This window comes from Monodelphis domestica, chromosome 4 (assembly GCF_027887165.1).
Source record: "Monodelphis domestica isolate mMonDom1 chromosome 4, mMonDom1.pri, whole genome shotgun sequence".
NCBI lineage: Eukaryota > Metazoa > Chordata > Mammalia > Didelphimorphia > Didelphidae > Monodelphis > Monodelphis domestica.
In genome coordinates this window covers 202,128,606-202,200,694 of record NC_077230.1, presented here as the reverse complement: position 1 = coordinate 202,200,694, position 72,089 = coordinate 202,128,606, and the positions used below count along the sequence as shown (strand labels likewise).

The window sequence follows — 72,089 nt, the reverse complement described above, 5'->3', positions numbered from 1 at the left end:
AATTCCTTCATAAAAGTTTCATGACTTTATATTTTTCAAGTTGCTTAATATAGATAGTGGTTGAGACAGGTTAATAAAAAGGATAATGGGGGGATGAAGAAGAATTATGAGTAACAATGTTTTAAAAGGCATCACATTTTGAAAAAATGCAATAAATGAGCTGGCCCAACACAATATAGTATTTGTTATATCCTTCTTATGTTACATTTGAGATTAGTTTATATTTCCATCATTATAATTTCAATGAATTCTAAAGTAAAAGTGACCCAGTGAGATGAAGCCTGTCTACAAGGAAATTTACTTGATTTCCCCCAAACTCCCCACATGTCATAATCTTTTCCTTTTACACTCCCTGCCCTAAAAGCCCACAGCTATGTACCAGGTTAATCATTTGTATTTCTCCATAGTGCCTTCAGGAACCTTGCCATTTTGCAAGATCAGATCAATTATCATATTCACACCCCATCAGTAGTCTCTGCTCCTGGGACTTCTTTGATTGGAGGGAAAAATGATAAATTCCTCCTCAAACCTCCATTAATATAGAATTCTAAAGCCAACTATCTCTTCATTTCCCATTTAATGGCATTCCTTTGGAATTCTCCATAACACTTCCATGATATGTACCTTCCTTTTCCCATCTCCCTGCTTTTCAGCCTCATTTTTTGTATATTGTCTTCCTCCATTAGAATGTGAGTTCCATGAGGGTAAGAATAATCTTTTCATATTTGTATTCATAGTGCTTAGAACTTTGTGGGCATGTAGTAAATACTTAATAGATATTTTCTAACTTTCTGTTATCCTTAAGCTTTTACATACAGACACAGATATTTTTAAATGGTCTAATATAGGTGTCAGAAACTTGCACCCTAGTCCTTGTGCACCCATGTATCAGTGCCAATAAACAGCACAGGTATTGTGGAAAGGAAAACTGAGATTGAGAAACCATTGTTTAGAATGTGCTGGGAGGGGGAGAGGAAGTTGGAGCAGGCAAAGAGGTTTGTGGGAGAAAAAGCTGAAAAGAAAGGTCTCTGCCCTCTGAAATCTGGTGAGAGATGAGCTAGGACCCAAGCTAGAGGTTCCAAACTGTGGTGATAAAGCCTTGTCTCCATTTCCCTTACCTGGAAGAGAGAAGATATATATCTTCCTTTAGTTGTATGTATATTTAGATGTATATATATATCTTGAGAGCATCAACTAAAGGAAGAACAAACAACAAGTGCTGCTGAAAGGGTTTGATCCCTTAACTTCATGGGGTCACCCTGAAGATCCTTTCCATCCCTTGATCTTCCCAAGAAGGACACTTGATATCTGTTTAGTTTAGGATAGTGACCGGGATTAGAGAAGAGGGAGAAAAAAATGCTGGGGCTGAGCCATTTTGGCTGAAGTAGAAACAAAGACAACCTGTAGGGTCTCCTATTCCCACAAACCTATCCCCCTTCTTTTATTACTTGAATTATTAAACAACTTTATATTGAAGAAACTCACAGTCAGATTCAAATTGAAGGAAGAAGAAAGAAAGAGAGGGTGTTGGGCTAGGCTTGCTATCGAGCTTTGGTTAAATATAAACAGCAAAAGCCAACAGGGACAGTCAGTCTGCCAGTCGAGAGGGACTTTTGGGGTTCCAAATACCAACCAAGCCTTAAAAGAAGTAAATTCCATTATTTCCTAGAAGTCTGCTCATTGAGACACTGATCCTGTCATCCTTAACTTAACATATTTTCTGGGGTATCCAGGGGGTACCTCTCTCATGGGTTTGAAGGGTGAGGGAAGGAGAAAATTACATAGATTGTCTCTAAGCCCCATTGGGTACCTCTCCCTTTATCTCACCAGCCCTCCACATTTCCTCTGTCCCTTCACCTCCTCCATTCCTTGTTATAAACCCTTCCTTATCTCCTTGTACCTCAATCCTTACAGTATGAACTTGAAAAAACAAAAGAAAACAAATCAAAGTGGACATAATTTTCCAGTTATGGTCCCCAAATGAACTTAACCTCTTCAAATTCCTATACAGGGCAATTTACCTAAAACAGAGCACACTCTTTGCAGTCCCAATAGACTAGCATAGTTTCCAGCCACAAAATTGGGAATTGAGTCTTTGAGAGTTCTCAAGTATGTGAATTTGAGTATGAGGTAGTCATTTATTTTTGAAGTAGAAACATGTCATTGTGAACAGAGCACTGGCTTTTGAGTCAGGAAATATAAATTCATGTTTTAAATCCACCAAACATTCCCCAATCCTGCATGTAATGGGTTTTGATCAAGTGGCTTTGACTTTCTAAAACTTAGTTTTATATTTTGTAATGTGGGCATAATAATAGCTAAAATACCTAATAGGGTTTTGGTAAGGAAGAAAAGAATAACATATAGAAAGTAATGTGTATGTTTTATCAATATAGAAATATAATCTATGATTATTTACCATGCTACTTTAAATCATATCAAATATCACAACATGGTATATATCTATCTATCTATCTATTTATGTAGGCATATAACATATATATATATAACTTTATATATGTATATATATATATGTACATACATCTTTAGTCCTCAAGAGGTACAATTCTAGCAAAATTATGGGATGGCAAAAATGCAAAATTTATAGCCAGAGAATCTGAGTTAAAATCCTTTTTTTAAATCTCTTACTATCTGTATGATTTAATGAAAGTCATTTAACCATTCACTGTTATTATCTGTAAAATGAGGGAATTTGACTAGATCACCTTTAAAGAAACTTTAATTTTTCAGTCTATCAATCTAGTCATCTTTTCCTTCAGTGGACCTATCATTATCTAATATATGTTCTTGTTTTTGCTTTACTTATCTATGCTTTTATGATGATACTTCAATTCATTCCATTGTACCATATTACCACAATGAAGATTATCTAAATTAGTATGTTGGTATTTTCATGATTAAAAAAAATAAATGAACAAAAAATATAATCAACTAAGACAGGAATTAAAGCCATAGGAAAAATCTCTCTAACTCTACCATATCACCCTGACCACATGAGATACACTCACTAGTATTAAGAGAAGACATACATGAAAAATATACATATCTATGAAATATTTATAGAGGTCATACATGTATGATGTGTATGAGACAATGGAATCATACATGGAAGACACATAGATAAGGAGAAAATTTTGCCCAGAAAAATCATGAAAGGGCATGCACAAGGAACATATGTCACATATCCATGACATATATTGAGCATGTATTTTAAACATGTGCCAAAATTATGTTTGGATCAGAAAATTCTGTATTTCCATATTCAAAACCATCTAATAGGTTGTTTTAAAATTACTTATATTTTATTTGGTCCAAATATTAGGGAATGGAGCAATTACATTTTGTGTTTTACAATTATTATTTTTTCTTTTAATCCCCAGACCTTTTGATTCAGTTTTCTTTATTATTATAACAACAACAAAAGTAATACAAACAAGTAAATCTGAAATTAACTAAAAACATAATCATTGACATTAAAAACTATAGTCATGATTAATATTTATTTATCAATTTTGTTTTAGAGACAAAGAAACTGAAGCTCAAAGAAGTTTGCAACTTTACCATGCAGAAGTGGTTAGTGACAGACCTAAGATTTGAAGCTAAATTTCTCTTGACTTCAAGTAAAGTGTATAACACTACTTTTTTGGTTGAGAAAGGATCTGCTACTGTGGTTATTTCTCATGAGACCCACTTCAACTAATGCTATTATAAACTATTTCTTGGTCCACATAGTGCTTTAAAAATCAGTGCTTCTGAAGTCAACATGCATCAGATTTTCTGTCCTGTAGATGCAACTTAGTAGCTACACTAATTAATTTTCTTGACAGTGGAAAGACATTGTCCTTATGATATTAAGTCATTTGAAGAGAAAGTCATTCCTAAATCAGCAATATTATTATGAATTGGCATTCAGTTCACACAGAGTTGCTAATAAATAATTTCTACATCTTGGCAATATATTCACTAGGGAACATTCATCTGAAAACTTTTATTAGGAGTATCTGAATTAAATAAATTGTTTAACAAAGTATATTTCAATGTAACATGCTGTTTGCATCAAATAAGATAATGTATTAAGTTAATTTTTAAACAGAAGTACTTTATTGATTTCAGTTATTTTTGTTTTATATCTATTTTCAGCTTTTCTCCTGGAGATGGGAGAGAAATAATCCACTTGATTCCCTACAATGGTTCTTTTCTATTTATTATACTGTGGTGTGAATGGATAAAAAATATAATTACTTTTTGTAAATGAATAATTATAAAGTCCAGGTAGTTATTTCTACAAACAAATCAATATTGTTTTTTTTGTGTTTTTTTTTGTTCAATGCTTCCTTATTGGAATATTTTTGGTTGAATTCTTGGCACAAAACCCCAGTGGGGTCTTTTGATATCACTCTTGCTTTTCAGAAATTTCATGAACCAACTTTGATTACATTTATCAAATCAAATTTATATGTATATATATTTACTATCATAGTCATATTTTACTCATTTGATGAAATGTATATTTATTCCAAAGTGTTATCACTTTTTATGTTCTTTTCAATGAAATTCAGCTAGAAAAAGACCTGAGACAAGTCACTATCTTTCTTTTATTCTTTCACATATAATATTCTGTGGAATAGCACACAGGTTTATACAATTAGTGTTTTGTCAGAAAACAAATATAAATAATTATATCAATATAATCTGGAGAAAAGGAAAAATAAAAATATACAACAAATAAAATCTGTATCTAACAGGGAAAGTTAATTTATATTATTGAATATATGTAAACTCATATTATTGGTACTAATATTCTATTAACTGGTGATAGATATTTCATAAATTCTATTAAGATACAAACAGGCTTTCATTTGAAAATAAATTTCTCCATTCAAGTTTAAGCAAATAATCAATTACTTTACATTTTTTCAGAGAAATCAAAAATTGTCACTTTCTTTTATACAAATTTTCATTATATTAACAACATTCAAAATTTCCATAATTTGTGTAATTTGACTTATGTTTTTATTTTCTTCCTATTAGAATTATTTTGGTAACTGAGTGGCATATTGATAAAGCCCTGGGCCTGGATTCAGGAAGTCTTATTGCTGAGTTGTTTTTTGAGGATTTCAGAGTCTTTTTTTGGTGATTTTCTTGGCAAAAATATTCAAATAGTTTGCCATTACCTTCTCCAATTCATTTTATGACAAAGAACCTGAGGCTACCAGGGTTAAGGGACTTATCCTGAATAACAAAACTAGTAAGTATATGAGGCTGGTTTTGAATTCAGGAAGATGAGTCATCCTGACTCAAGGTCTAGAATTCGAATCAGTAAACCACCTAGCTGTAGAAAACTTCACAATCCTTTGCTGACATTCTGTTAGCTGACTTAGTTGAATTACTGTAGATGTCATACATGGAACATCCTTTGATTTAGTTCTCAGATATTAGCCAACATATAGAAATAAATTTCTATATAAACATCTTTTGGATCTATTTGATATATATTAAACCTTAGAACTCTAAATATAGACTTCAATGCATTTTGATGAAAAAATTATGGAGTATTTGCTGTTTGCTTGGCACTAGACAACTTTATTGGTATCTTAATCTCAGGAAGCTATATGCCCTCTCTTGGTGAAACAAAGGATCTTATCTTAGTATCAGCATAGTTCTCCTATAATGTAGAACCATGTTAAATTTTGTGTTCACTTTTTGTGTTTTTTTGTGACATTTTGAATTTTTTTTCTCAGAGTTGTCTCTGTGAATTCTGGAAGTCATTTCAATATCCTCCACTGCCTTCATCTTATTGATTAAGCCTAGGGGAAGTCTCTAACTCTACCATGAACTCTGCCTAGAGAAAGTTATGTCCAGAAGCTGTAACTCAAAGGGACTTTGAAGATTTTGAGACTGAGCATACATCAGTTTTGGAAGATATCGTAACTCTGTCCATGGTCTGGGCTATGGTGAGGAGGCAAAAGAGTATGTCCCTGATTCATTAATCAAGGAAATAACTGCAAAATGGATGGAATTAAAAAAAAAAAACACAACTTTAAGCAGAGTTCAATGGTGATAAGGGACAAAAAAGAGAAAGAGAAACAAAAAGGGCAGTTTTTCTCATATATCATGGAAGCAGTGTGGTAAAAATTTATTAGTTGTGTAAAAAAGAATTCTTTAATTTAACGGGGGATTTGGAGGTCCTCTTACCATAGAGATGTGAAAGGATTAACCAGCCCACAGTGACAGGAAATAGAAACCAGAGACAGGAAGTAGAAACCATAGAAACAAGAAGGAGGAACCATAGAGACAGGAAGTGAGGGAGAAGAAAGGTGGTCAGTTGCTGACAGTTAGGGCTGGCAGTTGGGAGGAACTTGGCTGCTGAGAGTGAGTTGGGTTGGTGATTGGTGTTTAGTTACTGGAATATAAAGGCAGACCTGAGCTTACTAAGAAGGCTTTTTGACTTTAGCCTTTAGAGGACTTTTTGATCTTTTCTGGGTGGGGATTGGTCTTCGTTGACAAACCTAATTGGGGTTGGATTAAATACTGATTGGGTTGGTTTTGATTGGGCTGGATTGTGTAACAATTAAAATTTAGGGAGACTGAGGCAGGTAGAAATTAGTTTCTCTCTATAAGGAGTATTATATTTTTATGAGGTTTATTAGAGATTAAGGATTAAAGAAAATACAGGATAAGAAACACGTGCCTGGCCAGAGAGACCTAGACAAGATAATCTCACATCATGGAAGAGCCACGTCTGTTCCAAAATGGAAGTCCAAAAAAAAACCCAAAAGCCTTTGCAGTCAGGTTAAATCCGTTCTCGATCTCGGCCCCCCTGAGAATTCAGTGAGATTACAAAGCATTTTGGGGAAGTGGAGCAAGGGCTTGTGGGGATTGAAGTCCAGAGTTCAATTCCACTTTTACATTCCCTCGTTTGACCATATGGGGAGGACTTCCCCAAAGGATAAAAACATAATCAACTTAAAAGTTTACAATAATGTGAGAATAAGAGAAAAAAAGAACAAAACCAATAATGGCTGGACGCATTGACAGAAAGCCAGTTAGGGGGCAGTCACCTTTGGCATGAAAGTATAAGTACAAATAAATGTTCAATCAACCACATCCAAAGTTCATTTTTGTGCAGCTTGTGGTCTGGATGCTTCTCCAACAGTTCAGTTTCTGGATTCAGGGAAGTAGCATCTTCTTTACATAAAATTCTTCTCAAAAGGAATTTAAACTTTGCAATTTAAATAATGATATTTTTTACATTCCCCCATTAAGAGGGTGATTGAAAAATCACTTAGGGATGCATGGCTGAGTTATGAGGTATATGAATCAATTGGTAAGAGAAATGAAAAAGATATCAGAAAAATCCAAAGAAAAAAGAAAAAAAATTTCTGGATGAAAATATAGGCTAAAAAAGTCTCATGTGTAAAAATTCCAAGTAAAAAGAAAAATAAATCTATAACAGGTCCTTGAATCAGGGCCCAATCAAAATGATCTAAGCAATGATGCATTTACCCAGTCAATAGCCAGGACTACAGAAAGGTACCACACTATGAAAGGCAGAAAAGGGGACCAGATTATAGAAGCCAAATAGGAGCCAAGTTTGGGGATACTCATCTGTAAGTATCTTCAGAGTGAGTGTGGACACAAGGAAAGCCTATGTCTAGCGTGTTAAACACAGTAACCTCGAGTCTTCACACTAGGTTCAAGACCTTTGTATTGGCCTAGAAGTGCATCAATCCATCCTGGATTGGCTTTTTTTTGGCCCTGTGCAATGGCACTTGTGTGTATATCTTGTCCTGGAATCAGACAGAATCATTAAGCAAAGTCCCATAATTTTTTAAATAATTAGTGGCATCATTTTTATAGTCACAAGCTTTTTGGGCATGCTCTGACAAATGTATTTTAAACTTATATTACTGAAAAATCAAAAGGTTAAAGAAAATCTTAATGCTGGTGACATGTGCTTCAAATATAAAAAAGAGAGAAAAATATATAAAAAAACCTGAAAAGATATATTGCACATGTGAGAAAAATGTAATAATAAAAGAGCTTTAAAAATTCAAAAATATAGCTTATAATCATTGACACTCTGTTTAAGCTAAGAAAATATAAAAAGCAAGGCTTTCTCACCAAAAATGAGATCCTTTTCCTCTTCATGTCTGGCCATGATCACTGTGATTTAGAAGGCAAATGAATTGAACAAGGTAACATTTTTCATTTTTAAAGAATAGTAGTACAAATATGTAGTATCAATATCTTCAAAATTCTCAATAGCCCAATTAATTACAATAGCAAACAAACACACTATCATATTTACAGGAGTTGCTGTATGGTATTTAAAAGCCTATGAATTGATGGATATTTGTCACAATTTTTTACAATCATAGCAATCTTTCAACCTTGGTATTTAAACATATTTTTAAACAAAGTAAAACTCATCTTGGTTTTAGAACATCATGAAGAAATATCATTATGGTGGAAGTTAAGTAGTGAGCTGAAGAGTATAAATAAAGGGGTGATCCTTTTTTGGAGGCTTTTTAGGGGTACAAATGCCCTGAGATTAACTTCCCAACTTCCATTCACATGTGGGAAGGTTGGGGTTTATAATTGTATTTCACTTCCGCTATAGGCCTTACCTCGTGGTAGGGGCAGGCAAAAATAACTAGAGATTGTTATGAAAAATTCCAAAAATCATATTTTAAAAACCCTTAAAATCAGTTGAGATATTTAGCACATTAAATTTTCCAAAGGTTGTTATAGCAATTGTAACCAGTTTTGAAGTCCATCTATCTTCTATGTGACAATTTACAAAGGCAAAAATAGAAAAAAAAAGCTGTTTTTCATATATGGGCTTAATTATTACAATGATATTTTTTTCAATATATGGTTATAGAGGAAAAGCAACAGAATTTAACAGTAGTTAACCCAGTACATTAAAAATAAACAGTGTAACAGAATAATGTTGAATCTAGTAACATATGAATTTAAAATCACAAAGTTAAACCTTAAACAAAAAATGCAATAGAAATACAGAGATTTTTTTTTTTATAAACCATTGGAGTCTGAAATGCCTTAAAATATAACCTCTGTCTTCAAAGTTCTTTGGGTGGTTGTTTGTTTGTTTGTTTTTGTTTTTAATTATCCATTTAAATGTCTATTGTCTGAAAGCAGAGCAGTAAGGGCTAAGCAATGGGGGTTAAGGGACCCGTCCAGGGCCCCACAGCTGGGGAGTATCTGAGGCCAGATTTTAACCCAGGACCTCATTTCTTTAGGCCTGGCTCTCAATTCACTGAGAAGCAGAGTTTTTTTCCCCAAAGTTAGCTAAAAGTAACGCAGGTGAAGTCAATAAAAGGATCAATGCAACTAAAAGACATCCTTTTAATAGCCATTGTTTTTAAGTTCCTGCTTGCAAAAATCTTCTCCTCTCCCTTTTTTTTCTCCCCTCCTCTGATACCTCCTCCTTCCCCAGTCCACGTGGAGCCCAGGTCACCCACGTGGAGCCAATACTCCCACCCCCTGTTTTGTTACCAGCTGGTAGAAATGAGTCCTGAGCAATCTGCTCCAAGGATCTGGGTTTGCTGGGAAGGCAGGTCACCAGGTGGTCAAAATCTTGGTTAATCAGGGACCTGGTGAGTGAGAGAGAGGTCAGGAACAGCAGCAGGAGAAACAGGCAGGCAGAACTTAGCAGCAAGGGGCCAGGTGGGCAGCAAACGCAACAGATCTGGATCAGGGGCTGCAGGCAGGAATGCAAGAAAGCAGGGAGAAGCAGCCAGGAACCAGGTGAGAGGCAAACAACAAACAGGCAGGCAGGGCTGGGAGCTAATGTCTGGAACTAGCAGCAGCTTTGCGAGGGTAAAAAACCTTGGCCAGAGAAAAATGGTTCAAAAAAATTTCTATGCACTAGCTATTAAAAGCTGAACTTAAAACCAAAAAAGAATCAGAAGATTGAGAGTATTTTCTCCCATTAGGTCGCCAACTGTAACAATTAAAATTTAGGGAGACTGAGGCAGATAGGAATTAGTTTCTCTCTATAAGGAGTATTATATTTTTATGAGGTTTATTAGAGATTAAGGATGAAAGAAAATACAGGATAAGAAACATGTGCCTAGGCCAGAAAGGTCTAGACAAGATAATCTCATATCATGGAAGAGCCCTGTCTGCTCCAAAATGGAAGTCCCAAAAAAAAAAAAAAAGCCTTTGCAATCAGCTTAAATCCCTTCTTGATTTCAGCCCACCTGAGAATTCAGTGAGATTACAAAGCATTTTGGGAAAGTGGAGCAAGGGCTTGTGGGGATTGAAGTCCAGAGTTCAAATCCATTTTTACAATTGGGTGGTTAATATTAGTAGTAGTTATAGGCAGTTATAGGTAGATATAGGCAGTTTTAGGTAGTAATTATAGGTAATTATAGGATAACTAGTATAGATATTAGGAAATTTTCTTTCTCTACCTCTTTCCTATATTTCTCTCCTTTATAATATTCATTTTACTATATTCTTTTACTATCTCTATTTTAATTAAACTAAATCATTGAATTATTAAAAGCTGCTAGAAGTTATCTCTTAAAGGGATAATATTAATTTATAACTCTACTATATTTTCATTAAAACTTAAATTATTAAAAGCTACTCTCTTATTTAGTCAAAATCCCTATTTTAACCCTTATAGCAGAGACACCAAACATAAAGCAAAGTGTTTAAGCCAAAAAGAAATATGTTTATTGGTAGAGGGCCTGTCTTATAATAAACTGTATGCTGATTGGCAATAGGAGACCTCAAGCATTGAGAAGGAACCTGGATATAGCCAGTCATACAGAGGTGATGTCAGTAGTAAAGTGCTATCCAACTCAAATAAATTGTCCAGTGTGTCTGGGTCCTGTATCTTGGTCCGTGTATCTTACTCCCCACACTGGCCAGTCATGCCATTGACCTAACCTCTACCTTTAGCATGAATGTACTACATGCCATGATGATTCAGCAGACGTCAGCATAAAAAGAGGCTGTTCTGAACAGTTATGAGGCAGAAACTTGTGGATTAAACTGAAGTCTTTGGTCCAGTGTCACATGAGTTCAGATGAGAAGGATATACAATTTAGCCAACTAGGATGGTGGTGGTAGGGGGGGTTTGCAATGTTAGTAAAAAAAAGCCATAGAGTATTATAGAATTATAGAATAAATCGAATATAATATCAAAAACATAAGGGGTATGGGATTTCAGATTCACAGCAGACTCCTCTTCCAGACAATAATTTTTTTTTCTCTAATAGTATGGCAACTTTCTGTAGTCCTAGCTGCTAATGGATAATTACAATATTACTTCAATTGTCCTGTAGTCTTGTAGGACATATATGACTTTAATTGGAACCTGATTTAAGAACCTGTTAGGGATTTATTCTTATTTTCTCAGAAATTTTTATATACATAGATTTTGATTTTTTGGTTCTGATTTTGAATTTTTTTCTTTCTCCCCAAATTTGTTTTTTCTTCTATTTGTTTTTTTTTTTATGGTTTTGATTTTCTTCTGACAACTCACAGAACCCATAACTCAACCATATATCCTGAGGTGATCCAGGTGTTGGTCAACATCCTCCTCAGGGGGGATTGTATAATTTTTGTAAATTCCAAAACTTAAAATTTTTTCAGAAAAAGTTCAGGAAAAGAAGCCCCCTAACTCCCCAAATCAAGAAAATGAACTGTTTGGATCAAGTGCCATAAAGAAATCTAAATTGCATCAGAAGATCCAGAATAAACTTTGGGATATATTTTATTGAACTGAAGGGAGTTGAATATATCATTTATTCTGAATGTAAACTCATGCCAAAGGGGACTGCCCTCTAATTGGCTTTTTGTCAATGCAACCAGCAAACATTGATTTCTCTCTTTCTTTCTCTCTCTCTGTCTGTCTGTCTGTCTGTCTGTCTATCTCTCCTGTTTCCCTGTTATCTCCAACTACTATAGTTTTGTCTTAGAAAGTTCAATATTCTATGCACCTTTAGCTAAAAGATCTTTAGAGGTATAAGCTAGTTATGTTAAATGATTCATTAGGGAGACTAATCTCCCACAGAATCACAGCAGTGATTTGAAGATAGGATTAACTCTCCCCTTGTCTATTTTTAGCTAATCAAATCAAAAACTTAAAGTACCCCTACTTTATACTAAGAAAAAGAGTTCATGAGTCACTTACTAGAGTAAGCTCAAACCTCTGAAGGTCACCCACCCCCCACCCTTCATGGGGCAGTGCTAGGCAAACGGAAAGATTGCGATTGGTTCCCATAAAGCGGGGGAGCAACAGGAAGTAAAGGCCAACTCAAGGATTCAGTGATTCTCTCTGATGTGTTGGTGAGCTGGACTGGAGGAGGAGACTCTTTCCCTGGATCCTGTGTCAGCTTGAGGTGGTGAGTGGAGTGATCCCTTCCTTGGTTCTTTGGTGAGGAGATCTTTGGAGTTTTTGTGGGATATGCTCTTCAGCATGAGTTCTAATATGATTCTTGGAAGTCAGCCTCATGTGCATTGAAGGTTCTCAGCAGATTCTTCAGCATCTCCTGGTTCTTCAAATTTTGGCATCCTAATTAAGACTGGATTCTGGTGAGATTCACTTTCAAATTTGCATTTGTGGTCTGGAGATATTAGGATTAAATTTAGTGTATTTGTAGCTAGGCAGTACTTTTTGTCTCTTTATCTACATTTTTCCACTTTCATTCTTTCCACCTCATTGTAAACAAAGCTGCTGAAAGTAATTTTGACTTAAGCTATAATATTTTAAAATTGGAAACCACAATACTACTTTAGGATTCTCATAGTTTGCATAAAGCTAAATTTTAAATTCTTATACCCATCCCAATCATCGCCTTAGGCTGTGAATTCCTTTCAATATAGGTAAGGTTAAAATTATTTAACTTAATTTAATTATTGTTTTTATTTATGCCTATATATTATTAATGTTTATTTAGCAAAATACAAATCCATTAATTCATGTAATACTTTATAAAATCTGGGTTTCCTGGTTGTCTGGAATTGATTAATAAAAATGAACATTATTCCTTATGGGAAAAATTCATTTGGTACTCAACCTTTTGGGTACTTGATATACCATCTGGATAAATGAATCACGAACACCAAGGCATCACTATGTATCTTAATATAGATTTGTGTATATCTAGATAGATGTACATATATATGTTTTCAGCCACAGATAGTGCTTTGTAAAGTAAAATTTTTGCTATAAAACTTAATTGTTTATCTCATATTCTGGTAACTTCTATTAATCTTTTTCAATTTTAGCAAGGAAGCTTTAATATCTTTTTTTTTGTCATTGTTGTTCAATGGTTTTCCATCATGTCCTTTTTGGTCTGTAATTTATCATTTCATTTGATTTCTGAGCTTCTTTCTCCAAGTGGGAGTTCCTGTCTTTTAAACTGTTATTTTTCTTTTTGAACTATTTTCTGCTTTTCTTGCCAAAACACATGCATCTTTCTCATAATCTCAGATTTAAATTATTTAAGAGATTATGGCCAATTTCTATTTTTTTGGAATGTTTGGATGCATTTACTTGTTTGTCATCTTCTGCTGTTTCCTCTGTAGTCTGGATTTTTTCTCCATAAAAATTAGCCAGGGTCAGTGCCTTTCTCTTGTTCTTCTTGGTGGTTGAAGGTTGTATTTCTTGACCATCACTATGTTGTTGTACAAAGTCTGTACTTTTCAGCCTCCTGGGGTTTCAAGTCTAGCTGCTCTCAGGGCTAAATCCCTAATGTTCTTATTTTGCTCCCATGGAGCTAAAGATTGCTGCTCTCTCTTTCTGATTCTGGCATGCTGACTCTGACTCTGGCTTGCTGGCTTTGATTTTGGCTCTGTAGATGTGGTGGGGGAGGGTTGATCAGTTCATGTTTTTGTGGGAGCTATTTCACCCCCTTGTAGCATGGAAATGACCAAATCCCACATACCTTCAATGCTTCACCCTACTGTGCAGTTCCTTCATTCATCTGAATTTGTTGGGTTTTTATTGGGGGGCCTTTTGCGGTAGTCTATATCAGTCGGTGGTGAGGAGAGAGTCCAGCTTTTCCACAACAGCCATCTTAACCCAGAAGTCAATAGCTTTTATTTTCAATGGTTCTTTCTCTTTTATAATATTTCACATTGCAAAAATTTTGGCATATCTTTTTATTGATAATTATTCTTTGACTCTTCATAGGTACTTTTTTCTTCTTATCCTTTAACTTTCACTTGCAATGGTTGCTTAAGGTAGGGGATTATTATAGACTTTTATTCTGGAGGTTCTTTTACATGTTTCTTTTTTGTTGCTTTAAGCAGTGTAGTTTTTCAATTGTCATTTGAATAAACTCTTCAGATCCTATTATCATCACCTAATTTCTTTTTATGAATCTTCCATAATTTTCTCAAGTCACATGTACTATTATTAAATACTTGTTCATAGGAACAGTCCTAGGGACTTCTAGATTTTCTTTTATTGTTCTTAACATTGTATGGTCATAGCATGAAATATTATGTATTGGGTATGAAAATGTTTTCCTTTTTACTTCCTGTTAAATATAGTGAAGGAAAGCATTTATTTGTGATGGTTAGAACAGATGCTAGCTTTTATTATTTTAAGGTACTTTGTTCTGGAACAGTTGTCTTTCAATTGGATTCATGCCACAAAATTCATGTGTGTCTATCATTTATAAAAAATATTCATAAACATCTTACTTTTGCCATCTCTTACTATAAGGGAACATTTAAAGGATTTTCATAAAATATAGATTTGAAATGTTTTCAATTTCTTCAGCTTTTCTCATGCAGCAAGTAGGCTACAATTGGTCACAGAATGCCTGGGTTTCTATGAAGTAAAGAATTTTGTTTCTTCATTCTATGTCATCACAGATTTCCAGTAGCAGATTATCTTAGTCACCATGTGTACTGGTAGGAGGCAGAGCTATACTCTGAGAACTGTGTACTCTTTCACAAGGTTTGCTAATATATATATATATATATATATATCAGTCAATAAATACTTATTAACTGCTTATTATATGCAAGAGACTGTGCTAAGCACTAGGTATACAATGAAAGGCAAAAGACATCCTTCTTCTAAGAATTTATAATCTGATGGGAGAGAGTGCATGATAACAAATATATGCAAAACAAGGTATATAGAGGATAAAAAGAGAATAATTATTAAAAGTGAGAAAGCCTTGGAATCAAAACGTGTTGGTATGGTTTCTTGTAGAAAGTGCAATATCAACTGGGACTTAAAGAAAGTCAAGGAGGTTACTAGTCAGAGCAAAGGAAGAAGATCATTTTAGGCATAAGCATTGTGGGAGAGCTTTGAGATGAAACCCCTGGTTAGGGACAGGTTACCCTTTGAAAGAATACAAGACTCCAAAACTTACTCTAAAAATAAAGAGAAATTTATTAATTGGGAATTCATGTTGAGAGGCCAGGGAGACAGTGCACAGGTGGAACACTGCCTTCCAGAGGAGATGTGTTCTGTGTTTTATATATACTCTTTTGACTACAGGGGTTACAGGATTAGGAAGGGTGGGATGGGGTGAATCTGGAATGAGGTATTTCACTGAGGTTGGGAGTATAAGGGATGATCTGTGGAATTCAAAGGATGACCAGATTAGATACCACTCAATGCAAATCAGAGTGGAACCAGGAAGTTCATATCTTTGTGAATTGAAGATCTAGGGAAAGCCCAAAGTGGGCGGTGATGCACCTAGAAAGGAATTTATTATGTCCCCTTTGACCTAGAACACTTCTGGAGTTTGGGGTATCCAGAGGGAAACTTGTACCCCTGTGTCATACGGTTTAGATGAACAAAATGCTGAGAATGAGAGATGCCTTTTTATTGAACAGTCAGAAGACCAGCGTCACTAGGTCAAAGACTACTTGTCAGGTAGTAAGGCTTAAGAAAACTGGAATCATAGAAGAGGGCTCTATTATGAAAGGGTTTGAATGCCAAACAAAATATATTATATTTGTTCTTGGAGGCAATAGGAAACCATTGGAGTTTATTGAATATGTGGGTAGATTTGACATGAATGAATATACAATTTAGGCAAATTACTTAAGTGTCTGAATAGAGGATAGATTGGCATGGGGAGGTACATTGAGGTAGATAACAATAGCAGGCTATTACAGAGAGGTTAAGTGACTTACCTAGTACCAGTTACACAGCTATTTAGCAAAGTGTGGGTATTATAGTAGAGGGATTAATTATTCTTTAAATATTTGTTAATTTGTCCTTCAAATTTGAAGAGGACCAAATTAACATCACTATATGGGGTTCAATGCATAGTGTGACCTCCTGTGGCTAATCAGAACAATTATGGACTTAAAAGGCTCTACTCACAGGTTGGACACAAATAATTCATATGAATATTTGGAATAGAAATGTCTCTAAGTTTGCACATATCATGTTTCTTTTGAAGTCTTTTAATTCTTTGCTTTTGGAACAGAGAACCTTCTTTGATGTGGGTCTGCCATGCTGGTTGGTCCTGGGCTACTGTCTCCCATGTTTCTCTATCAATAACAAAGTTCTTTAGAGAACTCTTTAGAGTGTTTTTGTATCACTTCTCACCTCAGCGTGAGTGTTTGCCTTGCATGAATTCTCTGTAAAATTGTCTTTTAGGCAAACATACATTTGACACTGCAAACAGCTTAGCCAGCCCATCAGAGTTTTGTGTCTTTAATAGAGTTTGAAGTCTTGGTAGTTCAGCTTGAGAAAGGAACTCAAAATCAGTGTCTAGAACCTTATCTTGCCAGGTGATCTTCAGAATATTTCTAATATAATTAAAATGGAAGAGATTCAATCCTCTGACATTTTGCTGGTGGACTGTCCATGTTTCACAGGCATACAATGAGGTCAGCCCAATAGCACTGCAATTTTTCTGTTTGATAGGCAGCCTAATATCTCTTTTCTCTCATACTTTCTTTCAGAACCTCCCCAAAACTGAGTTAACTGGCATTGTGTGCATCAGTCTCATCCTCTATGTGTATGTCTCTGGAAAGTATATTAAGGTAAATGAACTTGTCTACAGCATTTAGCCATTTACTATAACCTTTAATTCCACATTATAGGGCATACCCCTGGTGAACTAAGGCTTTGCTCACCCAGCATGTGAAGACTGCTTCGGCAGAACAGACAGAAGAAACCAATAAGAAGGTTCAATGGCTGAGATGGCGACGCAGCAAAGCATTGTGGAGTGCTTAGGGCGTGTTGGAGCACAAAGGACAACACGGCCATCCAATGCAGCTGAGGAAGTCTCCAGGTGTAACGACTTTTCCTGCCATTGGACCCAGGCTTCCAACGCCGAGAGAGGGGGACTGTCTCTGTGCATCGACTTTTCCACTTAAATCTCCTTTACACACAAGTGCACACTCATCTATACACCATAGATGAAAACGCACAAAGATAATCGTCATCCTCCGTTACCAAGAGACTACTACTACTACTACACCCACATATGGGTGGAACAGTGTTGGCTGGTGGAGAAGCTCTATTTTCTTCATGTTAATTGTCAGACTCAAATTAGCCTAACCAGGGAGAGAAATCAATCTGTACTCAGTTACATTTTGGTCTCAGAGACTGCAATTGAATGCACAATCATCAGTGAACAGAAAGATGTGCACCAACTGTCCTACTTAAATCTTGAGGTGTAGCCTTTTCAAGCTAAATAGTTTATCAGCAGTGTGGTAGCTGATCTTCATACAATTTTTATCCTAAATGATGGTGTCCAATAACATCACTGAGAACATCATGAAAAAAAGTATAGGAGTAAAGCATACAGCCCTATTATATCCCATTGATGATTGGGAAAGCATGAGAACATTGTCCATTTTTCAGAACCCATGTTAAGCATTTAATCATGGAGCTGGTATATAATACTGATTTACTGCTCTGGGAAACTACATTTTACCCTAACCTTTTACAAGGCCTCATGATTGACAGTATCAAAAGACTTGGTCAGGTCAATGAATGTTGTTCATAGACCGTTCTTCTCTTAGCATTTCTCCTACAGTTGTAAGGCAACAAACATCATATCACCCATTCCTCAGCCCTTTCTGAAGTCACATTGGCTCTTGTGTATATGGCTCTCTTCCAAGTGAAAGATCAGCCTATTGAGGAGCATTCTGATGAGAATCTTGCCAGCAATCAATAATAAAGAGACTCTTGTGACTGTCACAGAGCAACATATTTCCTTTTCCTTTACAGAGAGGGACAATGGAGGCATACTTGATCTCCTGGAGGATAACCCGTGGGGAAATTCAGAAGCTACTAAATGAAAAATGAGATTTTTTTTCATCTTGTCCCTTCTGAATATCTCCATAATTTTTATAATTACAATCCTGATGTTTGAAAGTATTCTGATAAAGATGAATAAATGTGGTATTGTTAAAAAAAAAAACAAACTCTGAAATCTGCCTACTCCTTTTATGCTCCCCTGTTACCAATTGTATGTTGGCTCAGCTTTTCCTCCAAGTCATTAAAAAGTAGCTCCTGAACAAAGAAGCTCTTTCATCTGTTGACATTGTCTTCTCATAGTCATCTTGCTGATGGGCTGCTACTTTTTTTTTTTAATTTGAATGCTTAGCTTAAAGAGAATAAGTCTAAGTCACTCTAAATGACACATTTGCCTTCATCACTCTCATATCCTCTCTGTCTTTTCTCTATAAAATGATATAATCTATTGAGTGCCAAAGATTCAAGGATATATCAATGAAGTGTTATTGTGTTTAGGTAAATGGAAGACAATTTTGGTGATGAAAAGGTCATGAGTAGGAAGTGACCATTTCTGTTCCTTATTCCATTCTTCCAAAGACTCTCTCTGTCTATCTCACAGTCTGTCCCTACTCTGGCATTAAAGCCACCAGAAGTTATTATCTTATTCTCTTTTGGTACACTGTTAATGAGGGTCTCTAGATTTTTATGAAATTTTTCTTCGACTTCACCTAGATTCCTCATGATGGGAGAATGCACACTAATGAAAGTGGCATGACATTTTTCCTACAAGAGGCAGTCACATTGTCATGAGCCTACTGTTCATTCCTTTTGGGAAGCAAAAGAGCTTGTTCACTAGATTAGATTTGATTGCAAAACCTACACCCATTTCACAGTGGTCCTCATCATGGTGACCACTCCAGAAAAACATGTGTCCAGGTCCAGCTTCAATAAACTGGCCCTCATTTGCCAGTCTTGTTTCAGTCAGAGTTGCTATTTCGATGTTCTATCAGCTGAGTTCTCTTGCACCAAGAGCTTTTCATCATTCAAATCTACTGTATTTCATGTTGTTCATAAGTATATATATATATATATATATATATATATATATATACCGATGTTGAGTGAAATTATCTTTGCAAAATTTTTTTGTAAATTTCTTTGTGTTTCTACTGCAAGGTAGGATCCTCTCTGATTCAGTGAGCAGGTGATAGATTGTATGAAGCAGATAATTTTTAGGGCACCTTTTTTTAACCCTTTCAACATGATAGTAGGTGAACAGTGCAATCTTTATAAAAGGCTGTTCATATATGGGGCTGCCAAATCCATGCTTCTGCTTTGTCACTTTTTGGACAACACAAGACTTTAAGGTAGTGGTAAAATAAGAAAATCATGAGATAGTAAAATAGAAAAATCATAAAAGGTAAACTAGTATAAATGTTGCCTTGTGAATTACATGTAAATTGGATATAAGGCAAAATTATGCAAAGTTGTGAGCCTCATACTCTCAGTCACTGAAGTCCAATGGCCATACAAAAGTGAAGACAAGAAGGGATGACATGGGATGAAGTAGATATGCTTGTTGTCTTTGATGTATAACCAAACTTTAAGTGCTCTACATTATCTGTTTCAGCTTCCCTCTTGGATCAAATCTTTCACATTTGTCTATTACACTGGGGAAGCTTTCATGTGCTTAGGGTTGACATTCCCTACTCCCCTATCTCATCAGTGACTTTGGGGATTGTCAATTACCCTCAATTTAATTTAGCCCACCTGCCAAGATCCACTGTGCATGCTACATATTTTTCAAGCCACCATTGAAAGCTGGGTAGCAGAAGGAAAACAAAAGAGAAAAGTAACTCTGGAACAAAAAAGGTCTTGCCAAGCCCTCATACCAGAGACATTAGTCTTCCCTGAACACTGCACACACTCCAAAATGTTTGGTAAAATTTGCTTTTAAATCCAACCAAGCTAGGGATTTTTTTTTCCTTAGAAAGTTTATTGAATGGTTTCTTGAATTACTTTTTCTAGGATAGAGTTATTTTAATTATCTATTCTTTCTTGAGTTAATATGGGCTCAGTTTTATAAATCCATTTAATTTATATTGTTAGTTTTATTGAAGTCTATTTGGGCAAAATAACTTCAATAATTACTTTAATTTCATCTTTATTGGAGGTGCATTCACTCTTAATTTTTGAGAGTAGTAATTTGGCTTTCTTCTTTCCTTTTTTAATCAAACTAACCAATAGTTGATCAATTTCATTTTTCAGAATACTAGCTCCTAGTTTTATTATTTATTCAATGGTTTTCTTTCAGTTTTGTTAATCTCCCCTTTGATTTTCAGAATTTCCTTTTTGCTGTTTAATTGGGGATTTTTTCTCTTTTCTTGTTTTTTTTTCCTTGCATGCTCAGTTCATTCATTTGCTTTCTCTCTTTTATTGATATATACATAAAGATATAAACATTTATCCCTATTATTTTAGCTATATCCCACAAATTTTGGGATGTTACCTCATTTTGCTAATTCTCTTTAATAAAATTAATGATTAGTTCTGTGATTTCTTCTTTGACCCACACATTCTTTAGGATTAGATTAATTAGTTTCCAATTAACTCTAAATTTGTGCTTTCATAGCCTATTATTAAATGTAATCTTCACAGTATTATGGTCTGAAAAGTATTAACTTCTACTTTATTGAATTCTTTTTTGAGGTTTCTATACACTAATGAGCAAATTTTTGTGATAGTGCCATGTATAGTTAGAAAAAGATATACTCCTATTTATTCTCATTCAGTTTCCTCCAGAGGTCTATTATAGCTAATATTTTTCCACGATATTATTTATCTACTGACTTCTTTCTTATTTGTTCTATGGTTAGATTTATCTACCTCTGAGATGGGAAAGTTGAAATTTCCTACTAGGGTAGTTATATTTTCTATTTACTCCTTTAATTCATTTAACTTTGTCTTTAAGAATTTTAATGCTATGCTGTTTGGTATATATGTATTTAAAAAAATTGATATTACTTTATTTTCTATGCTTCTTGCAAGCAAGATACAATTTTCCTGTTTGTCCCTTTTAATTAGGTCTATTTTTTTCTTTTTCTGAGATTATAATTGCTATGCTTGTCTTTTAAAAAAATTAGCTGAAGCATAATAGATTTGGCACTAATGTATAATTGAAAAATCTGTTACTCTAAAAAAAACTACATTTCCTATGAGTTCACTGACTTCCTGTCATTATGTATTTCCTGTAAACAGGGGATATTAGGCAATGATGTGGAAGGTCCCAGACTCTTTGGCTTGCAAGGAGCATGGTGGCAGTGGTAAAAGTGGGGATTTTAAACTGGCTAATCAGCCATGGGCATGTGGTCTTTATTTTGTATCCTCTTTATTTCTTGATTTCTAATGATCATTAAGAAATCTCCTAAAATATAATATGTTATTATTGAGATATAGTTTTAATTTTTACATTTTTGGCAACCACTAGTTGGAGAAAAACTACTCAATTTTTTTAAAAAATAGCCTAGATAGTAACTTTTTAAGCCACATGATTTTCACTGTCCCCCCCAACTCTAAGACAACTCCAAACTCTCTTCAGAACTACTTCTTTACTTCTGCTGTCCCTACCTTTTGCCATGTTGCTCTCCCTATTGGCCCAGTGGTTTTAGTTTGAGACTCTTGGCATCTCTTTCTCATCCATTAGCCAGAACCAGCTTTCCTCACTACTACCTCTGGCATTGCTGTAGCTAATATTGCCTGCTCCTACTCCTACTCCTGTCCCCAGTCCCTGGCCCTGGCAATCTTCCTCCTGATCTCTGTCCCTGCTCCTATTCCTTCTCCTGAATTGGCCTCTGTCCTGACCTTGACTCTGACCACTGTTGCTGATCCTGCTAGGCTGCTGATTGTTGCCACCAAGAAGCTAGGAGTTCTTGGAGCCACATGGCATTTTACCTTGGGTGGGAAGGGAAGAAAGTAAGTTACTCTTTCAAACAGGAAGTAAATTATAAGCATGGTACACTCTTTGAAAGAGTAATGAATTACCTATTTCCAACAGCTTCCAGTTTGGGGAGTTTTTTTTCATGAATGCAGTGATCTTTACACTTATCTTGCCTGAGATTCAGGGGAGAAATTCATCTCCCTACAACCCTTTGCCATTTGGACCTGCCCAGTCTCTAAGATTCATACAGTTTGGGATTCCACAAAATCATGTTCTCCCTTGCTATGGGAAATTTCAGAGCTCTGACAAAAGGAATCTAAATGGATAGAGAAAGGAACTTTAAAGAGTCTGCAGGTGAAATTTTTAAGCCTCTCCAGACTCCATTGTTTTATGAATGTCTCTGTATTTTATTGTATTTTGCTGATTGTTTTATTTATGATTTAATTTTGTTGTTTTAAATTCATATATTAATCTGATTAATACTATTCTGTCACACTGAATCATTTTAATCTACTGTATTTTAACTACTATTATATTCTGTTACCTTTCCCCTATAACTATACAGAACAAAATATTTTAAAGCCCATAAACGGCCTTTTCTTCCATTTTACACTTGTTAACTGTCATATAGATGATGGATGGACTTCATAAAAACTGGTTACTATTGTATAACAACTTTGGAAGAATTTAATGAGATAAATATCTTAAATTAATTTTAAGTGGTCTTCAAACATGAATTTTAGATTTTTTTTCAAAAACTCTGACTGATTATTTTGCCTACTTCTGAGTTATTTGTAACAAGAGGTAACGGGTCCAATTTAGTTGCTGAAGTGAAGTGCAATTATAATCCTCACCTCTTGTATTTGTAAAAATGTGAATGGATGGGACATAATAGTCTCATACCAAAGGAGCTGGTGTAAAAATGGATACTTGAATTCAGGACTTCAATCCCTAGAAATCCTTGCTCCACTTCCCCAGAATGCTTTGTAATCTCACTGAACTTTCACCTGGGCTGAGAGCAAAATCATTATGTAAAGGGTCTCGGCCCACAACAGAGGTTTCTCTTCCTGGCTCCACTGGCAAACAGACACGTCTCATGATGTGAGTGAAATTTGGGTGGGCCTCATGGCCCACCTAGCACATGCTTCTCTTGCTTGTATTTTCTTTAACCCTTGACCTTTAATAAACCTCTAAAATATAATACTCCTTGCAGAGAGAAACTAATTTCTACCTGTCTCAGTTTCCCCAAAATTTTAATCATTACACTGGGAAGTTGATCCCAGGGCATGGTACCCCTTGATGGCTCCTAAAAGGGAGCATCTTTCATTTGTAACTCTTCAGCTCACTCTACTCTTCCACTAGAATGATCTAGATTCTTGGTGACATTTTTAGACCCAACATCAAAAGTAGAGAGTTTTGGTTTTTTCTTGACTTCTCTGCCACATTTTTGTAATGATGGAAGCAATAGGTTTTTTTTTTAACATATCTCCGTCAAGGTTGCAAATTAATAAAATATGTAGATGATCTACTCTTGGCTACAACATATGCAGAAGCATGTCAGGAAGATAGTAAATTCCTTCTTTGGAACTATACAAAAGAGGGCATAAGATCTTGAAGAATAAAGTTCTGTGGTTTCTCCCCAAAGTAGAATATTTGGGGTTCATCCTGACTGTGGGTGCCCATTCTATTTCTCCCAAATGAATTTAAAATATTCAAAACTTAAGTGCTGCTACCACTAAGAAACAGTTGAGAGCAATTGTAGGAACAACAGGGTTTTGTAGACAATGGATTCCTTGCTATGGGGAAATTACTAAATCCCTTATAGCACTAACAAGGGATACAATCCCTGAACATCTCAAATTAGAGCCAGAACACCTGTCAGCTCTGTCAGATCTAAAACAGGCTATCCTGTCTGTCCATGCTCCAGGCATCCCAGGAGAGTATGGGCAGATGGACTAGAGAAGCAGCTTATCTCTTCTCTGCCAAGTCCCTCAAACTAAAGCAGTTGGGCCAGTAGGGTGGGTGAGCAGGAAAAGCAGGGAAGGCAAAAGTAAAGCTCTGAAGAGAGTTCGGTGTCCTTTCAGAGTTTGAGAAGGGGGCAGGGTGAAAAGTTGTGGCAGGAGAAATGTAGCTGAAAAAATTTATCTAGAGTATCTTAAAAATTTGAGAATTCTTTTCTCCAACTCCTGGTCACCAAATTGTAAATATTAAAATTAATATCAAACAATCAAAAATTATATTTAAGGAGACTTACTAATGATAATTAGAAATAAAGGAATAAAAGGGACAAAAAATAAAAACAACAACGTGCCCAAGGCTAATCAACCTGTTCAAAATCCCTGCACTTACCCCCTTTCCCATCCTTTCTAGGAAGCCAAAGACCCTGAGGAGGACCACCCACTGAATTTATCCCCTCTCTACAGGAAGTATGTACTGACAGGAAGTCAGTAGGCTCCTAGAAATATATATATATATATATATATATATATATATATATATATATATATATATATATTTTTTTTTTTAGGGTAAAATATTTTTAATTATACAATAGAAAGATTGGCTAGATCTGAAGAACTTCTGACAAGTATCCATGAGCTTCAGTGCCTATAGAGATTCATGTGAATGCTAATGATAGAAGGTTTGTTTGCTATTGTCATTAAATGGACTTTTACGATTTAAGGGCTTTTGGTACTTCTTGAATGTTCATTAGTGGTACTACTGTTTTGTAAAGCTGTTACTTGATGAAAATCATTTGCATTCTAACTGTGGATCATGGCCAAGTTAAAAAAGGAAATGGATCTCATTTTTGGATGAGAAACATTTCTATTGTGCCTCTCCTTGGGTAACACAATGTGTCATTTATTCTGAACTATATATATATATATATATATATATATATATATATTTCTTTAAAATATAATTATTATTTTTCTTGGTATGTGTAATAGAGTATCTGAGTTTTCTTTTAACTCTCTTTTTTATGTATTTGAAGCACAAGTTACCAGTATTAATGGTTTTTTTGATTTTGCACTAGGATAAGTTTAAAATGTCAATTAGCTTTAATGTCAACACATACCTCAAAGCTTTAGATTATGAAAAACTCCTATTGATTTTTAAATATTATGGGACTTTAATTAATGATTCTCATTCCAGGAAAAGGGTTAAAAAAAGCCATTATACAGTGCAAAGAAACATAAGGTCAAGGAGACCAACCAATTCTGGTGGGATTGATGAGAATCTGTACCATGAGGCCTTCTTTGGGGGTTTAAGGAAGCATCTGTTTGACAATGTCAGACATAGCAATTCCCCATGCCTGATTCAGATAAAGTATCTCAGTTTGGTTATAATTTTACCTCCCCTATCCCTATAAGTTAAGGTAAAATCAGACCAGGGAATGATATTTCCTATCTGCTTCAAAATATAGTCCTTTTTCTTTCTCCTTCATAAAATGGCAATTTTCTGTAGCACTCGCTGCTGATTGGATAAGTGCATATTGCTGCAGTGGTCCTACAGACTTGTGAGACATATATTATTTTATTGGGCCCTGAATCAAGGCTCTGTTATGGGCTTATTCTTGTTCACCTAGAATTTTTACATGCTATTTGGTTTTATTTTTATGTTTTTTACTTCCTTTTAACAATTGATTCACATACTATAACAGATGATATTTGAGGGTGTATATTGATGGATATCAGATAACTAATGGATCAGATAGTTATCTTCTTTTGCCTACTCTCCTCCCTCTTCACCTCCCATTTTCTTCCCTCTTCAGAAGCCTTTCAGCCTCCCCTCCCCCCTTCTTCAGTCTCCTTCAAGTCACTCAGTGTGAGCTGTGAGATTTCAATGAAATAGTTCTCAATCTTCTTTGTCAAACAAGGGGTTTATTTGGGGGAAGACAAGACAAGGGTGGAGGATAAGGTAAGAGGGATGGGATATCGCTATTCTCTCCAGGGAATAGCAAGATATTAAGAGAAATGGCAATTCAGTCATTAGCATGAAACAGAATCAGTCAGAGAGAGATATGAGGACTACTATCTTTCTTCTTCTTCCTTCAAATCAGCCAGGTCACCTCCAACTTGATTATCTCAAGTCCCAGAGATAAACTAGCTTCTTCCTTCACCTCAGGCAACAAGCCAGAAGCCTTAAATCCACTCAAACAGTTGGCCTTTGCCTTCAACTGTTTCCCTGTCACATTACAAATGGAATCTTCATTTGACTGACAGATGACCAATCTCCAGCTTCTTGTCTTGCTGCATTTTCTTTTCCACAATACCTCATAATTCAGTCATGTATCCCTGGGTGATCCATGTCTTTGTCAACCCCTTCCTCAGGGGGATTGTATAATTGTCATAAAATTCTAGATTTATAAAAATTTTTCTTGTTTGAGGTTAATTTTAGGATAAGAAACTTGTTACCTCTCTGAACCAAGAAAATTAACTGATTGGAGAAGGAGCCATGGAAGTGCCTGAAGAAACCTCACACTGCAAAAAAAGGATCCAGAATGAACTTTGGGATGTAGTAAAATTGAACTGTGGGGGATTGAATGCATCTATTTTGAATATATACTCTTATGCCAAAGGGGACTGGCGCCTAATTAGCTTTTTGTCAATGTGCCTAGCTAACATTGGTTTTATTCTCTTTATGTTTTAGTTACCTCTTATAACCAAGTTATTGTAATTTTCCCCTAGAGAGTGCAATTTTGTATGTACCTCTAGTTGAAGATCCTTAGAAATATAAGTTGGTTTTGTGTACTGATTCCATGAGGAAATTAGGGATGTAAATCTAGGGGACTTCTACATGCTCATTTCACATGGGAATCATGGAAGGGGTTGTGTAATTAGAATCTGCTTCCCTGGATTTCAATTTCCAGCATCCCACTTTCCTTCTCACATTACATGTTGATGTAGGGAGGATATAAGTTTTATATAGTCTCTGTCTGTCTGTCTGTCTCTGTCTCTGTCTCTGTCTCTGTCTCTGTCTCTCTTTCTTCCTGTGATCCTGCTTGGTAGAGGTGGTGTGAGGTGAGTAGTTGGGAGAATTTATTGATGGGGTCTCATTTTTGTTAGAGTATTATTTTTTATACTTCCATTTCCTTTTTATTCTTTTGCTTCAAGTGATTATTAATAAAATTTATAAAATATAATATTTGGAGTATTGAACATTTATTTAAATCTTACAATTCCTCCCATTCACAGTTAAGATTTCTAATTCAACATTCCCTTCATTGTATTTTCTTCTGTCTATCATCTGAAGTTCTCTTTCTGGTGGTAATCAGTGAATTCTTTAAATTCCTTTTTTATCCTTTGGCTCAAGTACATCTGGGCTGTTTTCTTTATAATTTTCTGAAATGTGTCTACACTAGTTCCTTGATCATAGCTTTTAGATAATTCAATAATTCTTACTTAATTTCTCCTTTATTTTACAGGTCACTTGTTTTATAGATAAAGTATTTCACCTTTTCTTTTATTTTTTTTTAATATTTGATTTGATTTGTTTGTTTCTTGATGTCTCATGAAGTCATTAAGTTTGATTTTCCCAATTCTCATTTTTGAAAAATTCTTTTTTAATGTACTTTTATACCTCTTTTATCATTTCATCAGTTCTTGTTTTTAAATATTTCTTTTCATCCATGAATATTTTTACCTCTTTTTATATTTGTTCAGTTCTTTTTTTGAGGTGTTATTTTTTCAATATTTTTTGTGCTTCTTTTACTTAGCTATTTATTTTCTTTTCATAATTTTATTTCTTTAACTCATTTTTCCTCATCCAGTTTTATTTTGAAAATCATTTTAACTCTCCCATGAATTCTGTTTGTGCCTATCTCTTACTCATAGTTTTTATTTAAGGCTTTGCTTATAGCTGTCTTTAGTTCAGTTTTTTCTTTCCTATACACTCATCACTTCCCCCTTCCCCCATGATTTCTTTTTAAGATCTCATTCACTTTTTGTTGTTTGCTCATTTTTCCATCTTATTTCTTGATTTTGAAATTGATGTTAACTTTTTTCTCTGTTCCCAGGCTGGGGGCAGGAGGGACTCTGCTTCAAGCTTTTAGCTTTTCTTTCTCTCTCCCTTCCTTCCTTCCTTCCTTCCTTCCTTCCTTCCTTCCTTCCTTCCTTCCTTCCTTCCTTCCTTCCTTCCTTCCTTCCTTCCTTCCTTCCTTCCTTCCTTCCTTCCTTCCTTCCTTCCTTCCTTCCTTCCTTCCTTCCTTCTTTCCTTCCTTCCTTCCTTCCTTCCTTCCTTCCTTCCTTCCTTCCTTCCTTCCTTCCTTCCTTCCTTCCTTCCTCCCTCCCTCTCTCCTTCCTTCCTTCCTTCTTCCCTCCCTCCTTCCTTCCTTCCTTCCTTCTTTCCTTACTCCCTCCCTCCCTCCCTTCCTTCCTTCCTTCCTTCCTTCCTTCCTTCCTTCCTTCCTTCCTTCCTTCCTTCCTTCCTCCCTTCCTCCCTCCCTCTCCCCCCCCCTCTCTCTCTTCTCTTCTTTCTTTCTTTCTTTCTTTCTTTCTTTCTTTCTTTCTTTCTTTCTTTCTTTCTTTCTTTCTTTCTTCTTTCTTTCTTTCTTTCTTTCTTTCTTTCTTTCTTTCTTTCTTTCTTTCTTTCTTTCTTTCTTTCTTTCTTTCTTTCTTTCTTTCTTTCTTTCTTTCTTTCTTTCTTTCTTTCTTTCTTTCTTTCTTTCTTTCTTTCTTTCTTTCCAAAAACTAATTGGGGAGCTTAAGGAGTTTTCATGCTTCCAAAGTGGTATGATCTGGGGAGAGGTAGAGTCACTGCTTTCATGGTTTGCACTCTGGTCCTTACGTAGGAAGGGCTGCTGATTCCTTAGAATTGTAATTGGTACTGATCCTCAGGTTCTTTGTTCTTTTGTAACCTCAAATAATACTACCCCTAAAAACTTCCATTCTGTCTTGACCTAATGTGACCCTTCCTGCCCTTGAAATATGTCCCAGAAATAGAATACACAGTGAAGTTCTCAAAAATTATCTGGAGATAGCACAGGGATCCACTGTAGTGTCTTTCTGACCAGGTTCCAGGTTCCCTTAACATCTCTAACCTGAGTTCCCAAAGCTACTGCTACTTCTGATACCACCATCCTAGTTTCAAAACTGGTTTTCAATACACTCCCATATCATAGATTTCTCATTTTGAGCTTTTCAATTGTCTTGGGCTAGAAGAACTCTTAACTTTTTGTTTGTTCTGCCATTCTAGAATTCAATTTGAGATATTATTTTAAAGTTGTTTGGAGGAGAATGTTGAGATGTCTCTGATGAGTGCTTTCTCTACTCTTCCATCTTGGCTTTGCTTCATCAAACTGCATTTTATTGCCTAGAGGAAATAAGGAAGCATGGTGAGACTTAGATGTAAGATAAAATGAGGCTGTCATGTTCAATAAGCACTCTGTATGTCTGTCACAGAAACCTCAGAAAAACCTTACACATGAATGCATCTAATGTGCTGCTATCCACATAACTTGTAGAAGTCTCATGTTACTCTCACTATATGATGGGTCTTTTATTATCTCTCCTAGCTAAAATTTCCATTTGAAATAAATATGCTATTTTCTATTTTGAAATAATGGCCTTTATTTGGTAAATATGTATTTTCTTCATTATGAAAATACAGATCATTCTACTGATCTCATTATCTCTAAACTAGAATGAATATAAATTATGTGGAAGACATAAAAAATAGCTTAATAGCTCATTAAAATTGGCAGCCAGTAGATGGAAAATTCATAATTTGTGGAAGTTGAATATATAATTTACATAAAATTGATAAAAACTGAACTACTTGCATGAGTATTAAAAAGATATATTTTAAAATTTATTTTTTTCTCTTTAAGGTACCTAAAACATTTATGAAAATTCTTGCTTTTTTAAAAATACTTGCTCTTGGCAAAGAAAACCTAGTCATTTCTTTTACTATTCAAAAGTAAAATTAAAAGAAATCCAAATATAGTGGCATTTTCTCAAACTTCATCTGAAGGAATATAAGTCCATTAAAATAAGAAGTATTAATTTTTTCTTAATATCCCTAACACACAGAAGGTATATATTAAATATGCATGTATTGATTCTTCATCACCTCTCTGAAGCTTTAGATATTGTTAATAAACACTTGTCTGCAGTGTATTCTTTTATTCTGACCTTTTTTGATTCTGTTCTATTCTAGCTCTTTTCCTACTTATCAAATTATTTCTTCTTGTTCTCCTTTGTAGGAAATTCCTGTATTTTCTCCCCCATATATAAATATACTTTGTGTTTTTGTCCTGGACCCTCTTATTTTTTCTTTGAGTGAATTCATCAGTTCTTAACTATTACCACCACCCATATATTCTAAATCTGTATACCTTGCCCTCATCTCCATACTATGCTTTAGTCTCAAATCATAATTTACTTGTTGGATATTTCTACATGGATTTAACAAAGGTATTCCAAACACCTTGAATCCCAAACCAGAGCTCATTATGTTTCTCCACTAAATCTATTTTCTTTCTGACTTTCTAGCTTTGCTATTTTTCATGGAAAGAAACATCATCTTTACTGTTACCCATGTTTTTATCTTGAGCTACCTCAAGTTTTACCTTTATCTCCATTAATTCACCTTCATAATCGTAAATTTTACCATCACAATATAAATCTACTCGCAGAGCTATCATTATAGTTCAGTTCCTCATTACATCTCATAGAGACTATTTTAATAGTCCAGGTTGTTTTCCCACTATATCTAGGATACTAGCCTCTCCAACTTTCCATCTATACTCCTGCTAAAATTACATTCTTAAATCGTAGATCTGTTCGCCTACCCTGCTGAAAAAATTTTAGTTATCTCTTTGGATAAAATACAAACTTTTTGGTCTGGCATTTAAAATCTTTCACAGTTGGACTCCAAACTCTTTGCAGAAGAATTTTGTATGATTTCTAGTCAACCTGCCTATACTTTAATCAAAACAAACCATTTTTTCTTTGTATAAAACATTCCATTTACTGTGTGTTGAATGAGTTTCTTCTTCACTTCTTAGAATCAGAATCTCTTATTCCTTTAAAGCTTGTCAATTGATTCCTCTTATATCAGAGTTTTTCTGATTAGAATATCAACTCAAAATTGTTTTGAATTTGAATTTGAAAGCGTCAGCACTGAAACAATTGTGTCAACATCAATAGCAGAAGTACTGGGAGCTTTCATTGCTCATAGACGATAAGGGAATTGAATAGCTAGTTGGAATAAAAAAAAAAAACATAACAGGAGATCCTGTACTAGCATTAGATACCAGGCAAAGAAATTTGAGGATGAGAAAGGGAGAGGCAAGAGGGGAACAAAGGGGAGAGGAAGGATAGGGAAGGAGAGAAGAAAAAGAATGAGAAAAGGGAGAGAGAGAAGGGAAGAGAAAGAGCAGAAGGAAGAAAGGTTGAAGGAGGAAGGGGAGGGTAGAAAGAAGGATTTGGAAAAAGAGGAAAAGGAGGAGAAATAGTAGGGGGAGGAGTTACTCCAGGAGGAGTGGAGACAAGGGCAGAAGGAAGGGGTGTTGGGGAGGGAAGCAGGAGAGATGCCATGTTGAAAGTCAGATCTCCTTCAGAAGGCTATGAAGTAGGAGCTTGGGCAAGGGGAAAGAGGAGGTTCAACTGAAAATTTGGGGGAGGAGAGGGGCGTGGAGATTGACTTAGTAGAACTATCAGAAAATAACCTCACACCAATCAATAAAAAAGTTCCTTGGGATTATCTGCTCCTATAGTCATCTTTAAGTCCTTTAATACTTTATAGTCAAGTGAAACATACCCAGGCCATGAGAAAACCCATTTTGACCAAGATTTACTGAAATACATGGTTTCCTTCCTCATCATACACAATGCTATGGGAATATTTTGAAACTCTCATAATTCAATATTTTATACAATGAGCTTTCTTTTAGGATCCATTTAGAAATCTTCAGGGTTCCTGGAGCATTTCCCATTTTCTTGACATAGGGAACATCCCATATGCCTGAACTTTAAAACTTAACTTTAGAGGAGAGTCAAGATGGTGGCATAGAGGCAGCGAAAGTTCAGAACCTCTGAAAACCCTCCCTCACCAATTATAAACCAAATGATCCTAGGGGACTAAAAACCAAACATAACAACAGAACAGAGCCAAGGAACCCTCCTGCTGGACTCAACTTAAAAGGTACACCCCCAAAAATCTGAATTGGAGAACACTTTGGTTTAAGGGGAAGGAAGAAGGAAGAAGGAAGCTCCCAGGACCTCTTCCCCACCTAGAGTGCTAAGCATCCAGCAGTGGTTGGAATCTCTCGGCAGGCAAGGGTGCTATTCTGAAGGGAGTACCTTGTGGGCAAAGCTGTGGCAGGCTCAGGGCTCTGAACACAGGCAGTGGGGAAGCAGTTGGAGAAGAAGCTCAGAGCAGGCAGCCTAGTTGCAGCCTAGAAACTCCATATTGACCCCCCCATCCTGAGGTTTTGGCCTCAGAGCACATCCAGCTTTGCAAGTTCAACCCATCTGGGCTTAATATTATTAAGTCTTTAGAGGGCAGGGAAGCTCAAGCTCCAACACCACTTCCCCACAGAATGGCCTGAGAGCCTTGCTAAGCTCCAAGAGTGAAGGCTGAAAGAAAAGCTCCAAACCACAGATCCAACACATTATGAGAGGAGCAACAATGCAGGCAATTACAGGGGAAAAAGAAGGGGGAAAATATGAGCAAACAAGATGAAAAGAAATAGAATTTACAACCAACAGCTTCTATCCAGGCAATGAACAACGAGCAAATGTAACAGAGGAGGATCAAGGAAGACCAAGCAAAAACACAGAAACTCCAGCAAATTGGACACGGGCTTTGGAAGAATTCAAAATACAATTCAAAACAATTAAGAGAGGCTGAAGACAAATGGGAAAAGAACTTAAAAAGCAAGATAAGTCATCTGGAAACAGAAAATAGTGCCCCAAAAGCCAAAATTAATCAGCTTGAAAATGAGGCAAAGGAGATGAAAGATCAGAAGAATAACCAAAAAGCCAGGGATGAAATTCAGTCTTTAAAAACCAGAATACAACAACTAGAAGCAAGTGACTTCACAAGGCAGCAGGAAACCAAAACAAAATCAAAAGAATGAAAAAATGGATTAAAATATGAAGTATCTCATTCACAAAACAGAAGATTTAGAAAATCATTCCAGGAGAGACAACTTAAGAATCATTAGTCTACCAGAAGACCATGACCAAAGAAAAAGCCTGTACATCATCCTGGCATCCTAGAGTGCCCTGGCACTCTAGAACAAGAGGAAAAAGTGGAGATTAAAAGAATCCACAGATCACCTCCTGCATTTAATTCCCAACTGACAACACCCAGGAATGTTGTAGCTAAATTCAAGAACTATCAGACTAAGGAAAAAATATACAATCTGCTAAGAAGAAGTCATTCAGATACCGTGGAACTACAGTGAGGATAATACAGGATCTGGCTGCATCTACACTGAAGGACCAAAAGGCATGGAATATGATATTCCAGAAAGCAAAGGTCTACAACCAAGAATCAACTACCTAGCAAAACTGACTATATTCTTACAGGGGGAAGTATAGTCATTTAATAAAAGAAGAATTCCAAGCAATTGTAAAGAAAAGACCAGACCTGAAGAGAAAAAATGATGTTCAAATGCAGAATCCAAGGGAATCATCAAAAGGTAATTAAGAGAGGGGGGGGGGGAAATAAAAACAAAACAAAACAAACAAAAACCCCCCAACTTTTTTCTTAAGAGACCCAATAAGTTAAAATGATATGTATCGCTATAAGAAAAGAGGACATTGGTAACTATTAAAAATTGTTATTATCACCTGGGTAGCTAGAAGAATTATACTTAGAGGGAATAGTGACAAGCTGTATAGGATGAAATGCCAAGAAATAAATATGTATATAGATATATGTGGCATAAATATATAAGTATACATATACAACTAGAGTTAAAAAAAGAGGTTAATACTAATAGAAATGGGAAAAGAAACAAAATGGGGCAAATTTATATGTCCCAAAGAAGCACATGGTGGAAGGGGGGAGAATATAAAAAAACTGGAAGGGTAAAGAAGTTGGAGATAGGAAATACTCAGTTCTTACGTGCACTGAAATTGACTCAAAGAGGGAAGAACAAATAAATAAATTGGGCCAGAGAATTGATTTGAGCCCTATAGGGAAGTAGAAGGGTAACAAACTGGTGGGGAGGGAAGCAATACTAGGGAGGGAGAGAGTGGGGGGTTGGTTTAAAGAGATTGTAAAGAAAATAAGAGAGGAATAAGAAAGGAGTGGGGTAGAAAGTAAAATAGAAGTGGGAATTAGGGGAAACAATTAAAAACAAAACACTGGTATAGACAGAAATAGTGAAAAAAGAAAGGACAGGACTTGGAGTGGAAATCAAAATGCTAGGAAATACACAGCTGATAATCATAACTCTGAATGTGAATGGAATAAACTCACCCATAAAATGTAAGCAAATAGCAGAGTGTATTAGAAACCAAAACCCTACCATATGCTGTCTACAAGAAACACACATGAGGAAGGTAGACACTGTCGAATGGAAAAAACTAAGAATTATTATATAGTTGAAATCAGTTTTTAATCAAGGGCAAAAAGGGGTTCAGTGCTCATAGGCCTCAACAACAGAGCTGCATGCCACACACGACTGCACAGAGTCCAAAGATTGAACTCTGGATGCTCTGGTCACTGACACCTGGGAGTGCCAACATGCTATATGATGATTCCAGGGAACAAAAGAATTTGGGGAACCTATATACCATTTGGGGAATCCAGGGGCAGGGAAAGATGATTGGCATCATTATAGCTACAAAGGAAATGGGAGTGTTCAAACTGCATTGACAGGATACAATCAAGCTTGGGAAAGGAATCATAGCTAGAGGCTAGGTTATAAGAAAAAGGGCTACTTACAATGGATACTAAAGAAAGGTCCTGCCCAGGTATGGATCTTCTTGGGAAAGGGTCTGATACAATAGGGGAGACTACCAAAAACAAAGAGGGTTCTTAGCATATGCTTAGTCTCACCCAACTACGATTGTCATTCCCATGAGGGTCTTTCACTCAGTCTGAAATTGCCAGCCTGGGATTCCCTTCAGGGTAGATTCCCATGGGAAAAGGGAACAAGTAGAACTTTGGGGTCTCCAACCTATGAGCTAGTTCTGAAACTTGGGGTTCATCAGATCCCACTAGGCCACAAGTTTGGGCTTACTAGATTCCATGTCAACAACACACCTAGAGTAAAAGTAAGAAGATGGAGCCAAATCTATTGGGCATCAACTAATAAAAAGAAGGCAGGAATCACAGTCATGATATCTGAAAAAGACAAAGTAAAAATAGACACAGTAAAAAGAAATAGGGAAGGTAATTATATCCTGATAAAAAGCAGTATAGACAATGAGGAAATATCAGTATTCAACATTTATGCACCAAATGGCATAGCATCCAAATTTCTAAAGGAGAAAGTTGTGGAGCTCAAGGATGCAATAGATAGAAAAACTATACTATTGAGAGAACTGAACCTTCCTCTTTCAGAACTAGACAAATTAAACAAAAAAAATAAGAAAGAGGTGTCAGAAGTGAATGAAATCTTAGAAAAATTAGAGTTAGTAGATATATGGAGAAAATAAATAGGGACAAAAAAGAATAAATCTTCAAACAAGTACAAAAGAGAAGAAATAATAAATGCAACCTTCACATATCACAATTCAATGAAAATAATAATTAGTAAGGGATGGAGAGACAAATAAAAATTAATTTGAAATTAAACAATAAGATTCTCCAAAATTGGTTAAAGAACAAATCATAGAAACAATGAATAATTTCATTGAAGAAAATGACAATGATGAGACATCCTTTCAAAATCTATGGGATTCAACCAAAGCAGTAATCAGGGGGAGATTTATATCCTTGTGTTCATATATTAACAAATTAGGGAGGGAAGAGGTCAATAAATTGGGCATGCAACTTAAAAAAACTAGAAAGTGAAAAAATTAAAAATCCTCAGATGAAGACTAAATTAGAAATCCTAAAAATCAAAGGAGAAATTAATAAAATTGAAAGTCAAAGCGTATTGATTTAATAAATAAGACCAGAAGCTGGTACTTAGAAGCTGGTCAATCTAATTAAAAAAAAAGTAAGAAGAAAACCAAATTGACAGTATCTAATATGAAAAGGGAGATCTCAGCTCTAATGAAGAGGAAATTAAGACAATCATTAAAAACTATTATGCCCAATTGTATGGCAATAAATATGGCAATCTAAGTGATATGAATGAATATTTACAAAAATATAAATTGCCTAGACTAACAGGGGAAGAAATCGAATACCTCAACAACCCTATATCAGAAAAAAAAAATTGAACAAGTCATCAAAGAACTCTCTAAGAAAAAGTCCCCAGGAGCAGATGGATTCACAAATGAATTTTATTAAACAGTCAAAGAACAACTAATCCCAATATTACTTAAAACTATTTGACAGAATAGGCAAAGAAGGAGTTCTTCCAAATTCCTTTTATGACACAAATATGGTACTGATTCCAAAGCCAGGCAGGTCAAAAACAGAGAAAGAAAACTATAGACCAATCTCCTTAATGAACATAGATGCAAAAATCTTAAATAAGATACTAGCAAAAAGACACCAGCAAGTTATTACAAGAGTTATTCATTATAACCAGGTAGGATTTATACCAGGAATACAAGGATAGTTCAATATTAGGAAAACCATCCACATCATTGACTATATTAATAAACAGATCAACAAAAATCACATGATTATCTCAATAGATGCAGAAAAAGCCTTTGACAAAATACAATAATCCTTCCTATTGAAAACACTAGAAAGTATAAGAATAAAAAGGGCCTTTCCTAATCATAATAAACAGTATATATCTAAAGCCATCAACTTACATCATGTGCAATAGGGATAAACTAGAAGACTTCCCAATAAGATGAGGAGTGAAACAGGGATGCCCATTATCACCTCTATTATTTAACATTGTACTAGAAACACTAGCAGTAGCAATTAGATTAGGAAACGAAATTGAAAGAATTAAAATAAGCAATGAGGAGACCAAGCTATCACTCTTTGCAGTTGACATGATGGTCTACTTAAAGAATTCTAGAGAATCAACTAAAAAGCTAATTGAAATAATCAACAACTTTAGCAAAGTTGCAGGATACAAATTAGACACACATAAGTCATCAACATTTCTATATATCTCCAACACATGTCAGCAACGAGAATTAGAAAGAGAAATTCCATTTAAAATCACCCTAGACAATAGAAAATACTTAGGAATCTATCTGCTGAGACAAACACAGGAACTATATGAACATAACTACAAAACACTCTCCATACAATTAAAACTAGATCTAAACAATTAGAAAAAACATTGATTGCTCATGGGTAGGAGGAGCTAATATAATAAAAAAAACACAATCCTACCCAAATTAATTTACTTATTTAGTGCCATACCCATTGAACTACCAAAAAACACTGAATTAGAAAAAAAAAACATAACAAAGTTCATTTGGATGAACAAAAGATCAAGGATATCCAGGGAAATAATGAAAAAAAATGTGAAGTAAGGTGGCCTGGCAGTCCCATATCTCAAACTATACTATAAAGCAATGGTCATCAAAACAATATGGTACAGGCTAAGAGACAGAAAAGGGGGTCAGTGGCTTAGAGTTGGGGTGAGTGACCTCAGTAAGACCATCTATGATAAGCCCAAAGATCCCAGCTTTTGGGACAAAAATCCACTATTTGATAAAAACTCCTGGGAAAATTGGAAGATAGTATGAGACAGATTAGGTTTAGATCAACATCTCACAGCCTACACCAAGATAAACTCAGAATGGGTGAAAGACTTGAATATAAAGAAGGAAACTATAAGTAAATTAGGTGAACACAGAATAGTATACATGTCAGATCTTTAGGAAAGGGAAAGATTTTAAAACCAAACAAGAGTTAGAAAAAATCACAAAATGTAAAATCAAAAGTTTTGATAACATCAAATTAAAAAGTTTTTATACAAACAAAACCAATACAACCGAAATTAGAAGGGAAGCAACAAATTGGGAAACATTTTTCATAAGAAAAGCCTCTGACAAAGGTCTAATTACTCAAATTTTTAAAGAACTAAATCAATTGTACAAAAAATCAAGCCATTCTCCAATTGATAAATGGGCCAGAGACATGAATAGGCAATTTTCAGTTAATGAAATCAAAACTATTAATAAGCACATGAAAAAAGTGCTCTAAATCTCTTATAATCAGAGAGATGCAAATCAAAACAATTCTGAGGTACCACCTCACACCTAGAAGATTGGGTAACATGACAGCAAAGGAAAATAATGAATGCTGGAGGGGATGTAGCAAAGTTGGGACATTAATGCATTGCTGGTGGAGTTGTGAATTGATTCAACCATTCTGGAGGGCAATTTGGAACTATGCCCAAAGGACACTAAAAGACTGTCTGCCCTTTGATCCAGCCTTAGCACTGCTGGGTTTGTACCCAAAGAGATAATAGGAAAAAAGACCTGTACAAGAATATTCATTGTTGTGCTCTTTGTGGTGGCAAAAAAATGGGAAAAGAGGAAATGCCTTTCAATTGGGGAATGGCTGAACAAATTGTGGCATATATTGGTGATGGAATATTATTGTGCTCAAAGGAATAATAAACTGGAGGGATTCCATGGGGACTGGAACAACCTCCAGGAACTGATGCAGAGTAAAAGCAGTAGAACCAGGAGAACATTGTACACAGAGACTGATACACTGTGGTACAATCGAATGTAATGGACTTCTCCATTAGTGGCAATGCAGTTATCCTGAACAACCTGGAGGATCTATGATGAAGAACACTATCCACATTCAGAGGAAAAACTGTTAGTAAAAACACTGAGGAAAAACAACTGCTTGATTACATGGGTCAAGTGGGATGTAGACTCTAAACAAATATCCTAGTGCAAAGATTAACAACATGGAAATAGGTTGTAATCAAGAACACATGAAATACCCACTGGAATTGCGTCGTGGGGGCAAGGGAGGTAGGAAAGAATATGATTCTTGTAACCAAGGAATAACGTTCTAAATTGACTAAATAAATAAAAAAAACTAAAAATTAAAAAAAATAAAGAACTAATAACTGGAAATAAGCAAGATATTGTTTTATATACATATATGTTTTTGTCAAATCATGCCTTGCCTAGTGGGAAAGGAGAGGAAAGGAGTATTTAAATGTACCAAACAGCAAATAAAAATTTAAAAATAAAAATAACAAAAAAATATTAAAACACAAAAACAAAATAAAACAACTTTAAATTTATTTCTAAAGAGGTCCTGCTTTAAAAATCTACCTTAAACTTCCTTCTCAAGCTACCATGTGGTTTCCATAAATGACTCTAAACATTGGTTAATTTATAGTGAAAATGGAAATAAAAAGTAAAACCATCATTTCTCCACTCAAATCATGGTGATCCCTCATTCTCTGGAGCTGAGCTACAAAGTTTTCCACTTCTTTACTCTCACAGGCTAGTAATATAATTTAAAGGATAAGATTTTACACCCTTTAAAGGGCTTCCTCAAATCTCTGGAACCTGGAACATCAGAAAAAAAAATTAATCTGTTTTATAGTAATCTATTTTTGTGGGAAAAAAAACAGAGGAAGAAGAAAAGAAGGAAAGAGGAGGCCTGTCATCAACTTCATGGCCAGCCAAATTGTCACAAATAAAAATTAATTTGGAGGCTAAGTACTATATTTATAAGCATAAAAAAAGGCAGTCCTCCATTGAAACTGACCTCCAAGCCCCTCCTTGTCAGAGATTGCCAGATAATATAAGAGACAGCAAGCCCAGAGATTATAGTTGCTTGAGAGAGAGAGAGAGAGAGAGAGAGAGAGAGTGAGAGAGAGAGAGAGAGAGAGAGATCTCCTCTTGCACTGACTCTGGGATGCCAGCAGATGCCATGGGACCCTGTTGTCAGGCCATCAGGTCATCAGACATGATATATGACTTTGTAGCTCCTATGTTCCACCACTATGATGCATAGGATAAATGTCCCATAAATAATTTACTTCACACAGATCCACGGGATGTCCATCAATTGGAGAATTGCCGATCAAGTTGTGGTTCTACTTAGAAAGGATTATAGGACATAAGAATTGATGAACAAGGCAATTACAAAAAGAAAAATCTGGAAAGAGTTATACAAAGTGATGCAAAGTCAATTGAGTAGAACCAGGAAAACATTATACATACTAACAGCAGTAATGTATAATGATCAACTATGAATGGCAACTATTATTAGCAATGCAAGGGTCTAAGAGAATTCCAAGGTATATATGATGAAAAAGGCTATTTACTCAGACAGAAGGAACTGATAGAGTGTGAATTCATAATTAAGTATACCATTTTTCATTTTATTCATTTTATCAGTCTTCTTTTCTGTATAAATAGTGTGTCTTCTTTCATAACATGATGGACATGGAAATATGTATTTCATGGAAACCAATGTATAACCTATATCAAATTACCTGCCATCTTAGGGAGGGAGAGAACATTGACTGCAAAATGTCAGAAAATGGTTATTAAAATTGTATCTACATGTATTTGGGGAAAATATAATTAAAAAGGAAAGAGAATTAATAGCTTCACATAGATGCAAAAATACTAAAGAAAATAATTGCTAAAAATAGAATTGGCCAAATGTTAAAAGAAGGAAAACATTTCATTGAAACAAATGCTTCATTAAGTCTTAGAATTTGTCAAATGAGAGCTAATGCCTCCAAGATTCATAAAAATGTTTCTATCTTTGAAGCACTTCTATGGATTTGAAAGAAGTTTTCTGAAACACCTGTTGCCCAACCTCTTGCTCGGATTGATTTGTGATTTGTTGAAGTGGAAAACAGTAGGAAAATTGCTATTAAGGTAGCAGGTCTAACATTTCTCGTTTTCCATTAGCCACAGTTTCTCTATGAATTAAATGAGTATCTAAAACTTTCTAAGATTTTTTTTCATTCTATGTATTCAGTCACTATAGCAAATAAACTCAATGAAGGGAGGAATCTTACTCTCTACTCCATTATTTATTAGGTGTTCAAAAATATTCTTTGATAAAAATTCAATCAATTTATAAGCAAAACCATTATGTAGAGCACACTAAAAAATGTACTTATTAACTGACAAAATATTAGCTATATATTTTAAAAAGCAAGCAATTAAATTATTATTGAATGTTTCTTTTAAAAATCAGAATTATGACATATATACTGTATGTGATTTTTATCTATCTTTTTGTGTGTACATATATTCTTTAATGCATATGGGTAAATTGGTAATAATTTTTTATGTTTTTTAGGGGGACAGTGGCCATAACATGATTTAAATGAAAGGAGACCAATCTAGTGTATAAAATCTCTTTTCCCATGAAGATCAGCAATTTCCCTCCATAACTTGTATTCTTAGTGAATTGCTTGTAGATATTTATAAAATAAAGGTTGTACCCAGGGTCCCAAAGCCAATATTCGTCAGACACATGAATTGACTCCAAGGCTAGTTTACTATATTTACTACACTAAGCTTCTTTTGAATAATATCTGAGAGAGTATGTGTGTGTGTAAATAGAAACAAAGATGTGCACGCGCATGCACTAAGGTTCATGTCTTGTCCTTGATATGTGGTGACTAAAGGCAACTTAACTTAAAAATATATATATTTTAATGGTTTTAATCATCCACCTTCTCACCCTCCTACTTGACTTCATCTCCAATTAAGAATACAAGGGAAATTAAACCTGTTGCAATCATGTATAGTAAATTAGATCAAATTTTCACATTGGCTATGTTCAAAATAGATTTGTTTCATTTGCATTCTGAGTCTCATTCTTTCTCTCTCAGAAAGTGGAAAGCATGTTTTATCATCTGTGCTCTGGATCCCTGGTTGTTCCTTAAGAATTATATATATATATATATATATATATATATATATATATATATATATATATAATATTATATTAAGTATGAGAATAAACATCTAATTCCCACAGATCAATTCTCTAAGACTAGGAACATATTTGTACTTTTCCCTTTTCCTTTCACCAAGTTCTGGTGTTAAGAGAGTTTTTATTAATTTCTACTTTTTATATAGAAGAGGAAAAGGAGTAATGCTTTTTTTTTTTTCAGTAAGACACCCCCTCCTGTGCTGCTTTGCAGTTGGTGACAGTTAGAAGGGTGTGTGGTTTATAAGTTGCAGACCCTTGGAAAGGGCTTTTTGTCTCTGGGTCTCTTGGGGAGAGGAATGTGTGTGGCCTGCTCTCTGGGACTGGGATGATAGAGAACTGAATTAAGCTCTTAATAGTCTTACTGATTATTGATCAACTTGGGTAGATAAGGTAGATAGTGGTTATATTATGTTAAATCTAAAATTATACCCCTAATAATAAAAATATTATATTTTATGAGGCTTATTAAGGATCATTAGAAATCAAGGAATAAAGAAGATACAAAATGAAAACCATGTGCCCATGGCTGATTAGCCAATTTAAAACCCCCTTGCTTTGCCTACCACTATACTTGCTACATCATTGCAAAGGAAGGAAGAGAGTGTGGGAGGCATTACTGCCAGTTAAATACCAATTGTGATCTTGTCAATGTGGAGACAGGTGAGATTATAGGGAATTCTGGGAAATACCAAGAATTTCTGGGGATTGAAGTCTAGGGTTCAAAATCTCCATTTATACAATTATCAGATAGAAAGAGTAGTGAGAGTAGGAGAGGGCTTTGGCCTAACAGAAGATACCACCCTCTGAGGCAGATAGATATAGGGTTTTCTAGAAAAATTTAGTCAGAATTGAGATCTGGGGTATAGCTACAAGCTATTGTAAGAGTACTTTCACTTTCCTCCTTCCTATTTCCTATCCATATTTCCTAATAATAAACTAAATGTTTTGTGTTTCATAAACTACACACTGGCTTTTGATTAAACTCCTGCCCCCCACCCCCCAAATTTAACCCTTCACACTGGTCATCCCAGAACCCATCATAGACAATAGATCTTGGAAAAGATCTCTTACTACCAACTATGTTTAACCATCAGAAATGTGTTTTTCCCCATTTTGTTTTTCTTTTCTCACCCTCTCAGCCTAGAGTACCTAAATATGATCAAGCTTTATAATTTCTCACAAACCTTAGTTAGGACATAAAATACTTAATACTTTCCAGAGTCCATAAAGGCTCATCATCTGCTCTGTACACAAAAGGCATTGCATCTGTCATATGTTGATTTTTGATTGTAGGCAAGTCATTCATCTACTCAGTTCTTTACACTATTCTTTAAGATATTTGGCAGAGAAGTGGGAAAGAAGCTACTGATTTACACTGGTAGAGGGAGTTTCCTGAACAGGAGGATTCTTATACAAGTAAAACCACGTTTCCTCCATACTTTCCTATTTGCAAAGCCCTTTGTAGACTTAATTTCACTGGTATGTAGTTGTGTGTATATTTATGTATTTATTGTTTTCACTTTTGATTGAAAGTATTACTTTGTAGATATGAAACATAATTAATCTCTCTTAATGAGACTGAGTTACAGAGAATGTAACTTTATTTCTGCTTTCAATTAAACTGACAATAGGTGCCTAATCAAGAAATATATCTAGGTAAGCAGAACTAGAATTTGATAAGAAAGCAATTGCTTAAATGAAAACACAATATTCCCTCTGGCTAAATTAAAACAAGCTGACTTTGTGCAGGATGGTTTTGTCAATGTTTGTTTAAAAAAGACTATAAAATAATAACCATTTCACTTATTTTTACTGACATTAAGGAAATGTTTATCTGTGAAAAGAGGCGGATCGATGATACAATGGGAAGGAGAAATGACCAATTGGTAGACTGTATACTCAGTCAGTAACAGTGAAATGTTTATAGAGCTAGGGGATGACATATAACTTGTTGGGTGGGTGGACTTCCTCTGGAAGATTTATGAAAGAACATGGAAATAGGTTACCCACAATTAGAAAGTCCAAATGGATGGGTTATGATTTGTTAATTGTATAGAGGACACATATCAATTGGTTCTCATATCTATTAAATTATTTTTTAATTACTTACTCTTTCTTATACAGGTTCTTGGGTTGATGATCTTTTAGAGGAAAAGAGCCTGAGAAATATGTAGAAAAGCTGAAAGTAGTTGCATTTTTGGCCTGGGACATTTGCGTTTCATAGGATTAGACTTCCTAGGTTAAATTCACAATGACAATAACATGGTTACAAGGAAAAGTAAATCATTTTTCATTTTATTTGTTTATGCAAGTGCTAAAAATGTTAATAACATTAGCATAGTATAAAAGGATTAAGAAGATTAAATATCACAAATGTAAAAGTTTCAACAATAGCAATCTCTTCAAATGACATATATAAGCTCAGTCCATATAATCTCCACAATTATATGACCTTATAACTACTTAAAATATTTATTAAAATTGTTGGCTTCATTCACTTTTGATTAACATTAAATTTTAATTCAGTTAGCACTTTGAAAATATGCTGGGAACTTTTGGGAGCTAAGGATATAAAGCCAAATTAATACATTCCTGAAACCTTCCCATGTCTGCTCACAAAGAAAGAGAGATGGAGAGAGAGGGTGTGTGGTGGGAGAGAGAATTGTATTTTGTTTTAGAATTGATATGGATCCTCTAGAGATTTTGTAGAAAGAAGGTGACATGGTCAGATATATGCATTTGGAACATTATTTGGGAAATTTCTGGAGAATGAGTAATAAGTAGAAAATTTAGATACAGTGAGAGCAATGAGATAACTAATTAGGTATGTTGAGGGAGAAAGCTTGAATAGAGCTTCTGTTAATGGAGAGAAAAGTATAAAAAAGAGGGATATCATGAGGGTACAATTTTAAAAACTTTTGGAATATACTCATATGGAGAATGAAAACTAAAATTTTGAGGATGAATATAGGTTAAATCTGCCTATATGGGTGTCTTAATGTTTCTTTTAAGAGAAATAGGGTTTGGATTATACAAATTAAACTTGAGGAATGGAGTGAACAGTTAGATAGTTCTTGATAGGAGTGCTGGAGTCAGAAAGACCAGAGCTGAACCTTGACTCAGACATTTACTTGCTATGATATCATGGGCAAATCACATATTAACTGTATTTTGCTCATATGTTATTGTAGACATAATAATAGCATCTTCATAATAGGATTATTGTGAAGATTAAGTGAGATCTATTAATTTCATTGCAAACCCTTAAGTACTATGTAAATATTAATTATTTTTATCGCTATTTTCCCGTCAATCAATAAACATTTATTATTTATTTTTTGTCAGACATTTGTTGGTGTCCTTTTAAGGTGAAGAAGACTAATATAACATCACAATGCTGGGGCCAATGTAAAATGTGTCTGATTATGGCTGACTAGATTAATATCAGCTCAGAATGAACATAGGGAATACATATGTCTCAGAATTTACAAATCTGATGTTTCTTTTGAGCTACCATAATTCTGCTTTGTTCATTGAGCACAGGTCCTTCTTTGATATGTGCACACTTTGCTGAGCTATCCAATACCAGTGTCTTTCATGTCTCATGATTGATACCAAAGTTCTTCAGAAAAAAAAAAAACCTAGAGAATATCCTTAAATAGTTTCTTTTGAACTCCATGTGAATGTATGCCTTGTGTAAATTCTCTATAAATTAATCTCCTTCAATTGGCATTGAAACAATGTGGCTAGTCCATTGGACTTATGCTTTTTGCAGTAGAGTCTGAATGCTTGACAGTTTAGTTCAGGAAATATCCTGGAGAGATAGGCTGAACATCCACAGTGCCCTCAGGAGACCATCATCAATCAGTGCTGAAGCCCTTGACCACATACCTCAGCTTGAAGTAGCTTAACTTTCAACTGAAAAAGAGCTTTTGAATGCCAGTAGGCACTCTCATTTGGAAAAGTGCTTGGTGCTGGTTTCGTTCCAGCAGAGATTTTTAAGGTGGGGAGTCCACTTCTCATTCAAAAGTTGAATATTCCAGTTTATATGGCAAGAAAAGGTTATCACCCACCAGATAAAAGAATGACGCTATTTTCCACCTTTATAAAGGAAAAGGAAATAGGCTCCCTTGTGACAATCACAGAGGTGTATCTCTCTTAATAATTACTGACAAGATTCTTGCCAGTGTCCTCCTTATTTAGGGACTGATCCTCCACCTGGAAGATGGTCATCTGCTTGAGAATCACTTAGGCTACATAAAGGACCTGGACAATAGAGATAAGATTACAGGTTAGAATCTTTTACATTCCATGCAATTAAAACTAGACCTAAATAATTGGAAAAATGTTAATTTTTTTTTTTTTTTTTTTCGACTCTGAGGTAAACTTTATTTGGGGGCGGGCGGCAAGTCTGCAGCCGAGGCCCCCGCTGAGCACCCCCTACCCCCACAGGAAGCTCAGTCCAGGGGAGGCCAGGGCCAAGGCAGGGGGAGAGGAGGGGCACTTCACATTCCAGGCTGGAGGAGGGGGGTAGGAGTCCCCCCTACCCCCCTTGCCAGCAAGAGGCCATGACCCTCCCCAACCCCCAACAATTCCAATCTTGTATCCTGGTTAGAGGGGGCAGTCTCAGGGTGGGGAGGGGGGACTGGGGGGCCCACTGTGGGGCAAGTCCAAGGGAGGCTCACTCCTTATGGAGCTGGGGGAAGGGGAACTGGCCACCCTCACTCAGCCCAACTTGCTCATGGGTAGGATGAGCTAACATAATAAAAATGACAATTCTATCCAAATTAATGTACTTATTCAGTGCCATACCTATTAAACCGTCAAGAAACATTTTTCACCAAATTAGAAAAAAACAAAACTGTCACAAAATTCATTTGGAAGAACAAAAGATCAAGAATATCAAGGGAACTAATGAAAAAAAAGGTGAAGGATGGAGGGCCTAGCAGTACTGGTTCTTAAACTGTACTGTGAAGCTGTGATCATCAAAACAATATGGTACTGGCTAAGAGAAGGGAGGATCAATGGAATAGACTTGGAGTAAATGATCTCAGAAGATAGTGTATGAAAAAACAAAAATAGCAGCTTTTGGAACAAAAACCAGTATTTGACAAAAACTGCTTGGAAAATTATAAAACAGTATGGGAGATATTAGGTTTAGATCAATATCTCATACTCTATACCAAGATGAATTCAGAATGGGTGAATGACTTAAAGATAAAGAAGGAAACTATAAGTAAATTGGGTAAACACAGAATAGTATACCTGTCAGGTCTATGGGAAAGGAATGATTTTTAAGATTAAGCAAGAGATGGAGAACATTACTAAAATTAAATGAATAATTTTGATTAAATCCAATTAAAAAGTTTTTGTACAAACAAAGCCAATGTAACCAAAATTAGAAGAGAAGCAACAAATTGGGGGGGAGAGGAATCTTTATAACAAAAACCTCTGATAAAGGTCTAATGCCTCAAATTTATAAGGAATTAAATCAATTGTACAAGAAATCAAGCAATTCCCCAATTGATAAATGGGCAAGGGGCATGGATAGGCAATTTTCAGATAAAGAAATAAAAACCATAAATAAGCACATGGAAAAGTATACTAAATTCCAATCTCTTATAATTAGAGAAATGCAAATCAAAAAAATCCCATGGTACCACCTTATAACTGGCAGATTGGCCAGTATGACAGTAAAGGAAAGTAGAAAATATTGGAGGAAATGTGGCAAAATTGGGGCTCTAATTCATTGCTGTGAATTGATCCAACCATTCTGGAAGGCAATTTGGAACTATGCGCAAAGGGCCCTAAAAGTCTGCCTGCCCTTTGATCCAGCTATACCACTGCTGGGTTTGTACTTCAAAGAGATAATAGGGAGAAATAGTTGCACAAAAATATCTATAGCCACTCTTTGTAGTGGCAAAAAACTGGAATTTGAGGGAATGCCCTTGGATTGGGGAATGGCTGAACAAATTGTGGTATATGTTGGTGATGGAATAATTGTGCTCAAAGGAATAATGAACTGGAGGATTTCCATGGGACCTGGAATGACCTCCAGGAATTGATGCAGAGTGAGAGGAACAGAACCAGGAGAACATTGTACACAGAGACTGATACACTCTGTCACAATTGAATGTAATAGACTTCTCTACTAGAAGCAATGCAATGACCCAGGAAAATTCTGAGGAACTTGTGAGAACGAATGCTGTCCACTTGGAGAGAAAAATCTGTGGGAGTGGAAACGTAAAAGAAAAACATATTATTGATCACATAGTTTTATGGGTATATGATTGGGGATGTTGACTTTAATTGATTGATCTATTGCAAATATTTAGAAATAGGTTTTGAACAATAAAAAAGAATCTATTACACTCCCATTATGTGTCAACAAAAAATAACAGAAAAGAAATTGAAGAATGACTTAGAAAATATAAAGATCATAATGCTGATTTTTAGAAAATTCTAGGCAATTAGCAAAATTATTAATTGAAAAAATTAGAAGTTTCAATAAATTCAGGAGGCTATAAGCTTGACAGTTTTTAAAAATAGAATTTCTCTATAATAATAACAAAATCTAATAAGTATTTTAAGGATCATTCACATCATAAAGAATTACAAAATATATGTAATACTTGGCAGGCAATCTAATAAGCACACAATATACTTGGATAGACTGTATTAAAATATTCTTCTTAAAGAAATAAAGAATAATGGCTCTTTGGACCAATATCCAATATTTGTAGCTAGGTGGAACCAGTATAATAAAATTACACTATTATCAAATGTAATTTATAAAATCCTCACATAGAAATAGAACTACCAACTTGGTAAAATAATATAACACAATAATTTAGGGAAAAAATGTTGATTATCAATGGGGATAATATATTCAGAACCTAAAACCACATGAAGTAAAAAATGATGGAACTCAATAAAGAAGTTTTTGATAAACTATTAGATGTAAATTATTCAGAAAGATATCCTTATTTAACAAGAACTATTGGGAAATCTAGAGAACAATCTGACTGAAATTAGACTTAACATGTTTCAACATTTTCTATGATTGATTAAAAATTAATTCACAAACTGTATATATAAGACCATGTCATTAAAATGTAAAAGAATAAGATAATTTATCATAGCTATAGAAGGCATGTGAATTATTAGCCAAATATGTGACATAGATAAGTGAAAAAAATTTTTTTGATTACATGAATTTTAAATACTTCTCTTCCCCCAAAAAATTCTTACATTTTTTCTAAGAAGGAAATCAGTCCACTTCATGGAAAATCTTTGTATTAGTGTTCTTGGATAAGGATTTTATATACATCTGTATGAATATATAAGCATAAGCATATACATATGTGTATGTGCATACATGTGTATGTATGTATTCAACAGACATTGGTGAATGGTCAAAGAATATGAACAAACAATTATTAAAAGAAGAACTTAAAACTATGAATCACCAAAAAAAATTCCAAATGACTACAAGAAATTAAAATTAACAAATCATTATTTTTACTTTATACCTAGCAAAATGGCAAAGATGAGAAAATTTTGGAATTGCTAATGGTGAAAGCATGTAGAAAGTCAGTCACACTGTATTTATTGGAGGAGCTGTGAATTAAGACAAACATTTTGGAAATAAATTTGGAATTCTATTAATAGTGGGTAAAATGTCCAATTCTTTAAATCCAGAGGTTCTACTCTTGGTTCATACATAGCACATCAAAAGAAAATGCACATATACCCCCAAATATATAATAGTTCTTTTTCTATTGGTAAAAAAAACAGAGAAGGAAACAAAGTTAATCCTCATAAACTGGGGAACGACTTAGATTGGCAAATAATTGTAACAGAATATTATTATAATAATAAAAAGTATAATTACAATGAAATCAGAGAAGCATGGGAGAAATATGATACAAAATGAAGTGTATTGAAGAAAACAATATATATACATTGACTACAAAAAATTAAATGTAAATTAATAACAATGACCACCAAGAAATAAAATGAATTATTAAAATTACAAAAATAATCTTGATCATAATAGATAAGAGAAGAGAGACCTTTATGGGTATTAATTTTGCATATATTGTCATATTTTAAAAATATACTCATTGGTTTAGCTTAATTTTTGATATTCCTCCTTTTGAAAAATTCTTTGTTATGAGGAAGAGATGGAATGAGGGGCAGTGAAGATTAAGGGATATAAAAACAAAAGACATCAATAGAAATCATTACAGACGAACATGCCAGATATATAACATCTTGCTTTTAGGGAGTTATTATTAATGGGGTACAGGTAAGATGTTATCACCTTCCTTCATTTTTTTCCACCTTGCTTAGTTTCCTTTTAGTTCCAAGCAAGGTGGAAAAAAATGAAGGAAGTTAGAAGGCAAATAATATTTATTCAAAGCCAGCACTGTGACTAAAATTACTCAGTCCTTAATGGAAATCATTTGCTGATGGTGATTAAAATCCCACTAGCAAAAGTGATACTCTGAAGCCAAATGATGAATGAAGGGCAGGCCTATATTGGTTCTGTATTTATACCATTCGAACAGAGCCTGCAAGGAGAGTACAACTTCAGAATTTTGGCACAAGAACAAAAGGTTCATATAAGATGGTAACTTAAACTGGTGGAACATCAGAGTTTATTGAATAAAATAGCAGACTTTTAATATTGCTATAAAAGATCATATCGACCAAATCTAGATGTTTTACTTTTTAAAATTTCCTCTGAATACATTTCTTTTTTTAAAACTCTGAATAGGTGACCTAATTAAATATTTATACTATTGTAATGAATGTTTCTTTTGATTTAAAAGTACTGCACTTTTGAGCTTCAATATTTTTAATTTTCCATGCTGGAGGGTCAGTTTATATGCATTGCAATATAGTTTAATCAAGTGGCCCAATCTGTAGGGCTAATTTCAGAAAATAACTAGCATCTATAGAGAATATCTTCTAGATTCCTCTGACTTTCAGAAATACACATTATATTGATTTTTTAACCTACACTTACAAAGAGTTCTCTATGAGAAGAAAAGAGGTCACCATGTGGCGTCCTTACGTTTCCTGTGAATATCAGAATAAAAGTAACTAGTAGAGAAGCAATTTCATGGTGTGATGTACAGATTTCACCTAGTACGATCAAAGACATAAAGGATTGCAGTTTAGAATTATGAATCACCTAAGAAATAAAGATTTCCCCACAAATGTGCCTAATAATTTGGTTTCTTTATATTTCTATTTGCTTAGGGAATGTGTCCGTAGCTTACTGTGGTGTTTGATTATTCATTCTCTTGCCTTCTACTGAGTAAATACTATAATTATTATTTCTAAGCTTTATTGGTTACTGTTTTATATTTATAATAAGAATCAATGGTGCCCCTTTGCAGATAGCTTTTGTTTAAATGGGAAGTAGGCTGATAATCATTCAGTGATAAGGAGGAGTAGAAATGTATTCTCCTCATTCCTCCCACATACATACATATTGGGTTATCCCTAGATAGATATCCCTAGATCCCTAGAGTTCTGAGAGAGTGGTTTTAAAAAATTCTGAACCCATCACTGTGAAAGCAGGTTAGTATGAATGATGCAGCTCCTGGAAAAGAGGGGACTTGAGTGTCTATTATCTTCCAAAACAAAATATCATCTTCTCCAGGACAGTGAGGCTTCCTTTTCCTTTTTATATTTGGGAACTTGGCACAGCACCTAGAACATTAGGTGTTTTACAAATGCATGTTGTTGCTTGACTAATATGGAAAAAGGATTACACATAATCTGTGCCTCCTAGAGGAAGATGACAGTACAGAATCTGAGAGTGGTACTATTTGATGCATCATAAAGAAGCATTGGCTAATGAGGAATTAAGAATGGATCTGCAATTATGTCATGAGGAGCTCCAGGGTGAGGAAACTGCTAATTCAAGTCAATTATCTCTCCAACTTAATAGTCTTTGGGAAGTTTCCTAGGACATTAGAGAGTGAGATAATTTGTTAGGAATATACAGACAGTATATGGCTAAGATAGGGCTTCAACCTAGCCAAAGTGTGCTGGTAAATATTTAGGAAATATCTCTGGCAGAGATACTATCTATCTATCTATCTATCTATCTATCTATCTATCCACACAATAGTTTAATTTACATTATTAACATCATTTCCTTTACCTCTCTAGACCACTAGAAAATCAACAAAACAATAAATAAAACCCTGATTTATAGCATTTGATGATTTACAAGGTGCAAATTCTTACACCAAAGGTTGAAAACTAGATCTAACTATCTAGTAGTTCTCCAATATATCCCTACTCTGGTCTTTCTTGCTCCAAGGTAATCTCTTTGTGTATCTCAATGTTTCAAACTCACCCAAAACAAAATAGGTCACTTTGTGAGGTAATTCATAAATTCGAGTAAAATGACTGAGGAGCAAGGGTTAAAATGAGTCATGATATTATAAAGAATATTCTTTTTTTACCAGTTAGTGACTGGTTTCGATATACTAAAATATTTTATATGTTAAAATGTATATAATTTGGAAAGGGGAAAGGAAAGTAATACAGTGAAAAAACAGAACATATAAAATTATTAAATTTATTTAACAGAAAAGAGATGAAGGAAAGGAGAGTGGGAAAGGGTGAAATCTAAATCTTTTATCCACTAAATCAACATTATCTAATTCACACGAAACTAAAATCCAAGTTCCTAAGAGCCAATCCAACAGGGAATCAAAATTTCACAAACAGAGAGTCCTTGGTAAGTCAAATACTGAAGTCCCAGGTGTGATGGTCTCATTAAAGTCAGAATGTCAGCTCTCCAGTCACTGCCTAACAGAAGACCAAAGATAATCTCTCACCACAACCAGTAGATATTCAAAAGCCCAGTAGCTTGATGGATGGGTTTCAAGATGTCCCAACCACACACCTTTTCTCCTTCACCTCCCAGGTTCAGAGTGACAGTTGGGGAACTGTTCCTAGGATTTTTGACTCAATCAGGCTCAAGAAGATTCTGAGTCTCATGCCCTGTCAATCATTCTCTTGCACCCTTTAATTTCCCTCACTATAAATGTTTTATATGGCTTGTGGATACCCTTTATAAAATGTATCCACCTCCATGCCTATGGAAACAGCATGATGCTAGTGAATAGAAAAATGCTTTTGAAACCAATACTGATATTCAAGTTTTACTTTTGATATATGGGCTGTTGAGTAGTCACCTTAACTCTTAATCCTCTAGGCAGCTTTATAAACCTCTAAGTGGTAGAGAAGGTGCTAACTTGAATTGGTAGAAGTTTCCTTACCAAGACATTCTCTATTGCAATGAAAACACAGACTGACTCCATAACTTTCCATGCCAGTAGCTGATAGAAAAAAGTCCATTTTGAGTCCTCAATCACTGTCTACTTGAATTGCTCATATTTCCATACTTCTTTTAGATGTTAGATGATTCTATGTACTTAATTCTCATGCCTTTCTAATTTTTTTCTACCAACTAAGACGTTTTTGACCTCTATAGCCCACTTTGATTTCACTATACAGTCTTATATATGACTATAGGTTCTGATTTCCTGTATGGTGCCCACTTTTGAAAGAAGCATCCTCTCATCTGTATAATTCCAGCTAGCCAAATAATAATCCTGCATTCACAAGGCAGCTAGAAATGACATCTGCCTGGGAGGAGGAAGATATACTGATTTAGTGACATGTGCTATAACGGTGATAATATTGATGGCTTTCAAAGTCCTAAATTTTGATAGAGTTTACACTAGAATATTGGTTTTGAGGCAGAAATTTTACAGTATATGAGTAACAATAATTTTACTTTATAGGGTCTGAGGAAGTTTTTTAAAAACACCAGAACCTTGTGATGAGTTGGTTCTGTTTCATCTTTAACTGTTTTGTTGTATGAACATCGTGAACTAATTTTAATTGAATATATTGGTAGCATTTATTACAATAGCAAGCTTGTCTTGATGCTGAACATTTATGTACTCTGGTAATTCATCTCCTTAATGGGAGAAGCTAAAATGCATCTGAATATTATCATACAGTTTAATATTTCAAGAAGACTTGAAAGATATGACAGTCTAAGTATAATTCTCAAAGTATATTAGATAAACAGAAAAAAAAAACAGATGTGTGTGTAGATGAACTTTTCAACCTCAAAGGAATTTTAAATAGACTTTAAATTACTTTTAAAAATTGTTGCATGCTGGGAGTTAAGATGGTGGAGTAAAGGATGTTCCTTCTCTTCCAAGCCTATACACACATGCAAATGTGTGTATGTGCACACACACACACACACACACACACACACACACACACACACACACACACACGAAAATAAATAACCTCAAAACAAAGGAAAACAGGAGAAACATGTTACTAGGGTAAGAAGAGGAAGTAGCACAGGAAGTACAGCACTTGTGGGAACTGGAAGAATTCTAACCAGTCCAACACACTGCTACTCCATCAGAGGCAATGAAGCTATGTATAGAAATAGAACTGGCTGGCCCAAACCACTCAACAGGAGAAAGAGAGTACAGAGTTAGAGATTGCCTCAGTCTAAGCCACTGAGCAGGGGTAGAGAGGGCAGAGAGTGCAAGAAACCAACTTGCTCCCACTTGCAGCAGAGCACCTTAGCCAGTGAAGTGGCAGAGTGGAGGACTGCCTCAGACTAAGTCACTCAGCATGGATGATAAAAATGGAGAGGGTACTACCACATAGATGTAGTGTCTAAGACAGTGAAGTGATAGAGTGGGGGAACCAGACCAGCTTAAGCCATTTGTAATGGGCAGTGAAGTCAGGGAGGCCAGGAATCTATAGTCTCCCAAGAAGCAACAGAATGCCCAAGAAAGCAAAGCAGCAAGAGGGGACCAGCCCAGCCTAAGCCACTCAGCACAGGTAGCAATTCCAAACTGACAGACCAATGCACTTCCATGTGTTCTGAGGCAGTGAAGTGGACTTGAGACAGCAGAGTCCAGAGCTAGGGATGTCCCCAGCCCAAGCTACTTGGCAGAGGCAGAGAAGCAACAGAATGGGGAAACCCAGTCTACAAAACAAAGGGGGGGGATGGTATTAGAGGAAACTGATTCTAGCTTGAAAAAATAGCTGTAATCCTTCCCATACAGAGCCAACAAGGCACCATCCTCAACAAATGCACTAAGAAAAAAGAAGCTACTTAAGTCTACCTCAAGTGTCAGAGACAAATATTCTGCAAGCTTGGAACATTTGGGACTTATTCCTAAATCAGGAAGAGCTGAAACAGAGAAAGAAGAGTATGGACCAATCTCTATTTATGAAAAAATATTAAATATAATGCTAGCAACAACATTCCAGCATTTTATCACAAGGATCATATGCTATGGGTAGGAGGTTTTATGCCAGAAATACATAGATAGTTCAATATTAGGAAAATCATCAGTATAATTGACTTTAGCAATAACAAAACAGATAGAAACATATGCTTATTTTAATAGATGCAGAAAAAAACTTTTGAGAAAACACAAAAATTCATTCCATATGAAAACATTTAAAAACACTGGAATGAATTGAGCTTTGCTTAAAGTGTAAATGAAATCTATCTGAAACAATCAGCAACAATTATATATAATCGGGACTAACTAGAAGCCTTACCAATATGTCAGGGGTGAAGCAAGCATGCCTATTATCACCATTAATATTTAATAGATGCTAGAAGTATTAGCTCTACGATTAAGAACAGAAAAAGAATTAGGAGGAATTATAATAGGCAATGAGGAAACACAGTTATCACTCTGCAAATGATATTATGGTGTGTTTAGAAAATTCTAGTGAATCAACAACAACATAAAACTAATAGAAATAATTAAAAACTTTAGAAAAGTTGCAAAAGACAAAATAATCCTATACAAATCATCAGCATTTTCTACTTACCATCAACAGAGTCCAGCAACAAGAAGTAGAATAGGAAATTCCATTCAAAGTAACCACAGATAATATAAACTACATAGTAGTAGATCTACCAAAAGAAAACCAGAAACTAAATAAACACAATTACAAAGCACTCTTCACATAAATAGTCACACCTAAGCAATTGGAAAAAACCATTAATTGCTCTTGGCTAGGTCAAGTCAACATAATAAAAAATGAGAATTCTATCTACCTAAGTTAATTTACTTATTCAGGCTCATACCAATGAAATTAACCAAAAACCATTTCATAGAATTGGAAGAAATAATAACAAAAATAATCTGGAAGAACAACAGATCAAGAATATTAAGGGAATCAATGAAAAAAATATAAATTAAAGATGCTTTACCATACCAGATTTAAAACTCTCTATGAAGAGCCATTCTTCAAAATAATCTGGTAGTGGCTAATAAATAGATTAGTGAAAGAATGGAATAGATTATATAATCAACACACAGTAGTTCATGTCCATTGAAATTTAGTGTTTAAAAAACCCAAAGACCCAAATTCTTGGTGGAATAAATCACTATTTGACAAAAACTGTTGGAAAAATTGGAAAATAATATGGCAGAATCTAGGCATCAGCCAACATCTTAAACCATATGCCATAATAAAGTCAAAATGGATATTGATCTAGAAATTAAGGTAGACCTCATAATCAAATTAGAGGGACATGTGAGAGTTTTACCTTTCAGACTTATGGATAAGGAAAGAATTTATTGCCAAACATGAAATAGAAAATAATATAAAAATAAAATGAATAATTTTGATTACACTGTTAAAAAGTTTTTATATCAACACAACCAATGCAACCAAGATTAGAAGGGAAATATATTTAGGGGGAAAATGTATGGCAAATTTTTCTGACAAAAGCCTCATTTCTCAGATATAAAGAGAACTGAGTCAAATTTACAATTTGAATTGAATGCAACACATTCCTCAATTGAAAAATGATTGTCATGTATGAACAAGCAGTTTTCAGAGGAAGAAATTAGTCTCATGAAAAAATTCTCCAAAAGCAACTCTTAGATATCACCTCACATCTATCAGACTGTCTAACATAACCAAAAAGGAAAACAATAAATGTTGGAGAGGATGTGGGAATATCAGAATACTAATATGCCATTAGAACCAAGAACTTATATAGCCATTATGGAGAACAACATGGAACCAAGCTCAAAGAGCAATAAAGCTAGCAATATCTTTTGACCCAGCAAAACCAGCACTGTGTCTGTATTCCAAAGATATTTGAGATAAGGGAAAAGGTACTACTTGTAACAAAATATTTGTAGCAGCTCTTTTTATTGTGGCTAAGAATTGGAAACCTAGGGATTATCTATCATTTTGGGAATGTATAGGTCTCTTGGGATATTTTTTCATCATTGTAATGCAAAGAATGTTCAATAATATTCATTATAAAATAATGTTTTTCTGTGGAATGTATGTTCATTAGTAATATAGAAAACTTACTTCTCATGAATTTTTAAAACTACATAAAGATCTCTTCCATGTTCTTGATGAGTTCTAGTCAGATTATTACAAAAGCACTTATGTTTGCTCTTTTCCTAGTCTAAACATAATGAAAAATAACTCCATTATACAAAGTTATTTATTTTTTCATAAAATATGGAATTCTCTATGATTGTACACCATCACATTATTCTGTATTTATTTGGTTGGTAAAGCAAAAATGATAATTATCAATGTCTTCATATTTGATTACTTCTACACACTATAATAGAGTATAAAAGTGTGCCTTTCTAAGATCTCTTGATTATATATATATTTTTCCCTTTGGGATTCCACATTACATTATTAATATAGTTCAATTTAACAAAACTCCTTTATTCTAAGCATAACAAAGACATTTAAAATATTTGAGCTTATTATATAAATCAAAGTTGAGATTATCTACAAAAGGCTCTTTTTTTCACAGCAAAAGTATATCAATAAAAATGTTCAAAACACAATGGTAAATGCATCTTTGGTCTCAAGTTGTATTAATGCAAATGCCACACACATACTTCCCTAACTGCTGAAATGGGAACAGCATTGCATTTACCATGACCACTTAATTCTTATTAGATGGGAATAATGGCCTAAGATGACCATACCTTCATTTTGTTTTGGGTTGATTTAGTCATATGTAGAAAAGCATGACATCGGGACAATAATCTAAAAATTAAAGAAAATTACAGATACATATTTTGATGTGTCTCTGTGGTTGCTAACATGACATTTTATAAAACTTTGTGTCAGGTTCTTTGATTATGTGCTAAAATATTGGGCATTATAATTCTGTGATTGCATCCAGACATACTGAGGTAATAATAATTTAAATAACCTATTTCACACTATCAAGGAAAAGAGAATACTGACATTTGACATCTCTGATAACTTTTAAGTAGTTTACCAATCATACAAAACTATTTTTATTTCATTACCAGGGAAATTATATGTAATTTCTTTGGTATCTTTATGGTAATTAGAAAGAATATATTTGTACATGCCTTGTTCATTGTTTTATGTATGGTTGTGATCTACCCCCATTAGAATGTAAGATTCTTGAGGGTCAAAATTATTTTGCTTTTATCTTTTCATCTCCAGTGTATAGTTTTCTAGTACATACTTCTAGTACATTTCTCCAGTTTTCTAGTACATAAAAAGTGTTTAGTAAATGTTTGTTCATTTTGATTCTTGATTAGGTTTCATCCACTTTATGACAATTTCCAGGGCATAGTATATGCATCCAATAAGTTCTACAAGTAGTGTTTTGATGTTATTTTTCAGCATGTCCTACTTTTCATGACCACATTCAGGATTTTCTTGGCAAACTTACTGGAGTGTTTTACCATTTCCTTCTGCAGCTTGAAGATGAGGAAACTGGGGCAAACAGGATCAAATTAGTTGCCCAGGATCACATAGAAAACAAGAAATTGAGTCTTTCATACTCCAGATCTGAAATTCAATCTACTGAGGCACCTCATTAACTTTATACAAATAAATATCCTATCAATATATATCTCACAAGAGAGGAATGACTCATCATTTGATTTTTCTACCAAAAGCAAAAGGAAAGGAGTATTAAAATATTTATTTTTATATCTCTCATTAAAAAAGCTGTATATATAACATTTCTCTAAAACCAATATATTCCATCTTTGAATCAATACTGTGTATTTGTTTAAAGGCTGAAGAGTGAAAAGAGCTAGGCAAGGGGAGTTAAAAGATTTGTCCAGGACCACAAAACTAGAAGTTTTCTGAGACCATATTTGAACCCAGGACATTTTACCTCTAAGCATGGCTCTCAATGCAGAGTCAACTAGCTGTGCTCTAAAATGTACATATATATATTCCAAGCATGAAACTATCATCTAATTGCATCTTTCCCCTGCAGTTCTCTTACTTTGAGAGACATAAATGGCTTGACATTGGTGGTTAGAAAACTTAGATAATTTTAACTTAGTTTTAACTATTTTAGATAGTTACAATCTATCAAATATCAATGAAAAGAAACCATTAACTTCACAGGCTTGTTGTGAGGATAAAATGAGATAGATAAAGTGATTTTCAAACTTTAAGGAACTAAATAATGCAAATTATTATGTTTTAATAATTATAAAATTATTAATAATAAATAATGAATAATAATGTTAGTGTGAGGTCTCATGCAACATTTAAAATAATCTAATTCTCAACTTTACACTACTTTTCCCCCCCAAATCTCAGCTTCATGTCATTGAAAACTCAAAATTCTCAAAAGGTTAGAGTGTTCTGTCCTTACACCCTTTCACATAGGAACAAACCCTCTTGTGCTCATTCCTCATTCAAATCACAATCCTCCTTAGATTTCAGTAACAATAATTCTGAGAAGCCAAGAACATGTAATTCCTAAAATGCATAATTCTTTAAAATTTAACTATAGAGAAAATCATTCCTCTATATTATTCCTCGGATAAGATCTTTTAAACTATTATTATAGTTACTGTGAAATTAGGAGGGGAGAGGATAACTGTTGCCATGTATTTCTTATACCTGCATTTTTAAGGAAAAAGTTACCACTTTCTACAAGATGTCTTTCCAGATTATCCTTCTCCTTAGTCATAATTACTTGGTCTTTATTTTGAATATACCTTGCATTCACTTATCTCTGTTCAGACAGTTTTGCTTTTGTCTTAATTCTAGCACATTGTATTATCCCTGACAAAAATTGAATGAAAGAAGTAATTTTTAAGTAAGAGTGAGTTTATTGGTTTAATAAACAGAAATTACTCAAAAAGGACCACAAGTATCCAAACACTGAGTTCCATTTTTTACACATCATATTTCAAATGTTATAATATTTTAATTTTCTATCCCTGAAAATAAAGTTAATTATAAAGATTCAGCACCATAGTAGATGTGGGACAGAGAGATCTCAACTCTATCAGTGAGTTAAAAATCAAAATCCCCAAATAAGTTATGTAAAGTAAACATATTTAAAGCAGGGTGATACACAGAATAAAAATAAGGACCTAGAACAGAATCTATTATGCTTCAGTCAAAATAATAATAATAATAATAATAAAAGAGGGGCATTGATCATGATCTCAGACAAATCAAAAGTAAACATTGATCTAATCAAAAGAGATGAGGAAGAAAATTAGATCTCTATAAAAGATACTTATAGATAAGAATACATATCAATACTAAATATATATGCACCAAATGTCATAGCATCCATATTCCTAAAGTAGAAGTTCCGTGAGTTTCAAGAGAAAATAGAGAATAAAACTACTAGTTGGAGACCTCAACTTTCCCCTTTCAGAAGCAGATAAAGCCAAGCAAAAAAGAAAGAAAGAAAGAAAGAAGTAAGGAAAGAAAGAATCAAAGAGATAAATAAAACTTTAGAAAAATTAGATGTGATAGATCTCTGGAGAAAACTGAAAGGAAATAGAAAGGAATATACTTATTTCTTAGCTGTATATGTTATTCACAGAAAAATTAGTCTTATAATAGGGCACAAAAACTCATTACAAAAGTCAGAAATGGAGAAATATTAAAAGCCTTCAGACTATAGTGTAATACTTTCAGAGTATAGCATATAGTGCATTTAAAAAAGGAAAGCAAAAAAACCTAAAAATCAATTTTAAACTAAAAAATCTTCATGTAAAGAATTAATGGAGCTAGAATCAAATACCTAGAAACAATCAACAATTTCATTTTTAAAAAATGACAATGAGAAGCAACAGAACAAAATTTATGGAACAGGCAAAGCTGACAGGGAAAAATTATATCTCTAAATGCTTATATCAATAAAATAGAGAAAGAAGAAATCAATGAGTTGGGTATATATCTGAAAAATCTAGAAAAAGAATAAACTTAAAATCCTTAATTCAATTCAAATTGAAATTTCTTAAAACAAGAGAGAAAAATAAAATTGAAAGTATCAAGACCATTGAACTATTAGATTTTTTATGGTTGAGACTGAATATAAAAATTGGTGGTTGCAAGGGATTTAATTTCTAAATCCCAAAATGAATTACTAAAATAAAATTGGAATTTGTTAGTTTATTTACAATAGAGAGAAGATATTTAAGGAATGAGAAAAGGGTAGAGAGGGAGAGACATCTTTGACTTCCTCAGAACAAGGTAGAAATTCTAAGGCCCTAATCAGGGAAAGGAGTCTCAAGATGATGGTCCTTTCTCAGAGGTTCACACCTCCAGAAAGGCAGGGTCACTAAGTCAGCCTTTCACTCACCAATGGTGACCATCTAAAAGGAAAGCAGTCTGAGGTCTTCTGCACAAGCTCTTCCAGGGGTCCAGTTCCACAGCCAAATCTGAGTGTTTGTCTTCTAGTCTTTTCTCAAGTGTCTGTCTTCCCTCCAGCTCTGAGTGACTGATCCTTTACTCCAAGCCCTGGTGACTGACTGTTCTCTTCAGTCTTTGTTTCCTCTATTTTAAGACCTTTTTCTCTTGTGTCACTTCCCCTAAATTTCATGTCTACCAATCACAGCAGACGCTCCTCTCAAGGACTGCCCACTTTTTCATGTGTGGATTACAGACCTCCCACTCAATGCATGAAATGGGTGTTTACACCTTTTTGTGGTTAGTTATACCTTTTGTGGTTAGTTAACACATTTTTTGTTTAGTTCACCTTTTGTAGTTAGTTAACACCTTTTTGGAGTTAAAATGGGTAAATCTACTTCAAATACTGAGTTACCACCTTCTGGAGATTAAAATCTAAAAATAGATTGTGGATTGCAATTCAATCTTCCCAACAAAGGAAGAGCTAAATACCTTCATTGTTACAATCAAGATATTAAAATTTAATCTTCACACTAAAGGAAGAGCTGAGTACCTTCATTGTTACAATCAAGAGATTACAATTTAATCTTCACATTGTTGTTGGTTGTCTCTCCAACAGAGGATGACGATTGTCTTTGTGCTTTTTTGTGCACAAAGACACTTGTGCATGAAGATTTAAGTGGAAAAGCCGATGCACAGAGACAGTCCCACTCTCTCGGCATTGGAAGCCTGGGTCCATTGGCACGAAAAGTCGTTACACCTGGAGACTTCCTCAGCTGCATTGGATGGCCTTGTTGTCTTTTGTACTCCAACACGCCCCGAGCACTCCACAGTGCCTTGCTGCATCGCCATCTCAGCGTTGGACCTTCTTGTTGGTTTCTTCCGCCTGTTCCGCCAAAGCAGTCTTCACATGCTGGGTGAGCAAAGCCCTGGTTCACCAGGGGTTGACGTCGACCCGATGGCTACTCTCACAAGGTTTAGCCCGCCTGTCGAAGCTGTTGCCTGGGGTGTGGCCGCTGCCGCATGCTAGCAGCTACTGGGAGCCACAAGTGAGAGCTGGGTGTCAGGTGAGGGTCAGAGATTGGAGAGCTGCCCTAGGAGGGCATGACAAGCCCTCCATACCAGAGATATTACTGTTCCCTGAGCACCCCATACACCCCACTTCACACTAAAGGAAGAACTAAGTACCTTTATTATTACAATTATGAGATAGCTAAATCCAATCTTCACAGAACTAATAAATAAGGAAAAGAGCTGTTTTTCTGAAAAAAATTAATGCCCAATTTGATTTTAATAATAAAAGAGAAAACCACATTTATCAGTATCAAAAATGATAAAAAAAAAAAAAGTGAAATCACAACCAATGAAGAAGAAACTAATTATTGGAACTTATTTTGTTCAACTATGTCAACAAATCTGACAACCCAAGTGAAATAAATAATTATTTACAGAAGTATAAGCTGAGATTAATAAAAGATGAAATAGAATTAACAACCCTATCATAGAAAATGAAATTGAAGAACTAATCAAATAATTCCAAAAGAAAAGGTCCCAAGACCAGAGAGATTAATGAGTGAATTCTTCCAAACATTCAGAGAACATCTAACTCCCAAACTTCATAAACTGTTTGGGAAAATAGTGTAAGAAAGGATTTTTCTAAGTTCCTTTTATGACATAAATATGGTACTGATACTGATACTTAAACAAGAGAAAACTATGTAAAAATTAAATTTGTTTCTCGTAATGTTTTATGAGATTTATTAAAGATTATTAGAAATCAAGGATACAAAATAATAAACCACATGCTTAGGGCTGATTAGTCCATTCACAGATTATTCACTACATCTTGCAATGTCCAAGTAGAGGAAGAGAACTCTTGGGAAGCAGAGAGCCTGTTAAATACTAATTGTGATCTCGCCCAGGTGGAGACTCAGGTGAGATTATAGGGAATTCTGGGAAGTACCAAGGACTTTTGGGGATTGAAGTCTGGGGTTAAAATCTCCATTTTTACAGTTAAAACAGAGAAAGAAAATTATAGATCAATCTTCGAAATTAATATCAATGAAAAAGTTTTAAATAAATTCTAGCTAGGAGATTACAGCATTATATTCCAAGGATCATACACGTGAGGTTTATCTTTTTAACAGGCATGCAGTTTTGATTTAATATTAAGAAAACTATCAGCTTATCCAACCAAATCAGTATTAAAACCAATAGGAACTGTATTCTCAATAGATGCAGAAAAAAGCTTTTGATAAAATAGAGCACCCATTCCTTATAAAAATACATTAGAAAACATTGGAATTAAAGAAGCTTTTCTTAAAGTGATAAATGGTGCCTATCTAAAACAATCAGCAAGAATTTTCTATAATGAGAATAGACTAGAAGTCTTCCTAATAAGATCAGGAGTGAAGTAAGGATTCACATTAACCAGTGCTATTAAATATTATATTTGAAACATTAGCTATGGCTATAAAAGCAGAAAAAAATTAAAGGAATCAGAATAGGCAACAAGGAAACAAAACAATCACACTTTGGAGAAGATATGATAATGTACTTAGAGAACCCTAGAGAATCAACCAAAAACTAATAGAAAGAAGTAACAACTTTAACAAAGTTGCAGGATACCAAGTAAATCCACATAAATCATCAGCATTTCTATTACCACCAATAAAATCATCAAAACAATCTAGAACTGGCTAAGAAACAGAATAATGGATTAGAGTAATGATAGGGTAGGATCATGATGCCAAACCTATTGTTGCATGAGTACCAAAAAGAACAAAGCTCTCTCTGTGAGCATGCAAGCCATTGTCCTCCAGAGTTTGTTACTAGAAAGGTAGAGGGTCTCAGGGAAGCTGTTTCCTTCTCTCTTTGCACCATGTTGAGGACATTTTTTCACTTCATCTACCCCTCTCCCCAGCAGCCCAATGGGAGAGCTTCCTCCCATGTCTGGGTTAAGGGGGGAAGGAGACAAGTGCCATAGCACTCTAGGGAGGGCAGGGCAAGGCATGGCATGTGGATTCTAAAAAGTTCAACATCACTGGGTTAGGAAATCAACCCATAATAATTAGTGACCTAGTTAGTCCTATTGAGACCTATTTTAATAATCTAGTGTTTAATAAACTCAAAGAACCAAGCTTTGGGGAGAAGAATTCACTAATTTGACAAAAACCATGGGGAAAACAATATGGAAGTATCTAGCATGGACCAACATCTCATACCATATAACAAGATAAAGTCTTAATGGATATTTGATCTAGGCATGACGAGAGATACTATAACAGAGTCGGAGAAAAAATAAAGTATATCTATCAGATTTATGGATAAGGAGAGAATTTATGACTAAACAAGATGCATAGAACATTATAAAAAAGACATAGATAATTATGATTATATTAGATTAAAAAGTTTCAGTAAAAATAAAACCCATATAGCCAAGCTTAGAAGGGAAACTCCAAATTGGGGTAAATATTCTATCACAAGTATCTTTGACAGACCTCATTTCACAAATATATAGAGAATGGAGTCAAATTTATAAAAATAATGCAAAGCATTCCCCAGTTGATAAATTTCAAAGAATATGAACAGTTAGTTCTCATAAGAAGAAATTAAAATTATTTATGGTCATATTATATCCAAATTAATTTTTTTAGAAAAATGCAAATTAAAATGATGCAACAACTCAGAAATACCATATCGCACTTCTCAGAGTGGCTAATATGACCAAAAAGGAAAATTATAAATTTTGGAAGGGATATGAGAGAATCTGGACACTATCCCATTGCTGGTGGAACTTTGAACTGATACAATCATTCTAGATAACAATATTGGCCCAAAGGGACCATTAAACTATGTATTCCCTTTGACCCAGGAATACCACTACTGGGTCTGCATCACAAAGAGAACAGAGATTAGGAGAAAAGACCTACTTGTTTAAAAATATTTTCAGCTGGCCTTTAGAATTGGAAACTGAGATAGTATCCATTAATTGGGGAGTGGTTGAACAAACTATGGTATGTGCATTTGATGAAAAACTATTGTACCATTAAAAAAAATTGCAAACCGAATGGGTTCTGAAAAACCTGGAAAGGCTTATATGAACTGACACAAAATTAAGTGAGCAGAACTTGGAGAACAAGGTATACAGTAACATAAATATTGTTTGATGAGTAACTGTGAAGGATTAAATTATTATCTGCAAAACAAGTCTCCAAGGTAAGCTCAAGTGACTCCTGATAAGAAACATTATCTACAGTCATAGAAGAAACTGTTGGAATCTGCAGACTATCCTTCACTTTATTTCCTTAATGAATTTTTATTATTACATATGTCATGTGTCTTTAGTCATGACATGGGGAACATGGAAATTTCTATTCCAAGAGATCATTGATATAATGTATATCAAACTTCCTTATGGGAGAAGAAAGGTAGGGAGAGAATCTGAATCACAAAACGTCAGAAAACAGTTGTCAAAATTTTTACTATAGGCAATTGAAGAAAATAAAATTCAATAAAGAAAATGAAGGAAGAACAAAAACAGAGTTGGGAACTATGGCTGACATTTTTTGGATATGCTCTAATAACACCTGTGTCCTGGTTAATACATATGTGTTGGGTTACTTTGCTCTGCTTTGTTTCCAGTCCACAAATTACAGTTTTAACCAGCTCTACCAAAGGTACATTTTGGTCACTAGGAAAATGAAGCAAGACCACATAGATTGGTCAGTGAAAATACACCATGTCAATTTAAAAATCCATTCAGACTATGTGCCAGTGAGCTTTTAGCAGTTATTAATATTATATTATTTTATTATATATATTATATTATTGAAGCATATTTGTTTGAAGACATCATCTTCAATTTCTCACCAGGTCACCTTCTGTAATATTTTTCCTTTATATGACTCATTAAAAGCTTATTTCGTTAAAGAATAGAAACAAAAATGCACAAGAATGAAAGATGGATTTAGAGTCTGAGGACTTACATTCAATACCCACCTCTTTAACTTTAGCACCTGTGTGCTTGAGCAAGTCATGTAACATATAACTTTTCTGGTCCTCGGTTTCCTTTTCAGTAAAATGGGTGGTTTGGATTTATTTAGACTCTTATGGCCCTTGGTTTCCTCTTCTGTAAAATAAGTTGGTTAGACCTTTATTGTCTATTGTATATTGTCCCTTATAGTACTGGCTCTCAATTTACGATACTATGAGATTCACATCCTGTACTTTTATTGTGTCTTTGTGTGCGCATATGAAATCATGAATAAAAGGAATAAAATTACAATATATATGATAAATGTGAGGATTAAAATATGTTTATTTCATCTTTAACATTCTTACAAGACCATAGAATTAGAATTAGAATAGATTTTACAGGAGATTTGTTCCAAAATTCCAATTTTGCATAAGTGGAAACTGAATCCCAGAAAGAAGAAACTTCCTTGGCTTGCTTATGATTACAGAAATAAAAAACACAGGAAGTTGGGATGTGAATAAAGGTCCTTACATCTAAATTCACTGTCCTTTCCACTGTTCTACACTGAACCTTAGAACATTACTACATTTGAAGAATTGAACCTCTATTGAGCCAACTATAGGGAAAAAAACTCCATCATTTAATCATTTATATAAGTGATGGAGATCTCAGACTTCAGTTTAAATCCTGCCTTAGATATTAATAATTATGTAATTGTGGATAAGCCATCTAAGTTCTCTAACTCTATTTCCTCATAGATAAATTGAGGAAAATAACAGAATTTGCATCTTTAAAAAAATCTTTAATTTAAAAAAAAGCATCTTTAAAAATATATATTATTATTATTATAACATTTCCTATACCATATTGATTCTCAAAACTTTCCAACCATCACATACGATGCTGCCTAAACTGCTTCCATCATGTTCACCTAAGTCTTGGACCTAGTCCCCTTGCTCTCAGATAGGTGATCTTGCCTGCAACACCTCAATAACATTTTCCTGCCATCTCCACACCAAGGCATCGTGTATGGCTCATTGTTTATCATTTGAATAGTCCCTTTTGAGTTTTCTTCGTCTATTAAAATCTTAGAACCTGGAGGGCAGAGACTGTAGTTTTGCTTATATTTGTATCCCCGAAGACTGAGATATTTAGCACATATAAAACCTTTACAAAATGCTTTTGGACTGACCAACTAATTTTCTTCTATAAATAATCTAGCTAGATTGTCATCTATACTTGTCACGTATATGGGTGTCCGAAAAGTCTTAGTGAAGTTTTAAGCCTTAATATTTTATAATACTATTTCATTATATTTATCTATGTATCTATCATCTAGCAACGTGTAGATATAATCAAAGGACATTAATCATATAGAGTTAAATAATAGGGATATATAAATCACTTATTACTAAAGACTTTAATAATTTAATTTCCTTAATAATTTGCTCCCCAAGTGAGTAGTTTTTATCATAGATGGAGATTATTTTTAAAATTTCTAAATGAATTAAATTTAATACCCCAAGCTACATTCATAAAATTCACACTTTTAAAAATTACTTTAAAATGATGTAATATATTTTTAATAATTCATATTAAAGCAGAGACTTGGACATTTCCCCCCTAAGAGTTACTCAAACCAAAAGAAAAATTGAGATATAGAGAATTGCTCTGTGTTTTTAAGTGAAAGTGGACAGATTTAAAGATTTTTCCCAGATGTGGCTGGCAAAGTGAAAGTAAAGCTTTACTATGAAATAAAATATAATCCAGTAGGATCAGAAAGTCTATAAGGAAGAAAAAAAAAGAAATTAAACCTGAAAATTTTGAATTGAGAGGAAAAAAAAACTCTCCAGAGATTGTATTGCTATATTTTTACCTCGGTGTCCACTCTTGATTTTCCCTGTGAAGCTTGACAGGCAGCACTATTTTATGTAGAGGAAGTCAATAAAACTAAAAGGTAGTTGTCATTTTCCCCCCTTAAACTATTTGATAAAATGACTTCTTGTGTCTAAATGCCCATGATTTATAATATATTAATTATTCCAATTTCAGAAATAATGGAAGATATCTTTAAATCATTAGAGTTCCCATTTTGTTAATTGTCTTATGCTGTTAGAAAGTATTAAATTGTATTTTATTAGAAATTGCTTAAGTGGGGGCAGTTAGGTGGTTCAGTGGATTGTGAGCCAGCCTAGAGAAGGGAAGTCCTACATTCAAATCTGGCCTCAGACACTTCCTAGCTATGTGACCCTGGACAAGCTACTTAACCCCCATTGCCCAGCCCTTACTACCATTCTGCCTTAGAATCAATATTGATTCTAAGATGGAAGTTAAGGGTTTTTTTTTTTTAAGTGCTTCATTGTGGATGCTTCAAGGATGTCAACTGGTTCTTCTTTTCTTTTTAGTTCTTTTGACAAATCACCTAAGAAATTATTTTAATTCTTTATTTGTCTTGTTTTCCCTTTGAGAGACACTTTTCTAAGATGCATTACAAATAGAAGCTTTCCCTACAGATTTAGAACAGTTTATGGGACTCTTGGACATATTGAATTTTGTTGCAGTGTGATATTTTGTTTGCAAATATTTCATTTATATCTTTATTTTTTAAATCCTTACCTTCCACCTTAGAATTAATACTATGTATTGGTTCCAAGGCAGAAGAGTGGTAAAGGCTAGGCAATGGGGGTTAAGTGACTTAGCTTAGCTCTGAAGGGTCTGAGGTCAGATTTGAAATTAGGACCTCCCATCTTTAGGCTTGGCTCTCAATCCACTGAGCTACCCAGTTGCCTCCATTTATATCTTTTTTTTAAATGAAAATTCACTATTAAGTAATTTAAGATACCCTTTTAGAAAGATGAGTCACTGCCTATGCTAATTCCCCAGAAGGAACATTTACTGGTTCCTCAAAATCTTTAGAAATTTAGAACAGTCTTTAGATCTGATTGATGGTAGAGGAAAAGGAGAGCAGAAAAAGTAAAAAGGAGCATTTTTCTGTCTGCCAATAGACAGTATAGTTTATTTCTAGTCTGAAAACGTGAAGTCACTACCACTTCTTTTCACATTTTTGAAACCAAGAAAAAATGCAAATTTTTCTCCAAAACCTAATCCTCAGACTTTCTTCTCGCTGAGTTTTATGTAATTTCCATCTTATTGTCCTTTTAGACATAATTTAATTAGGCTTATTCTCTTTTTCCAAACATTCTCTTGCTCTTGACTTTGCTACCTAATTTATTCCAATAAAAATATATTAAGCATTAGCCAGACATTATGCTAAGTTTTGAGGTTACAATTAATTAAAAAAAAATTCCTTCTCTCAAGGATCTTACAGCCTAAAGGGAGGAGACAACAAACAAAAGGAAGCAGGGAGGTGGTGCTGGAGTTTCCTTAGGGGATTATATCTTGTTCACTTAGAGTAAATACCAGTCCAATTTTCTGCCCTCTATAGGGGAAGACATTAGAAGGAATTTGGTACTCTACATTTCAGCCATCCAATCATAGAGGAGAGAAAAATGAGGGAAGCTTGAATTAGCATCATGTTTTAAGTGAAGAGTTGTACTGGGTGAGGAACCTTGTTCATTAGTATTGAAACAAGGCAGAGTAGCAGATGTGGGTGTCATCTTTGACACTTCCTATTTGGTAATGTAAATTTCCACTTGCTCTGTAATTTACACTCTTAGAAAGTTGACTAGAGCATTGATTGGTTAAGATTCTTTGCTCAGAGTCTTAAAGTCGGTATATGTCAAAAAAGAGACTTGAAACTATTTTTCCTGACTCAGAGGTCTTCTCTATCCACTAGCCCACAAATAAGTAACAACTATAATTTAAAATCTTTCTAGTTTTCCTCCCCATTTCAACATCTATTATAAAGACCCTTATTAACAGTCTCTTGTATTATTAAAGTATTTGCCTAAGTTTTTCTGAGGCATCTTAGTGGAACAATGGATAGAATACAGATCCAGTCATAAGGTAAACTTGAGTTGTTCGAACTTCAAACACTTAATAAGGAATGCAAACATAGTCTAATCATTTAACTTTTGTTTGTCTCAGTTTCCTCAACTGTAAAATGTGGATAATTATATCAGCCTCATAGAGTTTTATGAAGATTAAATGAGATTATACTTTTAAAGCATTTAGCACAGAATTTGGCATAAAGATTTAATAAATGTTTATTCCCTTCTCTCTTTTCTCCATCTTCCAATCCATCCATTCATTTAATAAGATTTATTAACAATCTACACTGTACTCAATGATCATTTTTAAAAAGTCTTTTCTTCTGGGAGCTTATATTCAATTAGAAGTAAATAACAATAAATAGAGAAATAAGTAAATACAAAACACAGGCAGAATAATGTGTTGATAGGAAGGATTTTAACTTGCATGAGGAAAAGCCTCATCTAAAAGGTGATATCTGAGTGGTAGTGTGAATCAGGATAGGAATTCTAAAAGACAGATGAGGAAAAGAGCGCATTCAATACTTGGTAGGGAAAGGGGAGTGTCATTGTAAAATCTTGGTGACATTTGACATTTTTCTCCCATTAATGCTAATTAAATGTCTGGTGATAATTTTTCTGTCCCCACTATTTTCAGTGTCAAATCAAGTTAAACTTCTTAAACATTGTATTTCCAAACACTCCACTACATATCATTAGTCCATCCTTCCATATTTATTTCAGATTATACCCTGCCACACTGGACATTAACCACATTGGATTTTTTTCAAACAAATCCTGTACTTCTCTCCATGACTTTGCTTTTAGCTTACTAAGCCTTAACTTGTTGAATTCCTATTTAAAGTCTAACACAAATGGGATCTTCTCTACAAAACCTTCTTTTATCCCTCAGAGTAAAAATAATGATCTTTCCTTCCTCTGTTCTAATACAGCCCTTTGTTTTATACTCCTATGATAGGATAATTATATATCACTTTGTAATAAATTTATATGTGTAATATATCATAATGTCTTCATTCCTTTAAGTTAACAGCATGTATTAATGGAGAAAGCAAAAGTTTTAGCATTAGAAGATGTGATAGTACTGGAAAAAACTTTTCTTTTCTGATCTTAATTTCCAGATTTGACTAAGAGTTCAGTAAGGTCCTGTTTAGCTCAAGATTGCATGATCTAGTCCAATGCTTTGCCTGTTGCAGATACCTAAGAAGATTTTTGTTATCTCACATATGGTGGAATTTCTCATTG

The 72,089-nt window shown here is 34.5% G+C and overlaps 1 long non-coding RNA gene across 2 annotated transcripts; it reads right to left on the bottom strand.

Annotated features, from left to right (window-relative positions):
* Window positions 1-28,799: 28,799 nt before the first annotated feature.
* LOC103105013 (uncharacterized) lies at window positions 28,800-53,149 on the bottom strand. 2 transcript variants are annotated; one of them, XR_008911262.1, is made up of 4 exons: window positions 51,202-51,438; window positions 46,059-46,433; window positions 44,278-44,402; window positions 28,800-29,486 (listed from the first exon to the last, which is right to left on the bottom strand). It is a non-coding gene; the product is annotated as an uncharacterized LOC103105013 (long non-coding RNA). The 2 variants fall into 2 exon arrangements; XR_008911263.1 differs by lacking the exon at window positions 51,202-51,438 and adding an exon at window positions 53,036-53,149 and having other exon boundaries at window positions 28,801-29,486.
* Window positions 53,150-72,089: the final 18,940 nt, after the last annotated feature.